This window comes from Pantherophis guttatus, chromosome 3 (genome assembly GCF_059756535.1).
Source record: "Pantherophis guttatus breed Tessera chromosome 3, ASM5975653v1, whole genome shotgun sequence".
In the NCBI taxonomy this organism is placed as follows: Eukaryota; Metazoa; Chordata; class Lepidosauria; order Squamata; family Colubridae; genus Pantherophis; species Pantherophis guttatus.
In genome coordinates this window covers 28,172,328-28,244,416 of record NC_142065.1, presented here as the reverse complement: position 1 = coordinate 28,244,416, position 72,089 = coordinate 28,172,328, and the positions used below count along the sequence as shown (strand labels likewise).

Sequence of the window (72,089 nt, the reverse complement as noted above, 5' to 3'; positions counted from 1 at the left end):
AGTCACACCTGAATTTTCTACTCTGTGTGTAGTCCTTCTAAAAGTAAGGGGGGGGGGATTCCTTTATATAAAAGGAGCGGATCCGAACCACAGCAGCGAGATTAAAAACCATCCTGATGTCTTTTGGATGGCGGGTGTCTTCTGAAGATCACAGCCGCGGATAAGCCCGGCAAATTTGAAACGAAATCCTATCCACCCACTTAAAATAAATCTATTTCAGAAGCGAGAGTGACATCTTCAGTCGATCTGTGCTCGCGATCTGGGGGGGAGGCGCCGTCAAGACTGAGAGACGGGACAGCTCCTTTTTCCTTGGAAGGGTAAAAGAAAAAAAAATGACAGTGGATACTCTTTCGGATTCGAGAGGTTGGGGGTCTTTATTTGCTCAGTTTGTAACGCCGGAGAAACTAAAGGGAAGGGTCGATTAGAACAGGATAACACGAGGTTGCCTCTGTTTCCAAGCCGCTTCCATTCAAAAAAGCAACCCCACCCGCCAAAAAAAATTGACAAACCCTCGAGTTGCCCCTTTGACTGTCTCTAGGAGGTGGGAGCGGGGTTTACTCTCCATCGGTCGCTCGGGCCAGTCAGTGATTTAGATCAGCTGAGCGAGAGAGATCTCTCACCCATGTGACTTCAGGCAAGAAATGTGCTCACCTGTTTAGTCTCGAAAAGCCGGAGCCAAAGTTTATTTTAATGGGGGGGGGGCGCCTATCAAGAAACGCGTTGCCGCTGAAATCGAGGAGGAATTTAATGTCCAAATCACACGCTTGCAACTAAGGGAAAGTTTCTTTTTATATCTCCGCCCCCTCCCCCATTATAACTACTCAATTGGGGGGGAGCGTCCCTGGAATCCCATTTGAAACCGCCCCCCCCCCAGAGATTCTGCAGAGAGGCGAAGCTTCACCGCTGCTGCTGCCACGCTCCCCATCTGGCCTCTGCGATACTTACCTAGCTCCCTCCCTACTTATCAGTGCAAGCGTCCGCTAGAGTTTATGCGGGGGCCGGCTGGCCAGGCAGCCAACCAACCAGCCAGGCAGCGAGCGCTGCTAAGGGGATTGGAATCCTGCGGTGCTTTTTCGGCCCGGTTCTCTTGGGGGTAGAGGTGGGAGGGGGTTGCTCTTGCGCAGGTTTTAAGAGAAGTCAAAAGAGGGCGGCGAAGGGTCGGATGGGGGGGGGAGGAAAGAAATTGGGAAGAAAAAATGGCGCCACTTGGGGTGCGTTTGTGTGTGTGTGGAAGGAAAGCCAGCGGCCCCTGGGTTTAGTTCTGCTCCGGGTTTCTCCCTCCATCCCACCCACCCCGCCCTTAGTTAATCATCGATTGCATATCAAGGGATGTGCTTTGCAAGAATCAGGCATGGGGAGAGGAGGAGCGTTGAAGTGGAAGTAGCCCACGAACGTTAAGTTTTCAGTTTAGTACCTTTGGTTCTTTTCTGCACCTCTCTTTCTCTCTCCCTCTCCCTCCCTCCCTCTCTCTCCCAGGACTGGCAACACTGTGCAAGTCCTGGTGTTTTCTTTCTTTCTTTCTTTCTTTCTTTCTTTCTTTCTTTCTTTCTTTCTTTCTCTCTCTCTCTCTCTCTCTCTCTCTCTCTCTCTCTCTCTCTCTCTCTCTCCCTCCCTCCCTCCCTCCCTCCCTCCCTCCCTCTCCCAGGACTGGTGACACTGTGCAAGTCCGGTTTCTTTCTTTCTTTCTTTCTTTCTTTCTTTCTTTCTTTCTTTCTTTCTTTCTTTCTTTCTTTCTTTCTCTCTCTCTCTCTCTCTCTCTCTCCCTCCCTCCCTCCCTCCCTCCCTCCCTCCCTCTCTCTCCCAGGACTGGCGACACTGTGCAACTCCGGTGCTTGCTTTCTTTCTTTCTTTCTTTCTTTCTTTCTTTCTTTCTTTCTTTCTTTCTTTCTTTCTTTCTCTCTCTCTCTCTCTCTCTCTCTCTCTCTCTCTCTCTCTCTCCCCCCCTCTCTCTCTCCCAGGACTGGCGACACTGTGCAAGTCCTGTGTTTTCTTTCTTTCTCTCCCTCTCTCTGTCTCTCTGTCTCTCTCTCTCCTTGCAAATTTTTTTTACTTTGGCCTCAATGCCTCGGGAGACAGGATCCTCCCTCCAGTTTGACTGACCCGATTCCAAGGAACAAGCAACAAGGATCTCTCCTAGAGAAAAAGCCTTTAACCAAGGTAGGTCTCTTCTCAAGGAAGCAGCAGCAATTTCTCTCTTCCGGTTCCCTTCCTGCCATCCATCCATCCACTCACCAACCGCAGGTGCTCAAAGGCATTGCAATATCGCTGTGCCTACAACTGATTAATCCATTAGCTTAATGCATTTAGGCTTAATTAGAATGTGCACCTTAAATTGCTGCATTTCTGGGCTGCCTTTTGGTTCAGGCATGTGGGTCCGCTTGGAAGACACTGTCACCTCTGGGAAGCTGTACAAGGTTCAACAGGAGTGAACAGAGTTTTGATTGCATTTCCTTCTCTCCCTCCCCACCCCCGCTTTTTAAAAAAAAATTCTGGCCTTCCCTCTGCAGTGAGTAAGTAGAAATCTCAGCTTTTTTGGGTCTTTTCCTGATCACAACAAAGGAAGGCCTTGCATATTTACATTTGTAGTTGTCTGAATTGTCTGAATTCCCCAACCATTTGGAAATCAGCAAATTGTGTGACCGTTATTAAAATAAATTCATTAATGAAGCAAGCCACAAATGAATTGCTCCCAAAGATTATTAGAAATGTATCATGAGACTGAAATAAAAAACAGCCTTTCTTTGATTTAGAAGGGAAAGTTTCAGCTGTAAGATTTGTGGGGTTGTGGGGACAGACTTTACCATTACACTCATTATAAGAAAATAGAGGGAATAGGGCCCAATCCCATGCCTCTTCTTTTCTCTTTCTCTTACTGCAGAATATTTATGGAGATGTCTCTGAATACGGCCATAAAAAAAAAACACCTCTCCATCCAATCCTCAACCCAATTAAAACAAAATTTTGGGGTTACATGACATCCCTGGCATGGAAATCACTAGAGCTATAATATATTGTAGCCAAGCACTTCAATATTTGGTGGCTATGTAGACTGTTGTCTGGATGGTTTCCATTGGCTTGAATCCAACATGGCCTTAACACTTAGAGGGAAAAGATGAACAACAAATGCCATAACATAATATACTGGTTCATTGGGTAGTTCTGGACCTCATTTCCTTCCCTGTTCAGGGGAAAGGCCTAGAGAAATTATGTGTTTCTTCTTTTTTTTCCTAAGATAGAAAAGTCTTGACTGACATTATGAGAGTTAATTAAAGCAAGGATATCACTTTGCAAGGCTATTCAGCTCACCATAAATGACCAAGAATCTCATATGTCAATAATAAATAAAAATAATAATAAACATTTGTACAGACTACAGCTCAAACCCAGAAAAAAAGTACCTGGTACTAAGGATACATTAGTACCTGGCCATTAGGAAAGAGACATATCCAATAAATCCATTGCATTTTGTCAAAATCTATCGTAATAGTAAAATCCAATAAATGATGTGATTTTGCAATGCCCAAAGGGCATTTGACTACCTTTTTCACGCTATGGCTGGTTTTCACCATGTAAACCTTTCCCTTCAAGGAAAATTTATGGGTGTTCAACATTGCTTTAACTTAAATAAATAGGGTTGGTTCAACTTCTTTAATGCTACACTCACATGCAAATCCCAAAAGTGCTTTTTCAAGAGGCAACTGGACTTTCTGGTTTTTCTTTGAAAAACGTTTGGATGAGAAGCAAAATGTCTTCAAAGAAAAACCAGAAAGTCCAGCTGCCTCTTGAAAAAGCACCTTTGGGACAACCATGACCTGGATGGCTGAGAATTTCCATGGACATTCACATGTGAAAGATTCTATTGGTATTGCTTTATGGTTAATGCATTTTAAAAGTGGATTTTTAAAGGCTGCAACATTGAAAGTTGAATATTTCAAGTATTGTTTTACTTTTTCTCTTAGGAAGATATTAGAGTAATGATGATGATAATGAGGAGGCCTTTATATTTTAAAGTGTATTGACTAATTACAGTAATAAAAGCCTCTTCGTTTTGCCAAGCCTAGAATGTCTTCCACGTATTTTTTCTAAACAATATATTATTTTAAACCTGGAATGCTGAGAGAATTAAATTTGGGGAATGTTTTCTGAAGATGAGAATGAATGCATTATTATGATAAATATGTGTAAATAAAATATGAGTTGAATTAATTTGCTTGAGAATTTAAATATCATCCTGCAAATCATGGGCTAGCATCAATTTCCATGTGAACTGACTATCCCCATTAGTTAGACATCTCTAGTTAACTTCTGGCACTAATTAATAGATCAGGTTGATCAAAAAATGTTTCCGTTTCAGTCGTTATAGCTAATAGTGCCCAGTGATATATCAGTTTTCATTAATGTAGCTAGCTGCTATTTATATTAGACTTTTTGATTTGTGGCTAATATTGTATCTTGTGTCTATAAACTACATAAACTGGTGGCTGATTATTTAAAAAAGTACCCCTATTCTGTCTTATCCTTTTGGTTTTGGTAGCTCACCTTTCCTTAGGATAAGCAGCTGAAGTAATTGCTTCCGTGCAGTCTTTTCAAATCTTGTTTTTCATGTCTATTTGCTCATTATTGTTATTTCAGAAATTAATATGGCCACCCATCTGAGGGAAAGTGATTCTGGGTATTGTACCACAGTCCAGTAAAACAATAAATATAAAACAATTATTACCTAAAACCTTTATAAATAATTGTTAAAAATATTAAAAACTGTAAAACAAAAAAGCCATTACTTTTGTTTTTTTACAGAGAAAAGAAAAATAATAGGCAAAGAGGGGATGTCAATAATAATGGGACTATCTCAACAAGTTCACTTTGTTGATAATGTATCTATTTTTTCCTTTTTGAAAAAAGAAAAAAGTGCTCTTCAAAACAAAGGTTTCCTTATGGTGGCCTAAAGAAGTTTTCAAATTCACTGTATAAAATACTAAACTAAAAATGACATGCTGTGATTCTTCCTAAGCACAGAAAGTAAAATAGAAATAATAAAATGTGAAAGTGATCTGCAGTAATATAGCCAAGTTCACGTGGAAATATTAAACTGCCAACGTACTGTATGGAAAGGTATGAGAAAATAAAAATTGTGTTTTCTCCGAAAAGAATGTGTACTGGGTGTCAGGTATGCCCCACACTGAAAAAAACATTTTGGACTTGGGGACCAACCCTGGGAATGACATTTCCTGGTCAACCATGTGCTACATCTCTGTACAGACTGGAACAAAACCTATAACCATGCTTTAGAAATAAGTGAATCAGGACTGTCATATTGGGGTTTATATGGAAGGTTAGCTAGGCTTGGGCGTGTTTTTTGGGTAGGATTTTGGAGATGTTTAAAAAAAATCCCACCAGGGAATTCAGAACAATAATACACAGATAATAAAGATTTGTGGTGTTTAGCGGAGCAGTTGGTTACTTATTAAGACATAAAAGGCTGTATGTGGCATTTTTAATTCAAGCCAACTATATGCTTTCACTGGAGATGGATAGATAGATACAATTATGGAATGCAGCAGAAAGATTTAAATATAATCCCTGCTCCTGAGCTATATAAGTATCTTTTGCTCTTTTTACCTTCCATTCCCCTGTTGGGAATTTTTGGTTTGGTTTCTATTCGGCAGTTTCTATGTGTGTATATTTGTGATGCTAATTCACAGCTACTTCTTGATTTAATACCAGTTCAGTTACAAGAGAGGGATGCACAGTTAGCATTTTTTTTTCTTACAAAGTATTGTTCAAATATTTTCTGATGTATCAGTCAGGATTCAACATTTTTCCCATTGCAGATGATCAGAGAATGATGATCAGGGATTTTTTTTTTTTTTAATGTCCCCGGAGGAAAAAGTGGGAGGAATTCCATCTTCACATAGAGATTTCTTTCCATTTAAGGAACAGTCCTCTTTTTCTCTTGCTCATATTTTAAAACTAAACAATGAGGGAAAGTAGGTCAGGTTTGATGCAGATGGTGTTCTTCAAGGTGTGACCTAGGAAAAAAAATGAGATACAATCAAATCATTTCTTAGTGGAAGCATTAATTAAAGTATTTTTCTGACAAAAAAAATGCTTCAGTATGGTTTATTATCTGTTCTACCTTTGCTTTCTTGACACTAAGCTAGCAGGAATAGCCAACACCCTAGAAGACAAGCTCCGGATCCAAAAAGATCTTGACAGACTTGAACAATTGGCCCTGTCTAACAACATGAAATTTAATGTGGAGAAAATCAAGGTCTTACACCTGGGCAGGAAAAACCAAAGGTACAAGTACAGATTAGATGAAACCTGGCTCAGAAACAGTGACTGTGAGAGGGACCTTAGTAGATGATCACGTAAACATAAGTCAGCAGTGTATGGCAGCAACCAAAAAAGCTAATACAATCCTTGGTTGTATAAACAGAGGCATAGAATCAAAATCACGTGAAGTATTAGTACCTCTTTATAAAGCCTTAGTAAGACCATACCTGGAACACTGCATCCAGTTTTGGGCACCACATTACAAAATAGATGTTGAGACATTGGAAAAAGTGCAAAGAACAGCAACGAAGATGATTAAAGGCCTGGAGACTAAAACTTGTGAAGAATGGTTGTAGGATTTGGGTTTGGCTAGGCTAAAGAAAAGAAGAACAAAGGGGGACATGATAGCTGTATTCCAGTATTTGAGAGGCTGCCACAAAGAAAAGGGGGTCAATTTATTTTCCAAAGCACCAGAGAGCAGGACATAAAACAATGGACGGAAACTAATCAAGGAGAGAAGCAACCTGGAATTGAGAAACTTCCTAACAATGAGGACAATTAACCAGTGGAACAAACAGCTTGTTTTCAGAAGTTGTGGATGCTTCATCACTACAGGTTTTTAAGAAGAGGTCTGAAATGGTATAGGATCTCCTGCTAGACTAGAAGACCTCCTTCTAGTTCTATCCTGATTCTGATCTTGATTCGCTTTCAAATATTTGTAATACAGTGATACCTCAGTATTCATTGTTAATTGGTTCCAGGAGGCATGGCGTGTACTAAAAATGATGACTACCAAACAAACCACATGACTTACCACATGACCTTTTGTCTCAGCCAGGAAGGACTTCCTGCCTGTCCCTTTTCCTATGTCAGAGACCTTCCCAGCATGGCTGACTTCCTGTGCTACCTCTGCGGCTATCCCCTGCTTCCTTTTGCAGTGATCTTCCCAGCATGGCCAACATCCTGTCCATTCTACACAGCTGTCCCACTCTTCCTATCACAGCTCATCAAGTACCAAATAAGTACGAGACAACATTTCCACGTGAAAATGCAAAGTACTAAATTCAATGAGTTTTGAAACAGTTGAGTACTGAGGTACCACTGTACTCCATTATTGTCTAATATGGTGATAGATATTCATTCACACATATAACTGTGCAGCCAGTACAGGTAATCCTCAAATGACAATCATTTGTTTAGTGATTGTTCCAAGTTACAGCAGCATTAAAAAAACGACTTACAACCAGTTCTCACACTTATGACTATCCACACTCATGAGATCAAAATTTGGGTGCTTGGCAACCAACATGTATTTATAGTAGTTGCAGAATCCTGGGTTGTGAGATCTCTACTGGTGATCTTTCCAGACAGATTTGCTTAACGATTGCAAGATTCACTTAACAACTGCAAGGATTCGCTTAACTACTGTGGCTAAAAAGGTCATAAAATCAAGGGAATTTATTTACCCAACCATCTCACCCATCAATGGAAATTGTGGTCCCAATTTTGGTTATAAGTCAAGCACTACCTGTAGGCAACATATACTGTAGTACCTAAAAAAGATAGACTTCCTTGAAAAGCCTCTTCAGAAATAGATCAGATGCTTGTGATTTAAATAACCACTCTGACTGAAGCAATGTAAATAAAATATTGTGAGGAACAGAGGAAGTATGTACAAATCTGGCTTCATGTGTATTTTATGTATATACAGTATACATACACATATACAGTATGTTTTTGCTGCAGAAACAAAAAAAAATTGGGATAATTACAAAAGTGATTTGAAACTATGGCCAAGATATGTAGTCTCCTAAGGCCTTCATCTAACTATAAGATCATTGCATTAAAGTTGCTCAACACATTATAGATTTCTTTCCCAAATATTAATTTCTCTGGAGGAGATACATAGTCTTCAATCAGAATGTATTTGCCATGTTAGATGGTTAAGCTTGAAGTTCCTTTCCGATGGGGAGGGGTGTAAGTTTGATAATGGAACACAAATCAAAGAGACAGTGGCTGCATGGAAGTGAGTGCCCAGTCAATACAATTGCTGCACTAGTTGCCAAGTGAGACATTTGTTAAGTGAGTTTTGTCCAATTTTACGACGCTTCTTGCCACCATTGTTAAGTCAATCCCTGCACTTGTTAAATTAGTAAAGAGGTTGTTAAGTGAATCTGGCTTCCCCATTGACTTTGCTTGTCAGAAGTTACCAAAAGGGGATCACATGACCCTGGGATACTGCAACCGTCATAAATAGGAGTCAGTTGCCAAGCTTCTGGATTCTGTTCACATGACCATGGGGATGCTGTAATGTTTGTAAGTTTGAAAATGATCGTAAAGTCACTTTTTCAGTGATGTTGTAACAAATGGTCACTAAATGAATTGTTGTAAGGCAATGACTACGTGTAATCCTTCCAGCCTGTTTGGGGAAATGCAGTTCTTCCAAGACAGACCTGTAAGGGTTTGGGTGATAAAGTGTAGACCTACATAACCCACTCTAAATGTTTCCGAGCGTAAATCATGAAGACATTATGATTAGACTTTCTAGCTCAGTCCAACGTTTGTATTCACCTCATTTCAGTCTTCTCTCCTCCCCATCCCCATAAAATTCCACGTTCTGCATGCATCACTCCATTGCATTTTCAGCACTTGGGGTTGAAAAGTAGTGAATTCCTCCCAGGAAGAGCAGCATCTTAACAGCAATTCAAGCTTCTTGTGCAGTTAATAGCTACTTTAAGCAGCATGTGGCAGATATTCCATTAAGGGAAGACAGCATAATATCCTTGATGGTCAGTTTTTCTTTAAAAAAAAAAACTGTTAGCTTTGAGAGAAACAGTATGACACAGAAAAACAGGGTGAGATTCTCTACCAACCCTTGCCCAAATATTTCTGGATGTAGGTTATCCTTGCATATATGGAGAGAGAGAGAGAGAGAGCTGGAAGGAAGAGAGAGCCATGAAAGAAGATCATGTAAATAACGTTATGTGGAAAATGTGGTGGGTGATGAAAGAGTTAAAACTTTTCTCACAGCTCTGTTTCTTCACCTCAGAAAAAAAAAAACCTCCTCTTGAAGATGTTCCTGCTTAAAAGAAATAGAAGTTAGCAAGGCTTTTGCGCATATGTCCTTTCTCCTTAAGATGTCTGACAGAATTACTTTTAACAGTTTGGTTTAAGGAAGCACCATTTTGGCAGTTTAGAGAAATCTTTCTTACTCTTAGGATTATTTATAAACTCTCCTTTTTGTGAAAGAAAAGAAAAAAATGTTTCCAAATTGCCTTGCCACATATTAGTATCACTGCCAGCAGGTTTTCAATCTAAAAAGCATAACATATAAGAAGAAAAGATTGTGAGGGAAGAATAAAAACACAAATCCAGCAACCCATTCTTATATTATTTTTTAAATAAATAAATAAATAAATAAATACAGAATTACTTACATTCAGTTTATGGAAAAGAAGAGCCAAAACCTGAGGAGCTTTTTCCAGAGATGACTAGGAAGCCCTGCAGTCTGATGACATCAGTTACCTGATAAAAATGGAATTAGAAATTGATGAATTTATGATGATATGCCTGTAGAGCTGGTTATGACCTTACTCTCCTTCACTGCCCTCTGTTACAGGTTAATGCAGTGTTTCTCAACCTTGGCAAATATAAGACGTCTCACCTTTAAGTCCTAGAATTCCTGCTGCCTGGGGAATTCTGGGATTTAAAGCCCAGACATCTTAATATGATTAAGGTTGGAAAATACTGGCCTAATGTAATAGTTGACCTCAGTTGAAAGTTTGGTGCTACCATGGCACACAAATGAAAAGGGGGAGAAAGATCAGGAATTTATCAGAAAAAGTACCGTGTTTCCTTGAAAATAAGACCCTGCCTTATATTTTTTTTAACCCTGAAATAAGCGCTTGGCCTTATTTTCAGGGAGGTCTTATTATTTTGGAGCACCTGGAGTGCTGCCATCTTATCTGATTTCCAACTCTGTCTCCCTAACCCTAACCAGAGGAAATGGCGGGGACTGACTGCGCATGTGGTTAAATATTTTCAGGGAGGGCTTATTTTAGCACATGCGCTCAAAAGCCCGATTGGGCTTATTATCAGGGGATGTCTTATTTTAGTGGAAACAGGGTAGCACATTATAAAAATATATTCTGTAATATGTAGAACTTATATTTCCAAAAAGGGAGTTCCTAATCAATTGTTTGTTCCTTCTTTTGAGAAAGCTTTAGGAAAGCAAAATCAATCAATCAATCAATCAAATCAATCAATCAATCAATCTATCTATCTATCTATCTATCTATCTATCTATCCATCTATCTCTGTCTATCTATCTATCTATCTATCTATCTATTATCATCAAAGTTAACTGCGCATCTCACTCTCAGAGCTGCATGCAACACCACCTCTGTTTAACCTAAGTTGCTGTTTTGCGAAGTATATTGAGCCATAACCTAACTAACCAGATGGGCATGGTGTACATAATACGTTAAGCCATAAACCCACCAACCAAGGTTAACAGTAACTAAACTTGTACTCATTCATCTGCCAATTCTTTAGCAGAGCTGTTAAGTGTGTTGCCTGAACACAGTTAAAACTTTATTCAAAATGTATTTTATAATGATATAAAATTATAACATATTTTGAAACTTAGCAGTTGGAATAATAGTTTTATTGCCTCTGAGTATTTTGAATCTCTTTAGATTGTCTGCAACATAACTTGAAGATTCCAGTATATGTTTCAGATTAATTTGGCTATAAATAAATCTTGACTGAATCGTGGTGATTACTCTGTGGCTATAATGAATGATATTTGCTAAACCTTTTCCAGAAGTGTTGGTATTGTGATTCTTTGAAGGACAAGCTGGTTGGCTGTTCTGGGAACTGTAATTCAAACTATCTGAAGGACTTCAAGCTAGGAAAGGCTGAACTATATTGCAAATTTTCATCATTGAGTTCCAGGATTTGTCAATAACTCTTTTAATAGGGTAGCCAAATTATGGCTTGATAGGAGAATTTTTAAAAAACAGCCACAGAGCATCCATTTGATATGTAGAAAATTCAGAGGCTGAATTTGGAGTATCTCTAAATAATGTAGGATGGGGAAAAGTACTGGCCAGAATTCTGGAGATCCCTTGCCAATAAAAACTCACAAATCTAGTATAGGAAGAGAGTCATCTAAGGCAGTTGAAATTAGATTTTAATATTCTAGAATTTACCATCCTTCTTCACTCACTTTTTAATATAAATTCTTACATTTCACTTACTAGGCTTAAGTACTACTTTTCTTCCTGGAGCTTAAATTGGCATCTCTCTCTCTCACACACACACAAAGAGAGAGCATTTTTCTCATAATCAGAAACTAGAGAAAAAATAATTGTCCAAAGTCATAAATGAGATGCATGTGAATCTGGATCTTCCTCATCTCAATTTAACATCTTATTATCCTGATTTGTCCTAGATGGCAAGGAATAGCACAACTGCTACCGGTACTTCAATGGTGGTGAAGCTATCACTACCAGCAATTAATAATCCTTGGAAGACTGAAACTTGAATATAAAAGGTCTTTTTAAGCATACACACACACACATCAAAGCCTAAGCAAAACAAAACACATGGAATTATGGAGCTTAAGACTGTTGTTTATTAGGACCGCAATTGCTCTCTTTCCTTAACAATATGATATGAGATAAATGTTTTCCCCACATCATTAAATAAAATCTTTTCCATAAATAAAACAATTTTAATAAAGGGATACATTCAATACCTATTCTTTATTGTAGTTTCTGTGAAAGTTCTTTCTCTTAATAGGGGAAGTATATGCAGCAAGTGATTATGGCCTATTCTTTATCTGTGGAGTTGACACAATATATGAACATTATAATGAATTCTAAATGTCTACCCAGAACTAAGTCCCAATGGGCTCACTGGGACTTACTCTAAATAAACAAGTATAGTTCTGCAACATAAGAATTCTGTAGTTTAATTAGAATATAAATCAGCTTTTTTCCACTTGGTATTCTCCATATTAGTTAGGACCATTTGAGGATTCCCAGCCTGTCAAAGCACTAGTTGGGGAAAGTTGCTATAAAGCCATTTGATCCAGCATCCTGTTTTGTACGTTAAAGTGTGATGATACAGATTTTTCATTCCTTGTTAGTATCTTTTTTCTTTCCACTGTAATTGGAATTACAGCAAAGCTGAATATGGGACCGGAGGCTAAAACATAGGAAGAACAGTTGCAGGAACTGGATACGTCTAGTCTAGTGAAGAGAAGGACTAGGGGTGACATGATAGCAGTCTTCCAATATCTAAAGGGCTATCACAAAGAAGAGGGAGTCAACCTATTTTCCAAAGCACCTGAAGGCATGACAAGAAGTTAACAGATGGAAATTTATCAAGTAGAGATCCAATCAAGAACTGGAGAAGGAGAAATTTCCTAACAGTGAGAACAATTAACCAGTGGAATGGCTTGACTCCAGAACTTGTGGGTGCTCCATCAATAGAGATTTTTAAAAAGAGATTGGAAAGCCATTTGTCTGAAATAGTATAGGGTCTCCCATATATGCAGGGGGTTGGATTGGAAAACACCCAAGGTCCCAGCTCTGTTGTTCTGTTTTCCTGCCCTCAGAAAAATTCAGATGATAATTTTGGTGGTCAGCTCTTGACCTTGGAATGTTCCAAATATTGAATCATCCTAGAGGAAACAAGAATAACAGTTTGTTTGTTTGTTGCTTGGCAGAATCAGTTATAAAAAGCTGATTCTGATAGGTAAAATGGTATTCTTGGATAAAATAAACTCTTGCTCACCCTGGTTGAAGCTTTATCAAGAATCTCAAAGTGCCATTGCTTTAGTCAACAGTCATTGGCTTTCCTAAGAGAGGAATAATGATCTGCACCAGGACAGAGAGTTGTGGGTCTCATCAGATAAGTAAGCCTTTCTTGTCTACAAGGATCTAGTGGATGGAGATACGTCATCTATCTTGATCTTTGAGCCAAAAGAATAATTGAGACTGAATATGATAGATAAGCTCCCCACCACCACAATAAGTGACAAATGGGTATAAAAGGAACAATGCTATATCACTCCTAGTGTTTATTTTTCAAAAACTAGTAGCATCCTAGCTGGCATCCACCTCATACATCTTTCCATGGGTTTCCAGGTTATAAAACAGAAAAACAATATATCTAGTTTGTGGTTGATACAGATCAAATATTATCTTAAATCTTCTATAACTTCACTTTTCAAAAGGATCTTAAAAGGGAGAAAAGGATTTATTTTTTTAGCCAAGCTTCATCTAATTGTTGAAACACAATGGATGCAATTACATCTCCCTTACTTTGACCAAACACACTAAATGCTTTATTTATTCTTTGTCAGTTTGGCCACCTCTTCCTGGCTGTGGTCTTACAGTCATGTGAAAAAGCCATATATGTTCTCGCTGACCAGGTGACTCTTACAGTATATTGTAAACATTTTATTTCCAAGATCTTTAGAAAACTTTTAATTACCTGATAGTTTCCACTAGTTTCTCATTTCCACTTGTCTCTTGTTACACTATTTGCCTTTGTACTGGAACATAACATTATAACTATCCTAAGGGTGGCCCAGTGGCTAAGACTCTGAGCTTGTCGATTGGAAAGTTCGGCAGTTCGATGGTTTGAATCTCTAGTATAGGTCTCCTGCCTGAGCAGGGGGTTGGACTAGATCACCTCCAAGGTCCCTTCCAACTCTGTTACTGAGTTTCATTTATTTATGATAAATTGGGGAGGAGGGGGCTGGAGGAAGAAATGGCAATCAGGGATCCCTGAAGTGGAATCTTCAGGGATACCTTAAGATTTCACTCTGGTCAGGGCCTTGAGGAATAGTAAATAGTAAACAGGAATAGAAAGTTCCTGTTCAGGAGAGGCCCCGTAACAGACTTACCTCACAAAGCAAACATAGCTTTAAAGAGGATAATAAAAAGCATCTTATATATGTTATAATCATTCCTTTTTCCGCCCCTGATTTAATCAATATTTATTTTGTGATAAATTCTGTATAAGAATACCTATTAGCATTATCTGTTCTGATAAAGCCACTGTCAATTAAATATGCTAAATACATCAGGTTTCCTAACAAATATAGCTAGTAGTTGTCTTTTAAAAAATGAAAGGAAAAAAAAAATATGTGCAGTTAAAATTCATGTATTTTTACAAAATACCACTTTTGCACTAAAAGAATGGGAATTGTCACATAGAACACCAGAGAAGTTGATGAGATTTTCATCAGAACTTACAGCTGCATTTCTTCTATCCATTTAAATGGATGTTTGTGCAAAATATAATCTTTTTCTTTATCCTGAATGAGAAGTTCTTAGAGAAATATTAAAGAGAATATTTAAAATAGTAGTGCGTTATAATCATTCTTATTTAAGTTTACATCCTACCTTTTCACCATCACCCACAAATGATGTCCTATGTGGCTAAAAATAATAAATAAAATGCAGAATAAATTTGTATACAAAATTTAAACAATTACAGACTTAAAACACAATTAAAATAAAGGCTAATGTAATAGTTAGGAACACAAAACGTAAGCATCAATATTAACATAATATAAACTATGATTATCCATGCATTGTTTTTTCTAACCAATGACACTGAACCATGTAAGATTCTAATTTTACAGATTAAGAGTTGGAAGGAATCTTGTAGGTCATCTAGTTCAACCTCCTGCCCAAACAGGAGACCCTATACCATTTCTGACAAATGGCAGTCCAATATCATCATCTTCTTCGTTTTGAAATTTTTAAAATTTTATTTTAATACAAACAATCCATCTTCCATTAAATAGTGTGTCGTCTGAGTACAAATGTCTTGCGCAATAACAATTGAAATTTACAGTCGTATTCATTATTTATTCTTAAACTTGATATTGATATACATTGCATGTCTAATATTGTAACAATTCTCTTCTTAACTTAATTCTATTAATATATTTTTTTTTTATTTCACTAGTCTACTTTTATTTCTAATTTTCATCTTTATTCTCTAGCCATCGGTAGAATAGTTCCCATACATTATATTCATTGACAGAATTGGATAAGATATTAACAGGAACAGAAGAAAGGGTGATAAAGAAATTATATAGCTATTTATTGGGTATCAAATCAGAAGAAGAACAAGTGAAGGAGACAATGATAGCATGGGCGAAGAATTTTGGTTATACAATAGAATTAGAAAAATGGCAGCAACTATGGGATAAAAAGGGGATGCGGTGGCTCAATGGCTAAGACGCTGAGCTTGTCGATCGAAAGGTCAGCAGTTCAGCGGTTTGAATCCCTAGTGCCGTGTAACGGGGTGAGCTCCCATTACTTGTCCTAGCTTCTGCCAACCTTGCAGTTTGAAAGCACATAAAAAAAATGCAAGTAGAAAAATAGGGACCACCTTTGGTGGGAAGGTAATAGCGTTCTGTGCACCTTTGGCATTTTGTCATGCTGGCCACATGACTATGGAGATGTCTTTGGACCACATGACTACGGAGATGTCTTTGGACAGCATTGTCTCTTCAACTTTGAAACGGAGATGAGCACCGTCGCCTAGAGTTGGGAATGACTAGGACATATGTGCGAGGGAAACCTTTACCTTTACCTTTATGGGATAGAAACTATAAATTAACAATGTCAACCACATATAAAGAAAACTTGTATAAGATGTTTTATAGAGGGCACTTTCCACTGACAAGATTACAGGTATATCCTGGGAGCAGAAGATGGTACATACAAGCTCAATCCTTAATTCAACACTCCCAGTAATAAGTTTGTGGGGACAGGGGGTGACAGGGAGCTGAGAGACTCCTGACTGGCTGGAAATTCAGTCATCCACTGAATTTCACAGCTGAGGGGAACTGAAATGTGGGTTTCTCTGACCCAGACTACACCCGCAGAATTACGTTACTCTCTTCTCTTCCTGTCCCGGGGCTGGAAAGAACTCAAGCTGACTTAAATTTTTCTGCCTTCACAGTATTCTCTTAGCTGCACATACTTAGAATAGGTCAGTGGTGTGATGCTGCACATACAGTTTAACATGCAATGTTATACAGGATGACATTGCTGGATCTATTGGTTAAAATTGTAGCCCATCCAACATTCACCATGAGACAAACCGATCCGGCTGGCATGCACAAGATTCTGGTTACTCCATGCACTTATTTACTGCTTTTTTAAAAAAATAAATAAATCATGAAACAATGAGCCAACCAATCAAATGTTTGGCCCATTAGCCACTAGATGGCATAGAGGTACAGTTTTTGTATCTCTTGGCTGCCATCTTGTGGTTGGAGTTGTACAGCTGTTTCATAAGTATTGTGCAGGAGTTGGCATTTGAGAAAGGTTAGTTATAGGGATTAATGTGGGGAATGTAAACTACTTTAAGAACATTATGTTATGAAAAGAAGTGAGGAGTTATAATTCCTGGCAGCAGCAGGCACTGGAAAGGGAATTCCCCTCCTGACAGGCTATAGGAGTATAAGGGACAAGTTCTTTCAATTATATTTTCAATTACACTATTAAGTGAGGGACAGGCAATTTTAGGGCTGTGCACTCTAGTTGACCAGTGGACTAATCCTATTCAAAAACGAAAAGTATAGCAAAAGCTGGGATCCTAGTCTCCCTCAGAGTCAAAGAGGATTGAAGAATAGGAAAAGACATGAGGGACAGGATAGAAGATTACAATCCCATAGGAAATTGGCAAAAGCCACAGGTCTGCTGACCCAAAACAGATCATTTCAAGTCACCTCCTCTATGTACATCAACATGTCTATATTGAGGGTGTGGTGTTACCATGGTTCTCCTCCTTTCTCCAAAACCAGTTCCAGTAGAATGGCAAGTAGAATACCTGACCCCAATCACCTAACTTTCAAATTGCTTTAGGACTTGACACTCTCACCTCTCTTGTTTAAACCTGAGGAAGGTCATCTGTCAGTTCAGGGTCAGGTATTATATATTGATGATTCTCAGTTGTACCTCTCAAGCCCTGGCTGGCCCTGTGTTGTGATCAAGGTATTATCCAATACCTGAGGTCTAGATGGGAAGGAGATGCTCAGATCAACCTTAGTCAGACTGAATGGCTATGAGTGCTTTATCCTCTAGTTCTGAAGGTCTTCCATCCTTGGTCCTGAGTCATATTTCTGCTAAGGGATGATGTGCAATCTAGGTATCTTCCTTGGATTTCCAGATCCTGCTCAAAGGCCTTTGCATAGATTTGTTTTGGGTGAGGGCGCCCCCTTTTTATACTTACCCTTCACTTAATCACCTTGTAGATTATTGCAATGTGGTCTACATGGGGCTGCCCTTAAGGATGATTTGGAAGCTGCAGCTAGTCCAGAATGCAGCAGCACAAGCAACGATGTTGCTTCCCTCTGCCCATGTAACAGTCCTGACACGTGAGCTGCACTGGTTCCTAGTTTTCTTCCAGGTGCAATGAAAAGTGTTGGTTATTATGGATAAGTTCTATGTGGCATAGAATTAGCTACTTGAGCATCAGCCCATTTCCCCCTTTGACAATCTGTCAAGTACTTTTGAACAAAATCAGTTTGCTTTAGGTCATATCTATTCAGCAATGCCATCCAGTAGGATTCAGTGGGCCTTCTCTGTTGCAGTATCTGCCCTTTGGAAAAGCAACACTCTGCCTCCACCCCTCACCCCACAGATTTGTATGGGTCCCAATTGGCATGCTTTTAAACGATCTTTAAAGCCCTGTTTTTTCCTAAGCCATGGGTTAGGATGTTGAGTCAGTGCCCTTTGTTCTGGATGTGGTGGGGCTGGAGATCATGTTATCTTTCAGCCATGCATCATTCTTTATTCTTATAAGAGCCGCGGTGACGCAATGGTTAGAGTGCAGTACTGCAGGCTACTTCTGCTGATCACCAGCTGCCAGCAGTTTGGCAAATCGAATCTCACCAGGCTCAAGGTTGACTCAGCCTTCCACCCTTCTGAGGTGGGTAAAATGAGGACCCAGATTGTTGGGGACAATATGCTGACTCTGTAAACAGCTTAGAGAGGTCTGGAAAGCACTGTGAAGCGGTATATAAGTCTAAGTGCTATTGCTAAGTGCTAGTGCCTCATATAATTTGGTACTAACGGAAATAATGTTATTTCTTTTAGCCTATGAAGCCGCCCAGAATTATTTTTGAGTTGGTTGTCCCAGGAATTTATTTATTCATTCAAGGAAAAAATTGCTGCCTTATTTTGATGATTTTGACAATTGTTTTTATTGGCTTTAAAGTAAATCATACAGTTTGGGGAGTTTTACGTTGAAAAATAAAATCGACTATTTATTTGCCTACTTTCTTGATGTTTTGATTTTTATAATACTCAAGAGGGCTTCAAATAATACATTCTCAAACAGAATTCTATTTCCAGTGTACCTCGTAACCAAGTGGAAATTAACATGTTTTGATATCCATGGGACTGATGCAGAGTTCATAAGAATGTATGACATTATGAAGCCCAGACTGACATGATACTATGTAACATGAAATTGCAATGACACCATAGAGAGCCCTGAGTGGATGCGTCCCTGACATAGGAGGATACATACCATGATGAGCACAAGATTATGGCAAGGATAACTTTTATACCACATTTGTCACTGTGTATTAGCAAACCTAAGGGCAACAATTAGTATCCTGATGTCTCATATGGTGCAAAGTACTGAACTGACTTTGCAATGGGTACAGAATATTTTGATATTGTCAATCCATCTTGTTTCAGATCTCTTTTGTTGATGCTTTTTATCAAGTGGGATCCATTCTATGACTCACTTGATCCACCTGTTCTTCTTGCTATGTGACCAGTTCATTTCCATTTCAATTCTTTTAGACAATGGCTAAGATGATGATAATGATAACCAGACCAAGACAAAATCCTTTAACTCTCATTTCTGGGAAGCAATTCTTTAAAGTTGAGGCATGAATTTTATGTTCTTCATCTCATCAATTCTCAGAATAAGTATCTGATTTAGGGTTGCTATCTATTTTTACACATGGGAAGCTGAGGCTAACAGCAATTGGGCCAAGTAATTCAAATGGTGTAACTGAAGTCTTAGTTAAAATTTGATTTTTTAAAAAAAAAATAGGTAACACTAGAAGAGAGTCTTTAAAAAGGTATATTTCATACCTTTTCATGAAAATTTTTCATTAATATTTTTAATGAAAAAAAATATATTTTTCATTAATGATAGTATATCCAAAGTGATTTTAAAAGGTCTCCAATTCTGGGATGGGCAAAATTATCAATATTGGTTTCTTCTAGCTTCTATTTTTCCCAAACATCTAGTTTTGTTTTTATCAATTTGTCTGTTTTTGCACATATGTTATTTGTTTTGATTGTTTTTAAGTTCATATAAAACATTGTATGTATGTTGGTGCACATTTTCCTCAAAGATATCAAACTTAGTTTATTAGATTCTAGTTAGTCGCATCCCCCTCAGATCCCTTGTAGAACGTTACTTCATATTATTTTCATGAATGAATGAAGCCTTTACTTACTTGTTTTATATTTACTTGTTTTATATTTTTTAACGTTGGTAAATTCCATTGCAAAATTCTGAAAAATTCTGTGAACTTTGCACAGCAGCTAAGTTTCTGTTGATATGTTGCTTCAAAAATGCAAAATTAGAGATATTTCTACTTAACATGTTTCTAAATACATTTCTTCCTCATCCCTATTTCCTTTTGAAACCTAAGAAGAGCAGGAAGGATAGAAAACCAGATCACTAAACCAAATTCAAATTTTCCTACCAGAACTTACTCTCTAAGATGGTGATCAAAACACAGAAGCCAAACAAGGAATGATGGGTGTATCATTATTGGCTCAGCAAAATGAGGCCCCTTTGCCCATTATCCCAGCAGTGCTGGTAAGTGCTGTAAGTGTATCCTCTTACACAAATCTTAATATTTGGCTCTAGAAGCAGTAGATTGCCACAACCAGTCGGCAGCCTAAAACCATTAATCTCTGCTCCTTGTCCAACTGGTACTAGTAAGTAAAGAAGAAAATACACAAGCAGAATCAGTGACCCACTACAAATTGGTCCTGAAAAGTCCACAAGCCTAAATAGACTTTTGCTGATCCAACACTTGTTAGGAATCTGAACAAAGGGACGATTGGCTCGTCTGACGAGCAGCCTGCTATTGGGCCTTTCACAGTGGCCAGTGATGGATGAGCATCCTCCTTTTGAGGGGGAAGATGCAGCTCCTGGTATGGGGCCTTTTCTCATCTTAAATTTGTACTCAATAAATCACAGGTGCAGAGGAGACAGCATCAGTTTCATTACACCTACATGCTCCAGTATCAATCATGCCAACACAACGGACTGTGTGCAGTTCATTTGGAGACGCTCCCCCTCCTTCCCCAGCTTAGAGTTCTACTCACCAATGCCATTTCCATTTGCTTGTACTTCATTCCAAGTGTGTTAAGACTCCAGCTCTGTCCATGCAGCCTGCAGAAAAGGACATTTGCCTCCCTTATTTAAGATTTTGGCCTCTAAGGGGTATGTCCACTGGACTGTGGGTTTTTTTTCCCCCGCCAGCTTCAAAATGCTTTCTCAAGCAATTACGGCATAATAGGAACAGAGTCTTGGGTATGATTAAAAGTGTTTGCTGATTAGTCATATTAAACTGTGGATTTTGATCAATCAAGTTGTGATTGGAGTTTGAGTCTAAGTGTGTCCTGAATTGACTAGAAATGGCTTGGATACAGTGATCTAGCTGTACTGGTCTTGCATTAATATTCTCCAGAAGGTATTGGACTGTGGAGCGTTAGAGGCAGTTGCTACTACAACGTTCAGTTTAACTAGCACTGTGCTTGTCTGAAAAGAAGACCACTTCAAATTTAAGATGGCCTATCCAAATAAATGGAAAGAATTGATAGAAAGAAATTATACAACCAGGCAAAAAGTATACACCCTATCAGGAACATACAGAAAATCATGAAAAGTAAAAGCACTAAATGGTTATGAAGAACAACGGTAATCAGTACAGAGATTCACAATGTGCCTTTATTCAAAATGGAACCACCTGCTCTTCTACAATTGTATTAATACTGCCCATTCTGAAACCCAGGAAACACTGTTTATGGTACTGGTGGCAGCATAATGTGCCTTAGATTCCATATGGTCTAATTCTTGCAAAAATCAGTTATACAACAATATATTAAAGACGTTTCTACTTTAGTTGCCATAGCTCATATCCAGACCTCTTGAAAAAAACACATCATTTTCTTTACTTTAGACCAGGGGTCTGCAACCTTAAAACACTCAAAGAGCCATTTGGACCTGTTTCCCACAGAAAAGAAAACACCAGGAGCCACAAAACCTGGGTGGGCATGGCCAATTCAACATTACTCACTTCCACCAGTCACATGACCCCCCTAGCCACGCCTACCCAGCCGGTCATTAGGGCAGAGAAACGGTTGTTAAAAAACACCGGGAACCACAAAACTCTTTTGACATCTCTCTCTCCCTCTCTCCCTCCCTCTCTGTATCTCTCTATGTCTTTGTCTCTCCCCATCTCTCTGTCTCTCCACCAGCCATTTCTCCATCTCCCGCCATCGCCCTTACCTTCTCAGGCCAGGCGATGAGTGACTGCGGCAAGGGGTGGTGCCAGCTAGTGGTGGGATCACCTGACAGGGAGCCACAGCAGAGGGCCCAAAGAGCTGCATGCGGCTACGGAGCTGCAGGTTGCTGACACCCGCTTTAGACCTTCATATCACTATATGCTTGCTTGCTATATTAGTTTAACATAGACATTAGTTCCACTTAAAACCATCAAATCATCAGAGCTCCCTGGGACATTATATCAATTATATACTGTCAAAACATTGATGGAAATGTGTGAAGTCTCTAAAATTAAAGCAGAAATAAAAGTAGGTGGTTTGTTTTAAGACTTAAAGAGAGAAAATGGCTCAGAAATTGAACTATAAGCTAAGAAGGTCCTGCTTCAGATTTTGGCCAGATGATTATTTTGTTCGAACAAGGGTGGGCAATCTGGCCCTAGACTGGCTGGCGCTCTTTTTCTCTTTTCCTCCACCTTCTACTGTATCTATAGAGAATGGAGATGTTAAACAACCCCATATCCCTGTGTAAGGAATTCTGGCATAATCAAAACAGAGTTTTTCCAGTGTTCTGAAATAATAAATGTAGAAATGTACTAAGATTTGTATGAAATGTCTACAATGTGATTTCTTAGTGCAATGACAAAGAGAGGGAGAGAGTGTTATATTTTGTGCAGTAAACTTGTTCTGGAATCCAGACTATCTGTAATACTCTGTTAATTTTTGGCCAAGTAAAAAGCCGTGTCAGCACAGAAGAGACGGGTGTCCAAAAGCAGATTGGAATGAGCACACATTTGCAGCAGTCAAACAAAAGGAGTGTTTCAAAAGGAACACTTTTCATTCAGTTTAAACTTAATTGGATTGGCACTTTTGTTTATTTGTCTTGAGGCTAGGGCAAGAGAAAGGAACAGTATTTGGAATACCAGATGGATAAACTTTGGATCTTTTTAATGTCAGCTGAAGTACAAACCAAACATTGTCATTAGATTAGAAAATAAAAGTTCTATTACATGAATCAAAAATCCATTTTTCTTCCTAGTGTTTTCCTTCATGATGTGGGGTACGTGTACAATGACAATTAAAAGCATCAACATAGTATAAAGTGATCGTAATGCATCTTTTACCTGGACTGGAATCAGTTGTTTCATTAATATAGGCATAGTGTCAGTCACTCTAACTCCACCCCAATGCAAAGGATTAGGTAAAGGTAAAGGTTCCCCTCGCACATACGTGCTAGTCATTCCCAACTCTAGGGGGTGGTGCTCATCCCCATTTCAAAGCCGAAGAGCCAGCGCTGTCCGAAGACATCTCTGTGGTCATGTGGCTGGCACGACTAAATGCCAAAGGTGCATGGAATGCTGTTACCTTCCCACCAAAGGTGGTCCCTATTTTTCTACTTGTATTTTTTATGTGCTTTCGAACTGCTAGGTTGGCAGAAGCTGGGACAAGTAATGGGAGCTCAACCTGTTACATGGCACTAGGGATTCAAACTGTTGAACTGCCAACCTTTCGTTCGACAAGCTCAGCATCTTAGCCACTGAGCCGCAGCATCCCTCTAATGCAAAGGATTATAGGGTTGTTAAAAGAAAAATAAGTCTGATAGAATCCACTTTAATTTCACATTTATATGTATTGCACTATGTGATTTGCAAATTCGTTTCATTAGTCCAATGTTATCATGACATGCTTTGTATCACTTGTTTCTCTTATAGATGCCTACAGTTCTGAGCAACTCTACAACAAATGTGCAATTTTACACATTAAGGATCACATTAAGGACCCTTAAATATGGCTTCTCCAAAACATCCATTCATTTGTGTGCGCAGTCATCACTATGGTAGAATTATGAGCAATGTAATCCAACCTATGCTTAGGGATGCAGTGGCTCAGTGGCTAAGATGCTGAACTTGTCAATCAAAAGGTCAGCAGTTCAGCGGTTCGAATCCCTAGTGCCACATAATGGGGTGAGCTCCCGTTACTTGTCCCAGCTTCTGCCAACCCAGCAATTTGAACGCATGTAAAAAAATGCAAGTAGAAAAATAGGGACCACCTTTGGTGGGAAGGTAACTGCGTTCCATGTGCCTTTGGTGTTTAGTCATGCCGGCCACATGACCACGGAGAAGTCTTCGGACAGCGCTGGTTCTTTGGCTTTGAAACGGAGATGAGCACCGCCCCCTAGGGTCAGGAGCGACTAGCACGTATGTGAAAGGGGAACCTTTACTTTTACCTTAATCCAACCTATATGAAGAATATCAGAAAGGGGGAGGTGTTCGCTAACAACCCACCTTGCTTTGCAGAAATAGAAGGGATCCCATCAGCTGTAGGAAAACAATTCTCTTTCATTTTGGAGCATCAGGGAATTGGAGACAATCAAAACAAACATGAGTTCTGTTGGTTGATCAACTATTAAACATGTCTGCATTAGGACATAGCTTTGCTTCATTATCTCCAGATATATGTTACCAAGAGCAGATAGATTTTGAAACTTGAGTTTCAAATTGTTTCTTTTCTTTTCTTTTCTTCTTTTCTTTTTCTTTTTGTTATTTTCTTTTTCAAACATTGGTAGAAAGTCTTTTGTGCTTCTCATCAAGGGACTTTGTGCTTGTCTCAATTCTTCTTTTGGCAGTCTATTGATCAGGTTTAATAGCTGCGGGTATTTTTGGTTGATGTTAATCAGACTTTTAGCTTAATTCAAGGATGAAACAGTTTTATTTGCCCATTGGACCGAAGCAGTGACATCTCATTGATCTGGACAACTCTTCCAAGATACAAGAAGCTTCTAGACTGACTATTTTATACATTAAATACGAATAGCCCTTCTTTAAGTATGTAAAGTTATATTTGCTAAACATTAATAAGTAATAATTGCATGAAATTGACCTCACTTTTAAAAACAATTGACACCAATATCTATTAACAATTAATCTGTTGCTGTTCAGCAACAGATTGTTTGAGAACTTAAAGAAGTTCACCTACCATCTGGAACAAGCTCCCCCCGGAGATACGGAGGATCCCGGATCTGCGCATGTTTTGTCATGCTCTCAAAACATTTTTATTTCAGCAGGCTGGCCTGGCCTAACTCTCCCTTTTAAATTTTTAAATCATTTAATTTGTTTTATAAATTGGGTGTTTAAAATTTTTGGCCAAAATATTTAATAATTTTAATGAACTTTTAATGTTTGTATTATCTGTATTTTATCTTGGCTGTTCACCGCCCTGAGTCCTCCGGGAGTAGGGTGGTATAGAAATTTGATAAAATAAATAAATAAATAAGAAAGGTGAAACCATTGTTTGATGACAATTTTTAATATTTTTCTGAATAGGGCATTTCAGTGGCATTGTTCTTTCTTCTAAATAAGATTGTGTTCAAATTAATTAACAAAATAAATTAGAACAATATTTTTTCAAGTGGTGATTTGAGGTGAATCATTAATATTAAATAAGGTTTTTATCCAGGGTTCTGTTTAATTAAACAACATAGGTAGGCTAACATTTTTTCCTGGAAATAAGAAGAGCATACAGATTCTGTCCAGTGGCCAATATAGTCCAATATTCTCTCCCAAGATGCTTGAGGAATTCCTCTAAGCAAAGTAATAAGAAGAGCATGAGTACAGTAGTATTCTTCAGTTTGCATATCTCCCATCAACAGATAAATAGTGAAAATAGCATAGAATCATCATGGCTAATCATAGTTAACAGCCTTATCTTTCACTAATGTTTCTGACACTCTAAGTTGTGGCCATTCCTAAAAACTCTAATAAACTACATGGTTATGCTAAACGAATAGCTGTGTTGTGCTTGAAGAAATCCACTTTGAATCTTCCATACACCTCATCTTCATGAGGTGACCACATTTGTAATATTATTGAAAACAAAGGGAAATTTTTCATACAATGATCTCAAGATTGTCTAATATAGTTTTAAGCAGGATGCCAACCTGTACAACCATCACCTGGAGCAAAAGAAAGCAAGGAAAGCAAACCACCTCCTTAAAATGGTGAAGAAATGAGGACATATGCAACTCATTTTAAAACATGTGAACTGATGATACTTTAGCTCAATGCAAAGTAGTGTTCATTATTCTCTATGTCTATGCTAACATCATTCCTAGAACTGGGGCAACTTAGCGGTTTCTATTTAGGATTGTGTGCAGTCTCAAAGCCTCAGACATGGGCCTATTCTTTAAAAGTTGAGATGCTGATTATAAAGACACCCCTGGCCTAGCCCATCATTGTCCCTGATTCTCCAATGCTTTAAATAAAGTTCTTTTCAACTGGAGTTGCCAGAGATTGTACCAAGCTAATTCTACATCCAAACCATGTGCTTTCTATTTGTTGTTAATATTTCATTTATTTGTTCATCAAATTTCTCTACCACCACAATCTGAAAGACTTGATTCTAAGCAACAAAACAAGTACACAATAAAAAAGTCACAGTATACAAATACATCAATGATAAGTAATAATTGCATGAAATTGACCTCACTTTTAAAAACAATTGACACCAATATCTATTAACAATTAATCTGTTGCTGTTCAATGTGTATTTGTAAAAGGGCCTACAAAGAATGAAACAGATTGATAAGAAAATGTTTTTATTTTTAGTCTATTTTAAAAATATTCTGTTGGTATCCTTCAATATCCTAGAAGGTTCTGTTTTGTGCAGATGATCTGCTCTTTCTTTTATAGACTAAGACGTTTACAGCAATTAATTTTTTGTTTTCATAATTTTGTGAATTTTCAGATACAATTCTGGGCTTAAAATATACATAGCAAAATGAGTATTTTAAGTTTAAATGTAGTTTAATGAAGTTTAAAATAGCTTTGGAATGAGGTAGAGACTTCTTCACGAGAGCCACTTTTGTACTGTGGTTAAGGCATCAGACTAGAAACTACAGGATTGTGAGTTCTAGTCTTGCCCAAAGCCAGCTGACTTACCTTGGGCCGGTCACTCTTCCTCACCCTTGGATGGAATGAATGACAGAACACTTTTGAAAAACCTTGCCAAGAAAACTGCAGGGATTTTTCCAGGAATCAACACTGAACTGTTGGGCAACAGTATATTAAAATCATCCCCACTTTATTAATACTAAGTTAAAAATAATGCATTCCTGTGTGTTTTACAAAATTTTATAGACTGCTGCAGAAGTGGGTCAGAGTAAACTTACATCTGGAAATAATCTGATTTGTTCATCAAATTTTTATTCATATTACGCGATATATACTATAGAAACAAATTAGTACAGTAGTGTGGAAATGGGGAAGCAAGTCAGCAGTGTAAGACCTATGCACCTAAAAAGTATATTGGAGCAAAATATTACACCTGTTAACCTTAACTTTTTAAAATTAAGTGCATGATCACTGTTAACTCTCTGTGTACATAATGACAATTATCTTTAGGCCATCTATTTATAAATATGTACTGCCTGTGATACAAAAATGATATGACCTGCAAAAAAATTGAAAGCACCTTTCCAGTTTCTTTTGAGATGGAAGAAAAACAATCTCTTAGCTACAGAATATGGAATCAATAAAATGCTGTCTTATAATTGCTCTAAACTATCTATAGGTAGGCTGTTAGGGAGGGATTGTTGGAATCAATCCAGTGGAATCTTTCCAAGTTCTTTTTTTTCCCCCCAAGTTATTTTTCTCCGCTGATGGGGGAGGGGGTTAATTATTTATTAGTGAATGAATGTATCCATTTCTGTTTAAACGTCAATCAGGTGATGCCAAATATTAGTCAGTTCCTAATAATTTTGAGGGATTCAAAAGATAATAAAAGTAATCGTCCATTACATTACCTACTTCAGCAAGATTGTAATGAACATAATAAATTCCAGATCAGGGTTATAACAACTTCCATCTACTTAAAATGAACTTGTAGGGTTACTTTCATTAACTATGTATATGGAGAAAATGATCTGACATATTACTTTAAAGAGCCGTAAAACTGATTAGAAGGAAATATGCTTCTCAGATAGTGATTTTGGCCGCTGGGGACATTTTATCCTAGGGAAGAGAGAAGAGGGCCAGACACCAGGGGATACAATGACAATGATTTCAGCGAAGGAAACCAAGACTTTCCATTCTTTGTGCTCAAGAAAAGGAGCCTCTTGTTAATAAGTCTGAAGGATCCTTCTCCATGCTACAGGCAATTTCTGCGTCGAAATGAAACTCTTCCGGCCCCTGGAATGGCCTTTTGGCAGCCCAGGGGAAGGCTGAGGTATTACGGGGAACTCTGCCCTCACTGCAGGAAGGAGGCAAGGGAGCTAGCACTTGACTGCACTATAGAAATTACTGCGGCACCTAGAATGCTGGATCCATTTATCAATTTCATTGCAAGGAGAGGAGGGGGAGAGGAAGGGGGGTGGAAAAAAGAACCAAAAAGTCTGCCTTTTCAGCTATATGCTAAATCTAGACTCCCAAGCCAGTCATGTGTATTATGAAGAGCCTTGGAGAAAGTAACTTAATACTAATGATTTATACCTAATTGGATCTCTGAGTGATTAAAGTGCTGGTAATGAATGAAAAACATCCTTCTAATACTCAGTGTACACACATAGGGAGAGAGAAGGGGAACAAAAACAAATGGTTCCTCTTTGTAGAAGGTTTTTTTTTTAGTTAGTGACCAGGCCATGACACTCATAGCTTTTATGATAGCTCAGCTGAAACAATGTCATATTAATCCTCAGTTCATCCAAAAACTATTGAATTCATGGACCAGATGAGAAGATATTTAAACACATGCAGTGAGAAATTATTTACCCCCAGATATATATCTAAACATTTATTTAGAAAGAAGGAAAGGCAAGCAGGCAGATCGAAGTATTAATTCAGGGAATCCAGCTCCAATGGGCCAGTCCCATAACTCCAAATACATGGAAAAATCAAAACTCTGTCACAAACTCTGTTTCATTCCTAACCTTATCCAGCTGCTTCATCTTATATGAAAAGCAACAGAGGAAAGCACCCACAGAGGCCATAGAAAGCTGATCTGTTGAAAAATACTTGCCTTTATTGAGCTCTAAGCTTTTTTTTTAATCAATGGTATTTTTTTAAAAAAAAATTAATTTTGTATATTGTTGTATCCAAAATGTATTGAGTAAATTTCAAAGGGTAAATTATGTGGATATTTTCTGTATAAACTTAGTTTGTGGTGTGCTTTAAAGAATTATTTTATCTCTTGTAATTCTGTTTATTAATGTACAAAATATAAACAATTTTTGAGAAATATCCACTCTTACATATTATAAGCTATATGGGGTCTTGTTATAAAATTAGGAACCTATACGTCATTTTGGGGCTAATAAAACAGTTTTATGGAATACATTTGGAGAAACATTAGAATATCCTGTTTACTAACAAAATTTCTCCAAAGTTCTCTATCCAGCTTTTTTTTAAAAAAATTGCTCATTCTAAGGGCAATTTGGAATGTTGTTTTTTTAAATTTTCTTGGATGATGAAACATCTCTGAAGATTTCTGTAGCCTCTTTAATAACCTAACCTGGTCTGCAGCCTTTGTAGTTTTCCTAGCTGAATTCCACCAACTTTTCTTCTTTGAAAAAAAAAGAAGAAGAAGAAAGTGGAAGAAAAATTCAGCACAATGCTATAAGAAACTGTCAGCAGGAGACAGGATAGATGGTCATACAAGGACTTCCGTTATTGACAAAAAGAGATTATGAACAAGAAAAAGTTGAGTCAATTTCATTTTTGAAATGGATGATTCTCACTAGAAATATGAAAAATATGCTGATCTTGACCAGATTTGAAGTTGTTGTACAGTGTCCTCTGTTTATATAATAACGTGAAACAAATGGTGTGCAAAATGTTTCAAATTTGAACCTTTTTGAATTCCAAACTCCTAGTTCTCAGTTATTTGAATTTGATTGGCTGTTTTCATATCTGAAATGGGCTTTGTCAATAGTTTTAGAAGTGTTTTGATTTTCAAACATCTGTTTCAAATTAAAGCCACTCTTCCTCAAGGTAAAATACTTCCAATAGGGCTGAAACAGCCATTTTGAACACAAAACAAATTTGAAATAGTTTCAATCTGAAACATTTTGTTCCTCATTGGCATCCTTGAGACATTTGAATTGTTTTCATCCCAAATTATGTTCACGTTTTAGCAAGCCAGAAGTTTTATTTTATACTCCAGCCTACCTCACCTAGGGAACTATTTTGAGGTCTGTTATTTTGGTAAAGTTACCGTTGAAAGTTGTCCTTGTTAAAGTGCTTGATTATGACTGTTATTTACAGATTTAATACTGTGTTCTGACATTTTATTATATTTTGTGATTGTTGGCATTTTATTGTTGATGCTTCCTAATTTTGTATTCTAAACCTTTGCAGGCTGTTTTATGCCAGGAACATGTGCTTTTATAAATATGATAAATGAAACATACCAGAAATTTCTTCTCTATACAATATTGGCAAGGCATTCAGACATGTACTTTCAGGGAGCTCTGATATTAAGGCAGAAATGCTTTCTTCTCCTTCCTTTCCTACCTTATATTGGCCTTGAAAGTATTGAGGGCATACATGGAAGCATTTCTAAGAGCAGGGATTTGACCTGAGTAATGATTAGTAGAAAGGTTTTATAACTATAATAAAAAAAAAGGAGATTTCTTTAAGGAAATGCATTCTAGACACAGACTCAGCCTAGCTAGCTATATCTTATCAGGAGGAAAGCCAAAAAGGATCTACTTTTTGTCATAGTCCCTGGGGGGAGAAAGACGGAAGAAAATAATTTGAAATAGCACTCTCTCAGATAAAGCATAAGTGAAGTGATAGACAAAGAGGAGGAACATAGTAAATCCTTCACTCTCTAACTATAACCTATTGCCCCCTTGTGGTCAGTAGGTCAAGAGGTGCCGAAGAGTCACTGCCCTTAAGTCACCCTTGCAATGGACTAGGGGACAGGGAAAGTTAACTCTTTTCCTGTTGCTGCAAGCAATAGAAGGAAATTATTTGGACCATCCATTGATGCTGCATACCTTCCCTAATCCTTCTGTGCTGGCCCTCTGAGTTCTCTCTTTCACATCTTTCCTACTCTCCAGTGTTAAATGATGCGATACTCTTCCCCACAGTGGCTGTGAAGGCAATCTGAGGTTAGATCACTTCTGAGGCCCCCATATTTGCACAGAGATCTCATCCCTTATCTAGCCCTTCGATGCAGGGTTGGAGTTTAAGGTTGCAAATTTGTGAAATTATCAAGTGGATGTACTTTAACTGAAGGAAAACAATGGACAAATGTTTGCAATATGGCATTAGAAATAGAACTGGAGAAAAACCGAATAAGTGGATAGTTGGAACTAACTGAAATAAGAAAGAGAATAGAATTTTGCTTTTTATATATTCATATTAATAATGTTTATTACACTCAAGCAACTTTATTTTGAAGCAGGCCATCATTATTTATGTTTGTTTATATGGAGAATGTTCATGTTAAATTTCAATAAATTGTATAGTAACCACTTTTAATATTTTAATGTACATATTTGATTTTCTATTTTCTCTCTCCATGCACCATCCCTGCCTTCTTTCAGGTATACCTCTAGGTTCAGTTTTTTTTCCTCTTTATTTTCTCTCTTCCTCCTCTCAGGAATGCCATAGATGAGCTGAGCTGAAGACTTCGATAGTTACAAGGGTAGATCTGTTTGTTTTTTTTTTTTTTTTAATTATTTCCAGCATTTAGTAAATTCTGAGCATTTTAGGAATAACAATAATAATTACTATTAAAACTAACTGGACTTGTACTAAGCATTTCTATGTTGGTATATTCTTTTTTTTTTCCTTCAAATTTGAATTCTTTTGTTGCATGTTGGCATCTGCAGTGGAAGATCCCTTAACATATATTTTCAGGGTGAGAGTAATCCTTATCCCTAGTTATTTTTTAATTCTTATTTAAGAGAGTATTCCTTTAGCACTCCCACATTCTTTACTGTCCTGCAATGGGTCATAACTAATGATAGAATTTAAAAATTACATATCCAGAAGAGAACTTGAGATATAGATCAGCTGTTTCTAATAATTGGAAGTTCTGATTTGTTTAGATTTAAACATCCCAATTAAGAACAATTTTTCACATAGAAAATCATTACAAAATATTTTTAGATATCATCACATTCGTTGATGTTGGGTATTCAGAAAGCATGGGAATTTCCTTATCAGATGCTGAATGCCGACTGCTATCAGGAACACGCTGTTGTCATGGATAATAAAGGGGGAAAACAGGTGTCAGATGAACTGCCTGATTAATAGAGCATTACTTACAATGTCATTGACCCAAAACACAACCTTTGGGTCTAATTTTGCTTGTCATGCTGGCATCAGCCTGGAACGATGCCACTGAGGCCAATGCTACCAAGAACAGGCTTGGAGTGCAATTTAATTCTCTGCCTATTTAGACAGAATTCTACTGAGTTCAGTGAGTTTATATCAAGGTAACTGTACTAGAGACTGCAACTCTTAAGATTTTTTTTTAATGCCTCAACAAGATTTTTGGAGCAAAATAACTTCTGATACCATTTTGAAAATCCTAGGTTCTATCTATATAATCCCACTCCTAATTCTTGCAGGAGAGCAAGAATTCATTTCAGCCTAGAAGGTAACCTTTGGTAATTTCAACATTTGAAGGAGCATAGCTAATTATAATTGTAACAATTTATTAAATTTATATGCCATCCAGCTCCTAGAGCCCTTCCTTCCTCCCCCACCCCTTATTTTCGTGTTCAGCTCTTCTATTTGCAAAGGGCCAACCAGACAGAAATTCAACCAATGGTGCTTTTATGGGGATAGACCATACTGACTGCAGTTTCTTGTCCATGCCTCTGTTGAAGAGTTAGCACCATATTTCCAATATGCATTTGTGAGAATGTTGTACCTGCACAAATGGCTTTTCCTCTCTGTCACTGAGATTTTTAAAAAATCTTGAAGTAATTTATAATTACGATGGCCATCCTCTCCACCAGTGGTGAAATGAAATTTTTTTTACTACCAGTTCTGTGGGCGTGGCTTGGTGGGCATGGTGTGGCTTGGTGGGCGTGGCTTGGTGGGTGTGGCAGGGGAAGGATATTGCAAAATCTCCATTCCCACTCCACTCCTGGGGGAAGGATACTGCAAAATCTCCATTCCACCCCCCCGGCCAGCCAGAGATGGTATTTGTCGGTTCTCCAAACTGCTCAAAGTTTCTGCTACTGGTTCTCCAGAACCTGTCAGAACCTGCTGGATTTCACCCCTGCTCTCCACCCCTACAAACCATTATTTAGATGCCTTGATGCACACTGCCATTTTATAAGAGCTGGGTCCTACAGAGAAATTAAGGCCAATGAAATCTATTTTTATCCTTTCAAACAATCAGTACATATGGCAATCGGGTGTAATATGGTGGATTCTGGGGGTTTTGAATTACCCTCTGTGATTCTTTTGTATCTGTATTAACAAAACTTGACTTGCTTGTTCTCCAATGCTTTCATGTTTAATTGGGGAAAAGAAACTTTACTGATTTTTAAAAAGTCATTTGCTTACTTACTTGAAAGGGGACTACATGCTGGGGTCACTTTAGTAGCACATATCTCCCAAGTCAACCTAATAAACATCCATTCATTCACAACCAGATTCTGATATGCATATGTAAGTAGAGTGCTATGGAAATATTTCTGCCTTTTAAGATATACACAAGTAAGTCAATAAATAACATGCTCTACTTTAAAAAAAAAACAAAATAAAGGATGTGATCAAAGTTTGCAGTTTTACAAATGGAAGGTTCTTTTTAACTGGAAAGAAAATGAAATTTAGTGGCATGTTATTTCTGAAGGAAAAGAGAAGATAATTCCTTGCCCCCCCACCCCCCAAGGTTTAGTATCCTCTAAAACAGCTTGTTAACAGATAACAGAGTCTAGAAAAAGAGAAAAAAACAAGGATGGAGAAGCTAGTTCAGATATATAATTTAAAGTTTTAAATTGGTAGTTTTGAACTTTTGTAATTTTTCCTGCCAGTGTTTATCAAAGCAGCATCATTATTTTCAGTGCCCAAATGTTGAACGGTGAGTCAAGAATTTTATAAGTCTGTCCTGCTTCGACTCCTTAGATGCGTCTCTTCAATTGTGATTTTTCTAGGTGCAGATATTATTGGATGTTTCAAGACCCCAGAAATCTGTTTGCCTTGATTACTCTTTTAATGCAAATATAACTTTGTCTACCATACAGAATAACAGAGTTGGAAGGGACCTTGGAAAAAACCATCTTTTTAGGACCTAAAATTGGTAACTGATTGAATTGTTTAAATCAGAACTATTTTCCTAATGTGTAATGGTATATGGGAATGACAGGGAGAAGATATGGAGAAGAGGGGGAGCCAAGGGAATATAGAAAGCAGCATTAGGAATGTGGACAGCATAAGTGGCTCAGCAGGGATCCTCCCTAGTTTCTCAGGCTGTAAAGTGGGGTGGAGGTAGGGAGAGAAATGTATTTTCAGACTTGCAAGATTCATATAGTAAAGTTCATCTGGCCATGCTTCCTGACTGGTCTACCTTGCAACTCTGACATAATGTTTACTTACCAATCTATTATTCTCTGACATCTAATTCTTTGTGTCAGAGGAGATCAGCTTTTGTGTAACGTATAAATGTGTACTATGCATTCAATTATTAGTAGAGTGGCATTATGCAGTCCTCACAGTTCCCAATTTCTTCAGTTCTTACATATCCACTTACTCATCTTTCCTCATAGGATTTGATGGGGATTTGCTTTCCATACAGCTGATCACCTTTATTGCTCTTTTCTGATCATGCAAAGCATGAGAGCCTGGAATGAAAAAGAAAATAAACAATAGAATGAATCTAGAACTATTTTGGAGTCAACCTTTCTTATTCCATTTCAAATACCAATAATGGAATCATATCTTGTTATTCCTTATCTCTAGGTTCATCCACTGAGAAAGAAACAACTTTCTGTTAAATAAGGATGAGTATATATTTTACAAAAGAATGTCTTCTATTGGATGTTTTATGTAGAACAAGTCTAGCTTGGAGCTAATGGGATCCCACACAAGGAGAACTGCCACAAATAGCTTATGAACAGTTAACTCTAGGTGGGCTGAAGAGGTTACCCAGTCACGCTCATCCCAATTATTGAGAAATGTATCTTTATTTAAATTATAGTTATTGTTTCTAAACAATGCAATTTGCATAAAATATGTACATTTTATACAAAGTGACAATCTGTTTGAGCCTTTCATGGAGATGATTCATTCCCTTGGTTTGGGAAAAGGAAGGAGTAACCCACAACTGTGTTTTTGATTCAGAGAATGCTGCAGAGCTAAGAGAAATCCCAAGAAATGTGGCAGTGTCAAGCACAGATACCTGATACCTTTTCTGGGCAGCATCCCCAGAAAAGCAAGAACGTATACTGTGATGACTTCAGAGGATTTAATTTTTCTTTATTTTATAGCTTACCTGGCACAAAAGAGTACCTGAAAAGTAGATGACAATAGTTGTCACCTTTAAAGCCCTTCATGGCTTAGGACCAGGTTATCTGAGGGACTGTCTCTTGCCAGTCATATCTACCCAACCCAGTAGAGCGGGGAGGCAGGGAATGCTGTGGGTCCCATCCCTGAGGGAGATACACCTGGTGGAACTCAGAAGAAGGGCTTTCTCCATGATGGCTCCCTCTCTCTGAACCATCATTTCCCCGGAGATAAGAACGGCCCCCACTCTAATTCTCTTCTGGAAGGCGCTGAAGATCTGGTTCTGCCAGTGGGCCTGGGGAACCCAGAGTGGGATGGAGCCCATTAAATGGCTCATGTGATTGGCTGTCACTGGGAAAGGAGATGGGGGGTGGGGGAGATTTTATTACATTAATTTATTTGATTTTTTATTAGTTTTACTGTTTTTAAATGTAGTTTTTATATTCTGTAAGCTGCCTTGAATTGCCATGGGCAAATAGACAGCAATATAAATTTAACAAACAAACAAACAAACAAACAAACAAATAAACTGCAAGACACAAGGATTTGTCCCAGATAATGTGATCAAACTTTTTAAAAACATGCTTCAGTTTGGGTTGTACTGATTCCCAGAAGGTTCCCTTCCTCTTCAAGGACTAGTTAGCTCTACAGGCATATCATTTGCTTTTTGCATGTCTTTGAAGTATTCTCAAAACACAAGAGTAATAATTGGATACTCTCACCTCAGCTGGCCTGCACAGCTTGGGTCACATATGTAAACACCCTAGTCAAATAACAACCCCAAAATTTAATTTATTTCCACCCAAACAAGTTCTTTTATCATAAAGCAATAAATTTGTCTTGGTGCTAGCAATTTGTTGTGGGTGACATAACATTGCAAATTGATTAATCGCTACTGTACACGACAAAATGAAAAAAGCAAGAAATTATTATGAATAGCGTCCATCTGATACAGTAGGGATTCATTATTCAAAAGTGTTTGCTAGTGGTTAGCTATCCCCCTGCTGCAAATTACATTTATTTGCAGACTTCCTACATCATGCGGATACAAATCTACAAACATGCATTTATTAAGACATAGAATGAAAGCTATTAAAATATGAAAAATGGTTTTTTCTTGCCTTTAAAAACATTATTTTTTATATCTAGGTAGGCCACTGCTATGCACATGCATTTGTTGACTTTAGGCTTTGCAGCTGAACTAGTCCTACAATTTAAGGACACTTAACTATTTGTTATTACCTCTTCACAGGTAGATTTCAACATCTCTTTTGTAGTCAAATGTAAGAGCTGAAACATGTTAGAAAAGGAGATATTTGTGTTTTTTCATAGGCTTTTAATGTTTAAAATAAGGGTGAGAGATCTTTTCAAGTGTCACTTTAAAGTAATCATCAGTACTTTGAAATAATTGAAATGCATACAGTATAGTTATAATGTGGCTAAGACATATCATTGGGTGAGAAGAGGTTAATATTCCAAGTATAAAACATTCCAAGTCTAATATACCAAGCATGGTAATATTAAATACCAAGAAATTAGAAGTAAATTCTCCTTCTCCTTCTCCTTCTCCTTCTCCTTCTCCTTCTCCTTCTCCTTCTCCTTCTTCTTCTTTTCCTCCTCCTCTCTCTCCCTCTCTCTCTTTCTCAATTGCACACATATCCCCACTACACACATTTCCATACACACATTTGTTTATGTAGCCTGTTAAGATTTTTTTTTCAGATCTTGTCTTGAAAAAGAACTCAAATTGAAGCCTGTCTACTGTCAGGTTCCAAGTAATGCACCCATAACATCTACGTTTGATCACTGAACTAGTTTACTAACAGGCTGTATGCAATGTAAATATGCAATGGTAGATTTCTCCTAGGCTAAGAGACAAAGGATGAATCTGGTGATTGATTTAAGATTAAGCAATGGGCACTCAACTATTTAAAAAATGGGCAAACACAGATTTGCATAGCATCTGCATTTGTTAAGGTATATAACATCTGTATATCCTAAGGTACAATTATTGCTATAATTAAAGAATTAACTACACCCTATCTTATTGTATCAGGGAGAACTGTGATGGCATAACTACATCTCTACTATTAAGACATTTTTGATGGACAGTTTCCTCTTCTGATTTTTAAACAATAAACAATAATGCAGGGAAGGGCAACCTGATGCCCCATGACTGCAGGCAACCATCAAGCTAATTTCATGCAGGGTTTTGTTCTAATTTCAGGAGCTCTGTAAAAACAAAAAAGGCTGAAGTCAGATCTTATTAAAAGGTATCAATTCCTTCCTGGCAGCCAGCAAGAAGCGAAAGAGGAGAGAGGGAAGAAAGAAAAGGTGTCAAAATAAGAGATTGAGAGTGAGCAAAAGAAGAGCGTGATAATGTATGCCATAGCTCTGGTTGCTTCAGCCCTGCCCATTCTGCATCCCCCGAGAATACATGGCCTTCAAAAATCAAGTTTCTCATCCCTGAGCTAGTTAACATTTTTAGTAGAAGGTTATCCCTCCCATAAAGTAAGATGTGGTGACTCCACAGTTTTTAACAACATTAAAAAAAAATCAGAATGGAATCAGATGTCATTAGCCTCATCAAAGAACTGATGATAGTTCATTGAACTATCAAATATGCAAGTCATTATTTAAAACTAAGACTCCTTGAAATCCAGGCATAATCTAAGTAAGGCAGTTAGGATCTGACTACAGAACACTGACGAACAAGAGAAGAAGCAAACAAGAAGAGCTCAGCATTTTATGGAATATGACCTAAAACAAAGGAAGTTGTTTGCTCTGGGGTGCTGTTATTGAGCATGGAAGCATGGTGGACAGCTGGTTCCGTATGCTCAATTTCTCCCTGACATCCCATTTTCTTTCCTGGTCTCTTACTCTTACTTTGTCAAATGGGCAGTATTATGCAGCACAAAATTTCAATCTCAATGCTTGAAAGAATTAAGTACTTTTCCAGGATTGTCTATACCAAGTTACCAGTTTTCATATTATACAATCCAAGGACAATATCGATCTGTATCTGTATCTGTATCTGTATCTGTATCTGTATCTGTATCTGTATCTGTATCTGTATCTGTATCTGTATCTGTATCTGTATCTGTATCTGTATCTGTATCTGTATCTGTATCTGTATCTGTATCTATCTACCCTGTTTCCGTGAAAATAAGACATCCCCTGATAATAAGCCCAATTGGGCTTTTGAGTACATGCACTAAAATAAGCCGGCCCCCAAATAAGCCCTGCCCGAAAATAAGCCCTTCCCTGAAAATATTTAAACGCATGTGCAGCCGGTCCCCGCCATTTCCTCTGGTTAGGGAGACAGAAATCAGGTCTTGAAATCAGGTAAGACTGCAAGAGGGCCCCTATCTTGTTCCACCCGCCCCAAAATAATAAGACCTCCCTGAAAATAAGGCCAAGCACTTATTTCAGGGTTTAAAAAAATATAAGACAGGATCTTATTTTTTGGAAAACACAGTATATCTACATCTATCTATCTATCTATCTATCTATCTATCTATCTATCTATCTATCTATATCTGTACAGTATTGATGATAGATAGATAGATAGATAGATAGATAGATAGATAGATAGATAGATAGATAGATAAGAGAGATATAGAAGATAGATGATCAATAGAAAGATAAATCAGAGAGACAGAGATGATAGAGATGATAGAGATAGAAGAGATAGCGATGATAGTGATAGACATATAGAGATAGATAGATGATAGATAGATAGATAGATAGATAGATAGATAGATAGATAGATAGATAGATAGATAGATAGAGATGAGAGATAGAGATGAGAGATGAGAGAGGGGGGAGGGGGGAGGGGGAGGGAGGGAGAGGGAGGGGGAGAGAGAGGAAGAAAGTATATATTCAGCCAACAGTATGAGCTGGCAGCACCAATTATAGCTAGACTTTGTTTAAAATACTCACCAGGTAGCTAAAACAGCAGATTCTACATTTATGCAACTTTGTTTGCATCTTGGGAATATTTGAAAGACTGTTGTGTAATGAAAACCTAATCTTACTTGCAGGGAAATGCACTGGGATAGCATTTTCTGCCTTTTCTACTGAATGTCTGCTATAGCTCATTGATCATGCACAAAGAGCATAGATCCATTGGGAGCCTTCTGTATTTAACAGAACATTCTTCTGGCAGAATCTGGGAAGACATTCTTTCACAAAGACATGGACACTATAGACAGCCTTAACAAAACTGTACACACATTCCTTGGAATAAGTGCTAGTAAATATAGTGGGAATTATTACCAAATAAGTATGATCCCATTGTTGAGTTTAATAACTGATAAAGAAGGATTATGTTGATGGCATATTCCAATATAAAAATAGTGGTAGTGTGGACTATGCACAGAATAGTTTTTCATGCTTCCCTTCTTCATCATATGATTTCTTTACTTTTATATGATATTGTTTTCTGCTAGTGTTTGACATACTAACCTTAGTTTTGTTTTGTTTTTTGAAGATTATGTGAGTGGCACAATTCCAAAAGTATAACAGAGGCAATATCTAACTGCTTTGATAATTCCTCCCTCCCTTTATAATTTTTTAGACATTATTTCTAAGTTCAGAAATATATTAAAGGACAAAGCAACACTTGCTGAAGCCTCTGAAAAAGATAGCTAGCATGAAAATAGAATGGATGGCACATGGCTGTGGTAAGTAGAATTGAAATTCTGGGTTCATTTATTCTTTTTTAAAAAAACTCTAATTCTCTTAAACTTGTATAAAATAAGCAGGATCAGGAAGAGAAAAGGAGAAAGAAAAGGGTAGAGCCACTACTTTGAGAAGATGGTAGAAAAATAATAGGTGATAAGGGCATGGGAGTGCTCCTTAACTCTTTCATATGTTCAGGATCCAGGCAAATACAAACCAAGCATCCTGAAGTTGATATTGAACAAAGCTCTTGAAAAGATTATTCAGTGATTATTTTTGAGCATTGAGAGATGAATGCACTGCTTGGAAGAAGCCACCAAGAAAGCCAACCTGAAGGGAAGAATGCAGAGACACACAATACATGATACTAGTCCTCTCCAAGCAGCTGTCATAAAGAAACCTAGGCAAAATTATTCAAAATTCTTACAGAAGACCAGACTAATCAATGAATGTAAATCACTGTTTCTCAACCTTAGCAATATTAAGAGATGTGGACTTCAACTCCCAGAATTTCCTAGCCAATGTGAAATGGGGGGGGGAGAGAGAGATTTCTTATCATGGGTCTTTATGGGGGATACTTTTTTCAGATATTCTCACCACCCCCTCCCCGCTATGCCACAAGTGCCCCTAGTTGTATATAAAAAAAAAGGAGGGGAAGAAGAAAGAAGAATATTGGATTTCAGAACTGAAAGTTTCTGTTTGCAATCAGAGAATCAGTATTCACAACAATCCCAGCAACCGACTGATGGATTGATCAATTGACCAATCAATCTTTATGGATATACAGATCCTTGTGGCTCTGCCTCTTTTTACCAGTTTCTCATTGTTGTTGTTGTTGTTAGTCGCAAAGTCGTGTCCGACCCACTGCGACCCCATGAACAATGTTCCTCCAGGCCTTCTTATCCTCTACCATCCCCCAGAGTCAATTTAGGCTCATGCCAACTGCTTCAGTGACTCCATCCATCCACCTCATTTCCTGCTATCCCATTCTTCTTTTGCCCTCAATCGTTCCCAGCATTAGGGTCTTCTCCAGTGAGTCCTTCCTTCTCATTAGGTGGCCAAAGTATTTGAGCTTCATCTTCAGGATCTGGCCTTCTAAAGAGCAGTCAGAGTTAACCTCCCCTAGGATTGACCGGTTTGATCGCCTTGCATTCCAAGAGACTCTCAGGAGTCTTCTCCAGCACCATAGTTCAAAGGCCTCAATTCTTTGGTGCTCAGACTTCCTTATGGTCCAACTTTCACAGCCATACATTGCAACTGGGAAAATCATAGCCTTGACTATATGCACTTTTGTTGGCAGGGTGATATCTCTGCTTTTTAGTATGGTGTCTAGATTTGCTATAGCTTTCCTCCCCAGGAGCAAGCATCTTTTAATTTCTTGGCTGTAGTCCCCATGTGCAGTGATCTTGGAGCCCAGGAAAATGAAGTTTGTCACTACCTTTGTTCCCCAACTGTTTGCCAGGAATTGAGAGGGCTGGATGCCATGATCTTAGTTTTCTTAATGTTGAGTTTCAAGCCAACTTTTGCACTCTTCTCCTTCACCCGCATCAAGAGGCTCTTTAGTTCCTCTTCACTTTCTGCCATTAGAGTGGTATCATCTGCATAACTGAGGTTGTTGATATTTCTCCCAGCAATCTTAATTCCAACTTGTGATTCATCTAGCCCCGCCTTTCTCATGATGCGCTCTGCATATAAATTAAATAGGCAGGATGACAATATACAGCCTTGCCGAACTCCTTTCTCAATTTTGAAGCAATCAGTGGTTCCATGTCCAGTTCTCACTATTGCTTCTTGACCTGCATATAGGTTTCTCAAGAGGCAAATAAGATGGTCTGGTACTCCCATCTCTTTAAGAATTTGCCACTATTTGTTGTGATACACACAATCAAAGGCTTTAGCATAGTCAATGAAGCAGAAGTAGATGTTTTTCTGGAACTCCCTAGCTTTCTCCATGAATTAGCATATGTTGGCAATTTGATCTCTAGTTCCTCTGCCTCTTCGAAATCCTGCTTGCACTTCTGGTAGTTCTCGGTCCACATACTGCTGGAGCCTAACTTGTAGGATTTTGAGCATAACTTTGCTAGCATGTGAAATGAGTGCAATGGTGTGGTAGTTTGAACATTCTTTGGCATTGCCCTTCTTTGAAATTGGAACGTAAACTGACCTATTCCAATCCTATGACCACTGTTGAGTTTTCCAAATTTGCTGGCAAATTGAGTGTTGCACTTTTACTGCATCATCTTTTAAAATTTTGAATAGCTCAGATGGAATACTGTCACCTCCTTTGTTGTTGCTCAGATTTCCTAAGGCCCATTTGACTTCACATTCCAGGATGTCTGGCTTGAGGTCAGTGACCACCCCATCGTGGTTATCAGGGATGTTAAACTTGTTCTTGTATAGTTCTTCTGTGTAATTTTGCCACCTCTTCTTAATCTCTTCTGCCTCTGTTAGGTCCCTGCCATTTTGGTCCTTTATCATGCCCATCTTTGCATGAAAAGTTCCCTTCATATTTCTAATTTTCTTGAAGAGATCTCTGGTCCTCCCTATTCTATTGTTTTCTTCTATTTCTTTGCACTGTTCATTTGAGAAGGTATTCTTATCTCTTTTAGCTATTCTCTGGAATTCTGCATTCAATTGGGCGTATCTTTCTCTTTCTCTCTTGCCTTTTGCTTCCCTTCTTTCCTCAGCTATTTGCAAAGCTTCCTCAGACAGCCATTTTGCTTTCTTGCATTTCTTTTTCTTTGGGATTTAGTTGCTACCTCTTGTACAAAGTTGTGAACCACCATCCATAGTTCTTCAGGCACTCTGTCTATCAAATCTAATTCCTTAAATCTATTTGTCACTAGTAGCACCTTTTTCCTTTGCACAAGAGCTGCTGAAGGAACTGCCATCCATTTTTATCTGGAATTTCATTCTTTCCTCCCCCCCCCCCTCCTCCTCCTCCTCCATAGGCTGCTCCAAAAGTTGGCAGAAATAGTTCCTGCATTTTGGACAAGAAATCATTATGGCCTTCCATGAACCATCCTCCAAATCAGATTGGCCTTACTATGGGGAAAACAAAGCAGAATGTTTTGTATACAAGCCACCACATTTTATTTATTCTTCTAGTTATTGTACATTTCTTTTTTTAAAAAAAAAAACAGAGTTTAATAGTACACAGCTCTAAAATGACTGTCTTCATTCAGTTCTACTTTATCTGTGAATGTCAGACATTTTGTTAAAAAGCAAAATTACTGCCATACAGGGTTTTGTTCCTTATCTGACAATGGGATAAAGAAAGCTCCATTTAAATAAATCCTATTTTAGATTTGGAGACTAAATAACTTCTGGTTCAATCCCAAGAGAAAAAGTCCATCAAAGTTCCATAACTGAGTCTCTTATTAAAGGTAATAGATGGCAAATAATCATCATTGGCATCCTTCAGTCTCAAAAGACTATGGTATTGTGCTCTGGAAAGAGGTCCTAAAACAGCATCTAGTGTGACTAAAAAGGCCAATTCGAGAGTGGCAATCCCTTCCACACTGAGGGCAGATACATTCTGTCCCCTGCCCAGCCCCCAGATTTCGCTGGTTCCGGGACTGCCTCTTTGCCTCAGCCTGCTGGACAAGTGTCTCTTCGAATTGGAGAAGGCCATGATCGGAATGATCGGAGGTCAGTTTCTCAGTTGTTAATGTCCATTCCCAGGGCTTTTAGATCCCTCTTGCAGATATCCTTTTATTACAGCTGTGGTCTCCCTCTGAGGCACTTTCCCTGCACTAATTCTCCATACAGGAGATCTTTCAGAATCCAACCATCAGCCATTCTCACAATATGCCCAAGCCAGCGTAGACGTCGCTGTTTCAATAGGAGGCAAATAATCAATCAATCAATCAATCAATATATCTTAAAATGTCCCAGCTAATGCAATAGCAGAGACTGTGAATTAGTTTCATTCATCACCATTTAAAATAGAACATGTAAATCAATAATGTCTAACCAAACCAGTAACTTCCTATAACAGAATAATCATATAGAAATGAAAACAATACATTTAATTCAGACTTAATCTATGGAATTTAGCATTGCTCCTAGTATTTTTTTAAAAAAAAATTCCTGCCAGCTTGTGGGGCTTTGTTTTGTTTTGTTTTTGCTCTGAAATTCTGAAGGGCAACTATGATCATGCATAATTAAAAATATAACCAATTTACCATGAAATGAAAGTGATGGCAGCCAATGAAGTGGGGCAGTGTGTGGGGGGTTAAGGAGGGGGGAGCAATTGCCTTTGGGTAGAAGTGCTGTATCTCCTTTGGAGGCATAATGTCTTGGTGGGGCCTTTTGAAGCTCAGTGCTTCTTGGAGAAAAAAAATGTTTTGCCTAATATGAAAACATTTATTTCTAGAGGTATTACTGAGTTGTTAGTGAGATGATGGCTTCTTTTAACCCATAAGTAGGTGCTGAATCTAAGCCACTATGTTACTGATAAACTTTACATAAATTAGGTAAATTCAATCTGAAAGACAAGGCACAGAACCCATAAATATATAAAAATGGCTTCCTCAGATTTCCAATGAGAAAAGGGAGTGGTGGAAATATATAGATCTATGGTGAACAAACAAAAAATATATAGAACATATAGTTATCTCCAGCGGCACTGTAAGGACCAGATTTTTGGGCACATGTCTAGGGTCCCACTGAGAAGAGGGAATAGAAAGGGTTCAAAATATATTCTAATCTAAAGAGGAGAACGGAGTATTAAGTATGGGAAAATTGCCTGTTTCAGTGGACATACTGCTACTTCATTTTTGTACCCTACATGTTTGAGTTTCAAACAAGCTTTCCTTTCCTTTATCCTAGTCTTTTCATAATGAATTTTCCATAAGTCATGCCAAACCATCTTTACTTAATTTTTCAAATTGCTCTTCTAACAGATGATGTCTGTTTCATTGTCTTTCATAACTCACCTATTCAGCAGGAAGGGATGAAATTAAGGTTTCGGCTTGTTCTTTCAACCTACCTATAACATACTTCTCTGATTCATTTCTACTAACATCCATTTCATCTGATATTTCTGTAATTTCGATCCAATGATCTCCATAAAAGTTTCTATCTTCCCAACCAAAATAAATTCAGTGGGGGGAAAACGGCCAGGTTTATTTTAACAGTTTCTACTTACACCTTAGCTTTACTGTATAGTATATATAATTTTAATGTAGGGACAGCTGGAGACATTTAGCAGTGCAGGAGAAAGAATTCAATGAGTATAAATTACATGCCTAGTATATGCAACCAATCGTCACTTATTTCTTCAAATATTTAGACACCTCAATAAAGACAGAGTTGGGGTAATCTAAAAGCTCCATTTCAGATAAGATCACCAGTTTCTGAATACCATTTTTTTTCTTTAGACTTTGCAATAATCTTAGAATCATGCCAAGCTTCTACTTTTCTTGGTTCCCTTATTAGCAATTGTCACTTGTTCTCCCCTCCCTAACTGTTCAAAATGATGGTAAATGTCACCCTGTGTCATCATTTCATGGGACATGTATAGGACATTTGTAAAGATCTCCAGTATTATGATTGAGAATGATAATAAGCTATTTTAAGTAGGTAAACTGGAGAGTTGAATGGATGTAGAGGAATTTATTCTCCTACCCAAAATGTGACCGTCTTGGTTTCATTGGCATTAGCTGCAAGTCCAAGGCAGAAAATAAGGAGTGGCTGTTTTGATGCTGAAGCTCTGCTAGCGACTAGAGCAGTGGTGGGATTCAAGTAATTTAACAACCGGTTCTCTGCCCTAATGATTTCTTCCAACAACCAATTTGCCAAACTGTTCAGAAAGTTAACAACCGGTTCTCCCGAAGTGGTGCGAACTGGCTGAATCCCACCACTGGACTAGAGACTCTATTCTGTGAATAATTTAACATTAGGCTTTGTTTCTGAAATTAGGTTTAAGGCAGTGGTGAAATCCAATTTTTTTACTACTGGTTCTGTGGGCATGGCTTGGTGGGCGTGGCTTGGTGGGCATGGCAGGGGAAGAATACTGCAAAATCTCCATTCCCACCCCACTCTGGGGCCAGCCAGAGGTGGTATTTGCTGGTTCTCCAAACTACTCAAAATTTCCGCTACTGGTTCTCCGAACTGCTCAAAATTTCCGCTACTGGTTCTTCAGAACTTGTCAGAACCTGCTGGATTTCTCCCCTGGTTCAAGGCCCAAGCTGGGATTGCTGTTTTTATGTCTTTCCCTCCTCAAGCTTCTGAACCTTGTCTCCAGGTTAATTTTGGAATTTCCCCAGTTTATGGTTTTGATTTCAACTTACATTTCTTGCAACTAGGTTTGGAGATGGTTTATTGGAGTTCATTGCCACTATGAATACCTCATCAATTTATTTAATAATAGCACACTTTAAATGATGTCTATAAATTGTTCCAGAAATCATTAGGCATAACTATTTTGAACTCTGTACTCAAAATAGGACAGGAATATTTCTGGATATCATCCCACTGCTTTAAAAAAAATCTTATTTTTCCCTCCATAAATGTTTGTATGTCTTTAATTGAAGCAAAACTATTCCATATCCTATTTTTCCTACTTATCTGAAGTAGCCTGACCAGATCAGAGCAAAACAAACCAGGAGTGTCCTAGCGAACAGATCAAAAAAGTCAAATTGTCTATGATCATGCAGCTAAAGTATTTATCTGCTCTTGTTACATGTTTTACATGTTATTTTTATGCATACTTATTTTAAAATGGTGAGCTGCTCCCTGAGCCAAGAAAACAGTCACAGCAAAAAGATTTCAGCACCAATAATACCAAATCTGATGCAGCGGCACCAATTGCCCTTCATTTTGCAGAGGTTCTTTTATCCAATTTCACAAAATAATTTGTTTTGCTAAGAAACTGGAAGGAAAAACAAGGGGCTAAGGGAACAAAGTCCCTACTGAATGAGCAAAGACCAAATTCTTGAAAACCTCTGAGGTGCTTGCGTTAATGTCATGTCATTACATCGTATTGCTGTGCAGGTTAATATAATTGGGTTACTGTGTATGAGCAATGATCCATAGCATGTTATGGCACAGAAACAAATGACATTTAACTAAGAGATTTGTAAGGCACCTTGTTATCTGCATGTTGAACAATTGGAATGGATAGTCAGATAGCTAGACAAGCGACTGATGTATTAGTTGTTGGGTTTACTGGACAGGCTGGATTTATAACAGCACCATTCTAACATAATTTATTAGACCCATAAACAGACAGATCCAATGTTTTTACTTAGATTACACCCTTGTCACACTCTCTGATCCTGAGCCAGCAGCAGCCCTCTTGTAGCCTAATTTAGTATTCACATGAAGTACAGCTGCTTTGGGAAGCAGAGCCAGGGGGGGGGGGCGCTGAGTGGCTAACACACCTTTCCATTTTGGCACTTCAGAACGCAATGCACTTATTAGACAAATGTGACTTAACTGCCGTGCATAGCTTGACTCGCTATCTTGTCCCTGACAGAAACTAGATATTGTTAATGAAAGAGGTTAGCAATGCAAAAGAAATTTTCATCCCTAGCAAGGGAAAAGAAAAGAAAAAACAGCAAGCAGCTTCTGACATTTATTTATCCCTATGCAATGAGAAATCTCGAACACATATATCAGCTAAAAGGGAACAAATTGATAGAAAAAAGTAGAAAGTCTTGAAGTAGCCTGTTTTAATTGGCAAACAGTTCTTAATAGGGATGAAATTTGGCCATACACTGGCAAAACAGGATAATTTAGAGCAGACTGGTCTTTTTCTGGAGCAGAGTGGCAAGCCATAAGTATTCCATTCTAATCCTCTAATACTAATCTTTTTTTTCCCCCAACGTAAATTAATCAAACCAGAGCTACAAAAGTCCAGACAGCCATTAGATGGCAGCAATCTCAGGAAACTGCCAAGCAAACAGCAACGACAAAAATGACAACGGTTTTTCGAAAATTTAAGAGAATATAAGGACTGATTTAAGACTGTGTGTTGCTTTTTGTTTTTATAATAAGAGTTGGCATTCTTTTCGTTATAAGCTCCAATATTCATGCGAATTTCATTGAATGAAGATGAAAAACAAACTTTTTAAAAAATTCTTGTCTTTGGGTTACAACAGCAATAGGGATAGAAATTGCTGTTACTAGGTGACATCAAAAAGCCCAATGTCATGTGACTGCATCACTTAGAAAAGACAGTTCAACAGTCCTAGTTGCCATTGTTAAGCAAGGGCCACACAATTTATGAAGCAAGGACCTCACATGACTATGGCTTCGATGACCATAGGGATGTCGCAACATCCGGCACTTTATATAATTTTATATAATGTATGTAATTTATTGGTAACCTTCTAACTAGGATTCTCTGAACACTTTGCAAAAGTTAATAAAATTGTGATAAAATATCAAAATACCATAAATATGATATTGTCATGTGAAGCATTGCTTTCAAATAGAAAAAAAATGAAAATGAATTATATAGCAGCAAATCATGATTAAACTGAGGCTGAAGTAATACTAAACAAAAAATGAAAGCCCAAAATTGAGTGTGAAAGCATAATTTAAGTAGAAAGAATTAAGAAATCATTTAAATTAAAAGAATAAATTAAAGAGTGTCAGATGCAAAAAATCAGGACTATTCATAAAGTCTTCGCACAGAAGATTTATTTAAACCCGTACATAAGAATCTAGTCAACATTAAACTGGTGCTAGATAAGGGCCAATGGGGTTGGACTTGAGAGGTTGGACTTGAAGCGCTTATGGGAACACAGCAAATCTAAACTGACGACACACTTAACTGTGCCCCCCTCCAGCTCTGTCTCTTCTACAAAGAATTTGGGTTGAAGTCTAGATCATTGCTTTGCTTTGGTAATCCAAAATTATTTTTTAAAAATCTTCAGCTGTTATCCTAAACCAGGGGGTCAGCAACCCACAGCTCTGGAGCTGCATGTGGCTCTTTCATCCCTCTGTTGTGGCTCCCTGTTGCCGGTCAACTCCACAATTGATAGGGCTTTCGGATAGGACAGGTAAAGGAAAAAGAATGCCATGGTAGGAGGAGACTCTATGGTGGGGGGGAACTGGACTTCCGGTCAGCAGAGGAAAAAAGGATGACACACTAGGAGGAGACTTTATGGTGGGGGAACAGGACTTCTACTTGGCTGCAGAATTGAATGGGGAGCTTCCGGTTAGGACCTTTGTGGCTCTTTGAGTGTTTAAGGTTGCTGGCTCCTGTCCTAAACTTATTTATATGTGGGGCACCTTGTGGGAAGGTATCAAAGAAGCCAGTTGGCAACTGACTGCATGGTCACACTGTGCCCATTTCTTTCCCTGCATTACAGCCACTCTGTAGACTTCTATTGCCCTTCCCAAACATATGGTCCTGTTGTTATACAGCAAAGTCAACCTTACTGGACACACAAGAATTTGTTTTAAATAAGTATAGGATTGCATTATTAGTCCATAGTGGTTTTACAATGGGGCCTTTAAGGAATCCAATGCACTAATGCATCCAAGATGTTTCTTCCATTCATCCTGGCCATTAGCAACGGGAAGGAATGCATTTAGAATTATTTTAGATGAAATTAAGTTTAGGCTGCTATTAAACCATTCCAGCAGATCTTCTCCTATGTGGTCTTTATTGGGATCAGCATTGTGTTAAATGAGCTATGTATGTATAACTGAACAGGGATAGCACAATTTAAGAGCCTGCAGTGCTAATGGTTCACATGTTTTTATGGACAATCATGATACTATCAATGATCCCTCAAACTTGCCAAATCTTGTATGAAGATGTGGAATTATTAAGTCAGAAGCATTTCCGCTATTGCTGACTCTGCTAAGCCCTACTGGAACTAATAGAAAATCTGTGCCATAAATAACAATAGTCATGCTTCAGTTTGTTCTGAAACAAAATGTATCATTAAACAAAATGAAATTGATTCAGTTCATTTAGAATAATGTTTCACAAACCTTCCAGATACTTTGGAACTACAACTCCCAGAATTCCTAGCAGCATGGGTTTTTAATTGATTTGAAGAGCAATCAGTTGCGAAAAGCTGAGCTAAGACAGACCTTCCTGATAAATATGACTATGTTTAAAGTGAGAGTTTGTCTCAATTATGAGGTAAAAATGACCTTGAGAATTTTTTTATGTTTTACTTAAGAACAGACAATAGGAAAGTTTAATTTCTGATTTTTTTAAAAAAAAGTTATTTCCTTTCAGCCTCAGGAGGTTAAATAGGATTCTGCATTATTATTTCTATCATCATCATTATCATCGCCAACATATCTGATTATAGATTGACAACATACTGAACTGAGAAAATTAAAGGTGATTTTCATATTTTACTTATATTTAGACAAGTTTTCCTTAATCTAACATTCTTTCATCTCTGGTTGGACTACAATACCCTAATTGCAGGTAACATGGCCAATAGCTGTGTTGGCTGAAACAATAGGAAACTCAACATATCTGATACAAACTCAGGGGTGCTATTCAGCAGGTTCTGACAGGTTCTGGAGAACCGGTAGTGGAAATTTTGAAAAGTTCAGAGAACCAGCAAATACCACCTCTGGCTGGTCCCAGAAGTGGGGAGGGAATGGGGATTTTGCAGTATCCTTCCCCTGGAGTGGGGTGGGAATGGAGATTTTGCAGTATCCTTTCCCTGCCACGCCCACCAAGCCACACCCACAGAACCGGTAGTAAAAAAAAAATGAATTCTACCACTGTACAAACTAGGTTAGAAAAACATGATAAGTGTCAAATGTTGAGTCTGTTTGTCAACTTCTCTGTAAAAACTAAGGCAGCTGACAGCTCTTTAAACTATTGAGTCAGGCCTGGCATGTCTACATGACATGCAGTAGCTTTCGAACAAACAAGGGTACATTCCTGAATTAACACAGGAAACATAGAAAACTTTATAGTGCCCTTAAAAAACAACATCTACTGAAATATACATAAGGTTTTTTTCTCATCTGTTCATACATCCCTTCATAATGCAAATGTATAATTTAAGAGGAACTTTTCTAATTTCACTGTATTTAACATGTTTCTACTATCTTTCTCTTGCAGCACCCAAGAAAGCAGATAAATACGAAGAGTCCAGTTTTAATCTTGCACCATGCAGGAGTCCTACTTTGATGAAAGATGTAATTTCCAGGGGAAAAAATGCTACCTTTAATGGATTAGAGGCTAATTCTCCCACCCTCTATTGTGTCTAAAACACACTGAACTTTAAAAAAAAAAGTAAGAGAAATATCCAGATAAATGGAATAGTTAAAGGTACCTTGGTGCCACTATCACTTTTCTACTGAAAACTGATAATAATGCCAAGTTCTGAAAATTCAGCCTGAAAGAAAAATAATTTAAATTTCAGACTCTGCAGAGCCCATGCTGTTACATCAAAACCTAAACTTCACAGCTGTTGGCAGACAAAATAAATAGGCCACATACTGTATATCAGCCTTTTTTTTTTAACCAAGTAATCAATGGGAACAAAGTTTCAACCTGGAGACTGAAATCTCAAAACCAACTTTTCCTAAGATACCTACATTCTCCCTGTATCCCTTGAACAGAACAATTCATTGGATGGATCGGAGATCCAGAGGTTGACCCCTGCATCCAAAGGTTCATAGACGTGAGAGAGAGCAATAGCAGTTTTCTTTTCAATTTCCTCTCCCTTTACTTTTATGAGTTACTTCCCAAAGATGAGAATTATTATTTCTAGCACCATGCAACCTTGTGGACCCAAATCGTTCTCTTTTCTGTCCTCAACGTATCCATAGTTTGGCCTCTAATCATGTCAGAGCTACTTATCTTGGAGCCAGGGGTTTTGTGACCTCGGATCAAAAAGAGATGCCTGAAACTTTCTATAGCCTCCAGGTTTTCTCTTCAAGGGGTGATAGAAATGCAGTTTTAATGGAGTTTTAAAGAACTGGGCCCATTGGGCTTGAATTGGATGATACTTTGAATTGGATGATACTTTAAAATTGTCCATATGACTGTACTCTGTGATAAGCCCAGCAATCACAGGACTCATCATTTATTCTAGTCGATTGGTGTAGAGAGGGAATAATTGATAAAAATAGTCCCTATGGCTTTTCAATGCCTAACAAGGGGCTGTGTGATGCCGAGAAACGATGTGGCTGTTTAGATGGGGGTGGGGAGTACACCTGAACAGTCAAAGTTTAGAGTAGACTTTAATTTAGATTTACACTGGGAAGCTGAATAGCATCTCAGAAGTAGGTAATGGCAAAACACTTTGTATGATGCCCAGAACATTTCATGAATGTATCCCTATAAGTTATTCAGAGTCAATCTTGGTTTGAAGACAATTTTATTTCTATTAAATTCCTAGAAGGCACAGGGCCAAAGACAATAGGTAAAAGAATGAGCAATTGGGGGGGAGATGTTTATGGTTTGCCTTACTTTTTATTATAAATATATTAGAAATACACCCAAAAGCCACAACTCACTTATATGAAACATAAGACAGTTTACAACATAATTATATACTGATATTGGAAGTTCATTCTCTGAGCTCGTGGGTTGGTTTCTGAACGTTTCATTACCTGACTAGGTAACATCTTCAGTAAAATTTAGGGAAATTCTAATCTAAAGAGGAGAATTTAAATTTTTCCTAAATTCCGCTGAAGATGTTACCTAGCCTGGTAACGAAACGTTCGAAACCAACCCACAAGCTCAGAGAATGAACCTCCACTCTCATTCTACAGCCAAACTACAGATATTCGTAATTATGGCATACTGATATTGTGTATATGTTAGCACCCACTGGCATGATATGACCGATCAGAATTCAGATACAGTGAGTTTTGATAATTAGGGCAGTAGAAAATGATAGAATTCAAACTGCTAGGGAATAGCTCAGGATGGTGAACAACAAAATAAAGTTTCATCAGCATAAATAGCTATTCAAAATAACGAAAATACTGAAATCATTATGAAACACCAAATCAGTAAAGTTCACCCAGAATGGGAACATCATGATTTGGAAAATTGGTGCTGAATGTTGAGAAACTAAAGGATTTTAACAACAATATTTTGCTAAATAAACAATTGAAAATTACACTACCAATTCACAATTAAATTTTGTGATTTTCTGAATAGTCTGTTGTCCATTGATGCATCTTTTTCATACATTCTTCCCTGGATGGAAGGCTGAAGTCTTTGTTTTATCACGAGGATGGGAGCCTGAAGGTGCTATTTCTCAGGGACTACCGTGAGATGTATATCAATCTTTCTCAAAACACCAAAAATCATTTTAGTCCATCTGAATGGACCAATGATAGATGATGAATAACCAACTTGCTGCTATTTGCTGTTTTGTTTCACAGGCTAATATTTTGCTCTTTATTATAATTATTATTGTAAATCATTCCAAATCTCTGGAGTTAGGATGTTATGCCAATGTTTAGGAAAACAAATAAATAAATACTTTTTGGATCATCAGAGATTTTAACTGTCAATTGGAACAGAAGAATTAAGCACCTAAATTCTGGAATTAGTCCAGACAAGAATCACAATGAACATCAGCTCTGTTTTTATTGTTAGGACTATATTAACTGAATCTTGCAAGTCTGAAAGTATTTTTCCCCTTCTCTCCTTTTACTGTCTGGAAAACTAGAAAGGGTCTCTTCTGAAGCACTTCCTGTGCATTCTTTCCTTCTGTGGACTTCTTTTATTTACCAGTTATCCTGTTTACAGCTTCTCCTCCTGGCTCCCAAGATAATTCCCTCATTCTGTTACTCATCATGACATGTATTTTGCCTTTTTTTTTTTTGTAGCTAATTACAGACATCCATGGCTGTATCCTCTTCTATCTTCCAAGTGCATTTATTTATTTGATTAATAGAGACTCCCACCTCACTTTTACATGACTCTAGGCACCTTACAATAAAATACATAAAATACACAATATAAAAATTGCTTCCAATGTAAATGCGTCGTCTTTGGGTGGCTGCTAGCTGTATTTTTGCAAAGTTAATGCAAGGAGCAAATTTTCATCTGCCCAATGGTCCAGGGAAGGTTGCCACAACAACATATTTAATTAGGTGATGCTGAAGATTTCAGCATCTCCGGAACACCCAGGGTTGTTATATGCAGAATGATTATTACTACCTTCTTTGTATGTGTATGATGTATGAACTGTATGTATTTCTTTGATAAATTGTTTTTAAATATTTCCTCCTTTTTATTAATTGAAGAGGAAACTCATGCATCAATGACAATTTTATGCTGGTTTACACATAAATTATTTCTCCACAATGTTCACTTTTATTATTATTGCCAATATTACAGCAAATGCATTTTTTTGCCTTGTAAACAAGATTTTGCTTACAGCTAAATGAAAAGAAGTAAAGTTAATCACGTTGAAATAAGAGGTTTAAAACTGTAATCCAGGGATGGTGCCTCAACAGATACTTTTTCACAATTAAATGGTCTTCCTCGAGGATAGGCAAATATATAACAAGTTCAAGATCTCAAGTCCTTTTCCTAGTGATCTTCAAATGCCAAATTTTAGATTTTTTTGAGAGGAGAAGGAGAAGGAGAAGGAGAAGGAGAAGGAGAAGGAGAAGGAGAAGGAGAAGGAGAAGGAGAAGAATTATTTATGTGCTGCATTGGTCCTGTGACTTGAGGTTGTCTGGAGTCTGTGGTGAATACTTGTAATTGGAAGGATAAAACTAGCTGAACACTTGTTTAAGGCCATGTTGTGAATATACTGCATTGTAGAAGTAGGATTAGGCCCAGATATGTCCCAATTCACATATGAGACACTTAGTCAATATGCTTTAACACTTTGTCATATCACATATCCAGTTTTGCTTCTGGCTTCTGCTCAAGTTCAGTTGATGATGTATGCAGATGAATCCATCAGACGGCATGAGATTTGCCATTATATCTTTTTTTGATCACCTGCTGTCTTGTAATGCTTTCAGAAGGAAGAGTTTCCACATCCCCCACCCTTCAGCCATAATTCACAGGGGGAACGAACTAAAACAGAGTATCAACTTGTGGAAAATGTGCATAACCTAATTTATAGATCATAAATGCAAATTCAGTAATAATTTGAATTAGTAACAGAAGATTATAATTAGAGTTAGTGGGAGAAAGCCTGCTGTATCCAGATAATCCATGTATTTGACCTACATGTAAACTTTAATTGATAGGCCTAGACAGGACATACTTTGTGAAGATTTTTCTACTCTAGCAGATTTTTGGCTTATTAAATCAATTATTATTGTGCTTGTTGCTCATAGCTGCTAACTTCCTGCTGCCCCTTTATAAATTAAAATCAGAAAGCTCTTCAAGTAGAAAATTGACCTTTGATGGTCCTTTGGGCAGAAGATGCTATCAAATAGTCAATGTTCTTCTATAAAATAGGATTCACCACCACATTAGCTTGTTTTTTTAACTGGATGCACTATGGATTGTACTCAAGTCCTTCTATACCTATTATACATCATATCCTCATAAGTGATGTCCTTTTTAAATCATAGAACACTTACAAGTATGTAAGGTTTTCAGATCAGTACAGCACATATAAATAATTTCTGTTTGCTATTCACCAGAATCAAAATTAATCTGCAAGAACACAGAATCTATCTTACACTAAATCAAACCACTGATCCATTTGAATAAAACTCGCTTTATTTTAACTAGCAAGACATCCTTTTCAGACCTATCTGTTTGCAGGAGACTGAAGTTGAAACCTTAGGCATTCAAAGTAAGAGTTCCATCAAAGGATTTTATTGTGATGTTTACTTGAACTTCCCCTTTCTTTTCATTGCATCTTATATCAATCTTTCTCTTCCATTTTTTTTGTCAATTAAAGTTAATGGCCTATAAGTTGAAATGAACACAAGAAATAGAAAATCTTTAAATAATTTGATATTGTAATTAAAGAGATTATCTATATTAGATGAAACATTATTGTATAAAGCAAGTGGTCATTTTAAATACTGAACTCTCAGTATTGAATGCCAACTCTCATATGGGGATACAATGGAAACAGCCTTCCATCCTTTTTCCCAGTTACAAAATTGTGCTGGCTTTAGCCATGAAGATCTGGCTCTCTAAATCTAGATCTACATTTTTCTGCTCTGATATAGCCTATATAGCCTAACATCTTTCTGAGCAATATTTCCCTTGCTTTTTTATTTTTAAGAGGCTTCAGAGTGGAAATCTGCTGAACCTTTGTTTAAAAGTCATTATTTCTACTTGGTGCATGCATTTTTTAGAGTCCAGAAAATAAAACTCTATTTCATTATTTCAGATCTGTTCATTCAGATTATGCATTTGCTTTTAATATTTTGGAATAAGCAATCTTTCTGGAATAGCCTGCATGATCCCGTGGCCATACTGCTAGCTGATATAACCTGTCATGGATTTATTGACTTCACTCTGCTTGAACTTTGCCAGCTGAAAAAACTGGCACTTTTTACCCTTTTGTTTTTAGAGTGTCATAACTCAAGATTTCTTGTCCAATTCACTTTAAATTTTATAGAGAAATTGGCTACAAATCTAAACTAACAAATTCTGAGTCTGAGAGTACATATATTCTTGGCCATTTTAGATGTCAGGATATAGTTTACAGCAAGAGAAAGAAAGCACCTTAAAATGGAAGATAAGCTGCAAAAAAGAGTAAATAAATTTGTGTCTTCAACTACTGAAAGACATACACTGTCCTATTTTAAAATGTTTTTTTTTATCCAATGACTTTTTATTAAATTTGCAGGTTTTGCAAGGAAAGATTGGTATAAATATCCCTTATGCTTGCTAAAATAAATCTGCTTTAAACTAAAGTTTATAATAATTTAGAACAAATTTCTAAAATTATGTCAAGATATATACATCCTACTCATCTCTGAATAAAAGAAAAAGCACTAATTTTATGTTCAGGTTAAAACTTTAATTTCAGAAACAGAGATGCACCATTGCAACTTATTTTTATGTATCCTAGTCATCTCTGATGAGAAAGGCAGCACATATATTTAATAAATAAAAATCACTTCTTCAAAGCAAGAGTTAGCCCCAAAGGCCCAAATGTGACTTACACATCAAAGTGAAATAAACAGTAAAGCATGAATGCTTTTTATAAATACAAATATTTTATTGCTGATTTGGAAAAAAAAAGGTCATGTGATTTTGAGAAGTCTTATTGGACACAACTCTTTTTCTATGCTATAGCCAATCAGTGTAGTTAGGGGGAGAATGACTATTCTTCCTACAGTTTTGTGAAGTACACACACAAAAAAATATCTACATGAAAATTAAGCACAGCACGCATTGAGTGAGCAACCTGTGGATCACAGCAGAGTTCACATGACAGGAAATCTATTGAAAATCCCTATCACTTGATTGGGAAGCTTCTAAAAGAGTTGAAGGCTTTACATATATGAATTTTACTCTTTCATCTTGAATCACAACATGAACCTTATGTAAGGATGCTGCGAGACAGAAACAGACCAACAGAGAGTCCTGAGAGAAAGAATATATATTCAGTTTTAGAGGAATTATAATTCTATAATTTCACATACACTTTTGAGATTTCACTCCTAAATGGCTGCTTGTGTGAAGGCTCTTTTGCCTTTCTAAGCAGTGTGTCTAAAGGAAAACTCACTGAATATTCAACCAAAGGCACTTTGTACCTTCATGTTCAAAAAAGTGCACGTAGCTACCCTTCCTCCCTCATTCCCCCACCCAGTCATAGCCTGTATCTTTTCTCATTACAGGCAGCGGTCCAAAACCAATACAAATTAAATAAATATCCTGCTGAGAGCTTTAGGTTTGAAAATAGCCTTTTTGCTGTACAGATGTGCACTATCTACAACTGCCTCGGCCATCTTTAGTCACCATTTATTTATTATTTTTTAAAAAAATAAAAACTAAAAGAAGAAGAAATTAAAGTCTAAATATTATCAGGGAAGCAAGTGTTTGCATTTGTACACTTTGATTCCATTTTCCCTCAGCATGCCATGTGCTTTCATCCTATAATGACTCTTCTTTGTGAATCCCCATCTCCTCCCACCTCACAAAATAACTACAACTCAAACAGTCAGAGACAGATCAAGACTGATAAAAACACTAATCAGTAGCTCCATTTACAGATACATATTAATGGATACAGTGCAATTTTGCTTAATGTCTTGCTGTCTTCTTACTACTGCAGTTCCCATCGGTGCATTCTCACATAAGAGGCTTTGCCAGATGGAAAATAAAACTCCATTTTTATAGATATTTCCAGGCAGAAGAAACATTTGGTTTGCATTAGTTCTAAATGTATAATATTTATTGCCTGAACTATTTTGTCTTTTATAGGAAGGATAAGAAGAACAAAAACAGGCCTGTAACTGGAAAAAAAATATTTTAGAAAATAAAAACTGCTAACAGCAATTTTTATGGTCTAAGCTTGTAAGGTTTTCATGTATAATACAGTAATAAACAAATAATGGAGGTTGCTTAGATATATTTACATTTTGCATCATTTGTTACCTAAACTCAGATTGCACAGTATGTTTTAGGGCAGGGGTGTCAAACTCAATTTCATTGAGGGCCGCATCAGGGTTGTGTTTGACCTCGGGGGCCAGGGTGGGCATGGGCACAATGGGCATGGCCAGCTCGACATCACTCGTGTTGGGGGCACCCGTGCCCTTTGCCAGCAAAAAAGGTCCGTTTTTGACTGTGACAGTTTCCTGCAACCCTCTGCCAGTGAAAATGGAGCTTGGGAGGGCCACCCGCGGCCCTCGTAAGCTCTGGTTTTGGCTGCAACAGCCTCCTGCAACCCTCTGCCAGCGAAAATGGAGCTCGGGAGGGCCACCTGCAGCCCTCGCGAGCTCCATTTTAGCTGACAGAGGCATCGCAGGCTGCTCATTTGCTGTTTCCAGGGCGGCCCTGCAGGCCAAGACCCCATGGGCCTTGAGTTTGATACCCCTGTTTTAGGGAACCTACTAACTATCCCAAATATGACATATTAAATATTTACTTTTGATAAATAATGCAACTGGAAGCAAATATGATAAAAACATAGGGTGAGTTTTAACTGAATGGTTCTTTTCTTATTATATAAATAAATAGGATGAAAGTAAGTTTTGCTCTGGCAAACCAATAAGGTTTATCAGAAATGCTAATATTTGTAGGATCAAGTTATAAGTCTTTGTTTCATTATAGAGGCAGCCAAGGAAGGAGGATGGTGTTAAAAAAAAAAAAAAGATGGCCACAATCACGTATAGAAGCTCCAGACCCTTTTATGTGTACTTCATACATCTAATACATAAAAGGGCACATTTTTAACAGCACACATGCAGTTGTCGCCTTGTTTTTTTGGTCTCCGCTTCTGGGTACCCCTGTTTTATTAATTAGGCTATGGATGAATATTCCTTATTTGAAATTGAAAAACACTCAGAGCAATATATGAGAGGATGAGGAAGTATAGTAATTGTATAAAATGTAATTCCCAGTGTTTATATTTTAAATATAACAAAAGAGTGTGTAGGGAAGATCCACATAGTGCATTAGAATCATTTGGTATAATTGGGAATCCTTTAACAATAAGCAAAATAAAATAATTATACAATTTTCCTGATGATGTTACTTACTGGGGTAATGAAATGTCTGCAAGCAAACAATCAACCTCTGAGAACACCAAGAACTCCATAATCTTACCACTTTATAGGTAGAGAATAGGTCAACCTATTCTCTAAACAGCTTAATGTAGGACAAGAAACAATGGATGGAAACTAATCAATTTAGAACTAAGAAGAAATTTTCTGACATTAGGACAGAAAATCAGTGGAACAACTTGCCTCCAGAAACTATGGATGCTCCAACACTAGATGTTTTTAAGAAGAGATTGGACAACTATTTGTCTGAAATGGTATAGTTTTCTGCTTGAGCCAGGGATGGAATAGAAGATCTCCAAAGTCCCTTCCAACTCGGTTATTTTGTTATCACTCATTTAAAAGTAGGATATCAATCAAGTCTTTAATTGGATGGTATTTGTTTTTTCTTGGCATCATTTACCTATTCAGAAAGGTCATGGCACATCTGGCTCTAGAAACAGAGCAGGCCAACCTGGTAGCCAATTGCAATTCTACTAGGAAATCAAAAAAGAAGGAAATAGCCACAAGTCTGCAATTTTATGAAGCCCCCAGACACCCTCCAAAAGAATGGCTGGAATTCCATAAGCTTGCTAAGTTTTGTGTGAATTTAATAGTTTCACTCTAAAATATCACATACTTTTTCACAAGAATATCAGATATTTCTGAGACATAGCAATCTGTGAGTTGCGTTGGATTAAGAAGTAGGAAATAATCGGAAGGACCCAGTGAGTAACTTGAATTCTAGATTATTTTGATCCCAGTTCAACACTTTAACTTCAGCACTGTATTGTAATTTTCCTTTTTGTTCTTTCTTACCCAAAAATGTAGCAGTTATTGAGTGGGAGTATACAACTATTAAATCGTGTGTATTTACATAAATATATTTCATTACGTATAACACTCTCTGTTTTATGCTTGCCAGTATTTTCACTAGCATTTTTTCTAGAACCTCACCTCTGTTCGAGTTTACAATAAGCAAGTAATTATAAGCTTTTATAAATATAGATTTTGAAAAAAGTCCAGACCATTGAGCAATATAATTAACTAGAGGCCCTAACCTGACTGTACTGTGCTTAGTAGAACAATTAGCAAAGTCTCAATATGGATTAAAAGGTTCTGCTCTTTGAATGGATGTGGAAAAAGCTTCTGAAATTCATATACTGCCTTCCACAGAGACTTCACAGATTTTGATCCCGTGTCTGACACTTAGATGGACATATTGAATGTGTCTGGAACAAAATTCTGCTGAACTTATTTCCACAGGATACTATATTGAATAATATTAATGATGGAAAGATGGGAAGAAAATAGAAAGATGGAGACAGGCTTGATCACTTAACTTTAATTCTCTCATAATATTGATTTCATTGAAGTTCGGTTCAAAACAACATCAAATAATTTTTATATATTCCAAAGAGTATAATGTTGATTTTCAACTTAATTTGGAATGCAGTTTGATAAACAGTTATTGGCACTAAGAGATGTTATTGCTGGAAAACCTATCATATGGACTTAGGTCTTGTGTTCTCCCACAGTTTGACATATGGCATGTATTTTTTTTTAAAAAAAAATAACGTTCATAAAACATCTGTTAGAAATTAGAGAGTAACACATTTAAGATGTATTAAAGTGCACTCTGATTAGTATTTCAGCAATAAAAATAAGGTATTCTGACTGAACTGTCTGTACTTTCACGCATCTGCCAACCATCTGAAATTTGCAAACACTTCTCAATAAATGCTCTTTGTACTTTTTTTAAAAAAAAACCATAGTAGGAAAAAAATTGTGCCCCAAGTGGGTAGTTTCTTCTAATACTTTCTAAAAGAAAAAAAAATCAGTAAAGGGCGATAAACGCTGAGTGATTGCATGAGATGATAAAATATCTTTTTTTAAAAATCCAACCTGCTGAACCATAACACAGTGCTTCATTCACATAAACCTAAATACTTAGGCAAAAGTGTGTGAAGCATTTTCACAATAAACCAGTGCCAGTCACCAATAATTGATGGATTATTGGCCAGAGGATCAAAAGAATAATATGAAGTCTACATATTAAGGGTAAAGAAGCGATGCCTTCAAAAGAAATGTCCCAAAAGACTTTATGTGAATTTCACCTCACTTGCTATATCAGTGATCACAAACTTTTGGGTTCAACATGTCAAAAATTTGGAAAATGCCTAACATGACTCTGCTGGTGTGTCATTCGCTCCCCTGAAACAAAATGGAAACAATTCTCTATCACCCACACCCCCATTTAGGCTACCTTGAACAGCAGCAGTCAGCTGTAGCACCAAGGCTAGGCCTGAAAAAGAGGCTCAGGCCTCAGCTTCAGCCCTAGCCTCATTGCTGTCACTCAAAAGGGCCACCTTGTGCCACTTCTGAATGTGTGAGAGCCTTAGGGAAAGGTTGATTGCTTCCACAGTCCAGCACTCACTAGAATCTCCTGTGTATCACTTACCTTCAGGCCTCTGCATCTTACTCCTGACTGCTCCGGGTTACCCAAGGCTTTTGTTCTTGAAGCAGCATTCTCCAAAGCCGCTTCAAGAACAAAAGCCTCTTCAGTAGCCTCTGCAGCCTACAAAAACCATTTGTAAGTGCACCCCACTCTTGCATGATTTTTAGAAGTTCTGGAGGGTCAGAGGCCATGCAAGAGCAACTCTATCCTCATGCAGCCTCCACAGCTTCCAAAAATCACACTGAGAATGGGACATCCTTTCAGGAATAGTTGTTGGATATCTATGATCATACAGCTTCCTCATATAGATCAAACTCTGTAAAGTCAAGTTAGTAGCTCTTGAATTTTATTTTTTTTAAAAAAAATGGGTTGAAGTCATGATCTTTGCTAATTATTATACTAATGATAACTTACTGCAGGGTAAGGAAGCTTGCAATCTTTATAGAAATTAGCCATACATAATAAAATATTTCCTCCTTTTTTATAAAAAAAAATTAGAAGTATATGTGCTTTTCTTTCTGTTGCAATTCATACTTTTCATGGTCTTTGGTTTGCTGAGCTCCATTTATTCTGCTTTTGCACCAAGGTAGTACAAATGGGAAGAGAAAATGGTCCTTGACCATGTACAGTACATCTTTTCACTTTCCTTACAGTACTGTTGTGAATCTTACCCATTTTGTTGCACCTTAGGGCCCAATTCAATGATGAGAATTGATTTTTTGGTACTTCAGTGACCATGAGTGGAAACTGGATATATTATTTTTTATTGAATACAGTCTGAAAGCATGAACATTCAAGCTCTCCTCAGTACCCAGTAATAAAGTAATACCAACATTTCCAAGCTCTTTGTAATTTCATTATTTCAAATCTCTTTGGAACACTACATTTTTTACCCAGAGTTTTCTATGGATGTGAATTTCATATTTATTATATTGACCAAGGTGATTTCTCTCATTTGGCATCTGTGTCTTGGATCATAATAACTTCTGAAGAAGGCATTTAGAGTTCAAGCAGATCTGTATGCATCTTCCTCTGCAGATACCCTTATCTCCAACAGTTGTGATAGAATCTAGTCCAAATTCCCATGAGGGAAGGGAGTGCATTCCAGAGAAACAGAAACAGTTCAGTTTCAGATAGTCTGTGTGAGAGAAAGCGGGTGAAGATTTTCTTCCTGAATAGTTTCCAGATTATATGCTTTATGGAGGTGATGGTTTGCTTTAGTTTGGCAAGATTCTGTCCATTGGTGAGGAAAAATAAAGAAATCTGCTTGGAAGAATCACAATGTGTTTTTCTTGGTTTCTGCAATTTGGCATCAGTTGATTTGAAAATGATACTAAACAAATTCGCACTTTGAAAACAAAAAGATAGTATATTTTATGAATGTTAGAGACAGAGAGACAGAGACAGACACAGAGAATTTTCTAAGAAAATTAAAAATATAGAACTGAAGACACTTTATTCGTTGTTATTAGATAACAAATTGCAATATTGGTATCTGTGTTTGCCAATATGACTACAGGTTTCCTGCCTCTCCAGATTTTTTTTTTTAAATGTTACTTTTAAGATTAAAATAGAGTGTGGGATTTGGGAGTCTCATAGCTTGGAAGCAAAGCTATTTAGAATGCCTCTCAGCCTCACATAAATCTGGAGAGAATCTGAAAATAAACAGACACTCTTTCCATACTGTTTCATTCTATGGACATGAAGGCATATTGCAGATTATTTTACTTTGAATATTTCCCAAAATAAGGAGTTGTTTGGTTGTCAGTCACATTCTCTGCTTTCACAGAAGGAAGTCTACCAAATCCTATGGTTTCAGGGGCCTAAATTTCACAATAGAAATAATAGCCACCCGAGCAACAATAATGTAAAGAGCCTTGGTGGCGCAGCAGACTAAAGCACTGTTAAGTAACACCAGCTGCCTGCAATTACTGCAAGTTCAATTCTCACCAGGGTCAAGGTTGACTCAGCCTTCTATCCTTTCGAGGTAAGTAAAATGAGGACCCAGTTTGTGGGGGCAATAAGCTGACTTTGTATAAAAAAGAACACTGCTTGGAGGGGGGGGCGAAAGCCCTACTAAGCAGGTATATACAAAAGTATGAAGACTATTGCTTAATGCATTGTAAGCCACCCTGAGTCTCCGGAGAAGATATAAATCGAACCAATATAAATAAATAAATAAATAAATAAATAAATAAATAAATAAATAAATAAATGCCTTGTATTGTAATTCTCGATCCATTTATTCATACAAACAGAAAAGAGCAGACACTGCAACACTCCATTTTTCCAGAAATGCATTGCACATTCATCTTATACTCATGAACTCGTGGTATTACTTTTTATATCAGAAGTATAGTTTCATTTTTAAATGTGGTAGTTCTATTAGTTTGGCTTTTCATACAGAGTAAAGAACCGTAGTCTTGAACTACAAATTTGTCTGTGCCTTGGACTTCAAGAAAAGAAAATGTATCTTTGTAATTGATGATGCAAAGGGTTGTGTTTTTTTTTTTTTAAAGAAAGACTTTTTTGTAAAGGGAGAAATTTTTTCCCGGAGTGACAAAAGCAGTGATTACTGGGGTAAGGGGAAATCTCCTGCAGGTATTAGTCTTATCGTAAGAAGTGCCAAAGGTCACTATGGCACTTGTGATGTGGAACCGTGATGAAATACTATGGGAAAAAAGCAAGTCCCACAGCAGCAGCCTAGGCATTTGGTGGTCACAGCTATGCACCACTTGTGATCAATGAGTGTGAAGGCAGGGTCAGGGCTATAGCAGTGGGAGATACAGGCACTTTGCAATCTAGCCGGGCCCCAACGAGACGGCTGAAATTCCACGATTCATTTATCATAAACTAGCAATTTGCAAATGTTAGCACTTTTCCCACAGATCATGAGCAGTGAGTGACTTTAATAAAAGAGAGAGAGGGAGAGGAGAGAGCAAAGGAAGGAAGGAAAGAAAGAAACCTTATATAATTAATGCAACTTCTTGAAACTGCTTTAATTGGGAAAGTGTTACCTTTTTGTAAATAATTGCCACACAGGTTCTTGTCTGGCTTCCAGATTCTGTTGTTTTACATCAGTTTTACATCACTTAATTAGCCACTTGTCTCTGTTCCTGGTATTTTCTCCCCTTTTATCCTTAATTGTTGTTCTGAGATGATTTCCTATTTTGTTTGACTCTGATGATCATTAAAAGCTTGAACACTTCTGTTCATTTAGAACCTATGGCATTTTTAAAGTTTAAAGAGCTCAAAGGAGAAAACCCTGGAATAAAAAAAAGAAAAACAAGGATGAAGGACTTGTACAAAAACACAGCAAGTTGCAAATAACTATAGCAGTTCTATATTTACATGTTCATGTTTAAGGTAGAAGGAGGTAATACCCTTCTACCTTAAGCTATTTTCACAATTTAAATTTTATATTTGGATTGCATTCTAAAGATAAAGGCTTCCTCAAGTCAAGCCCAGCTTTCTTGGCAGAAATACAGTTTGAAATTGCGTTCTACAAGGATATTTTCCCCATACTCTTCAGCCTAGCCTATAACCTTGAGATCTCCTGATGCCAAGACATCCATTTGCTAATCTGGTCTGACCCCAATAGCTTTTTCAAGATTAGCCAAAGTTGGCATACTAGTCACTTTCCAAAATTGTACACAAACTAGCTTGGATCAGACTTGGTCCTACTTAGATCTAAAAATAGACCTAATAATATTAGTAAAGCATAGTTTAGCCACAACACTAATGTAATTAGTCTTGATTTCAATGATATCCTTTCAATCCTTTGAAAGAATAATGGAACGAATCATGGGTTGTTATTTTGATGCATGAAAAAATAGTTCTCCTCAAGAAAGGGAGCTTCTTCACTCATTTCAGTTTATGAAATGAATGTAGAAGAGTAACTCATTTTGGTGCTAACCCTTCCAAAAAAATATATGCAGACTGCTCACCTTCACTAAACAGACCTTTAGAAGAAGTATGAGTACACAGAGGCCTGAATAAAGGTTTCTCATTTGAAAGTAGATTACTCACTGGAATTCTTATGTTGTCATCATAACCTTCCTTCTAATAAATGTTTATTAATCTGAGGTTTGACAGATTTGTTCTTTGGGTTAATTGTTTCCAGCCCAGTTTCCTTGGAGAGAGGTTTTTTAGAAAGCAGTTTTTAAAAGAAGGAACTTACTTTTAAAAGCAAATTAAGCAAACTAATCCAGCTAAAAAGAAGCATTCTATAAACTAAAAACCAGTGACGTTGCCTCAGAAGAACAGATTGCATCCCTCATGCCCAATGGTTATGTATTTTGTAGGGTGAGTTGAACACACCTGTATTTATAAAAACCCAACACATACAGAGAAGAATTGTGCAAAATGTAAGAGGGGATGCTTCAATCTGGTGGTGATTTAATACCACCACTACTACCACACCTCCCATTTTGCAAAGCAAGGCACAATGCAACAAAAACACTGCTTTGCTTTGTCACAACACTCAGAATTTCTTAGCTTTGGCTCCAAACTGCTTCCAAAAATGTGAAGCTATCCACTTGCACTTGCCTATAATTACAATAAACACAGAATTAAATGAAATGTCCTGTAAACAGTGTCTGTGTATTTTAGTTCTGTCTGTACAAACAGACAAATTACATTACTTGGGTCCAGGAAGGAGGATATAAAATGCCAGTTGCATCAATGAACAAGGAAAGTGTAAATCTAATCCTCTTTCAATGTGATCTTGAGGGATTTTTTCCTCCACAGATGCTATTTGTGTTGGAGAAATTCACCTGGAACTTCATCCCAATGCTATTACTGGTTTCAAGTGGGAACAACAGCAAGGAAGGAAAGAGTTAACTTCTTACTCCACGCCTGCTCAGATCTGATAAATTATTCCTTTAATCCCCTATATGAATAGAATAGAATAGAATAGAATAGAATAGAATAGAATAGAATAGAATAGAATAGAATAGAATAGAATAGAATAACAGAGTTGGAAGGGACCTTGGAGGTCTTCTAGTCCAACCCCCTGCCCAGGCAGGAAACCCTACACCACTTCAGACATCATCTTCTTTAAAATGTCCAGTGTTGGAGCATTCACAACTTCTGCAGGCAAGTTGTTCCACTTATTAATTGTACTAACTGCCGGGAAATTTCTTCTTAGTTCTAGGTTGCTTCTCTCATTGATTGGTTTCCACCCATTGCTTCTTGTCCTGCCCTCAGGTGCTTTGGAGAATTGTTTAACTCCCTCTTCTTTGTGGCAATCCCTGAGATATTGGAACACTGCTATCATGTCTCCCCTACTCCTTCTTTTCATTAAACTAGACATACCCAGTTCCTGCAATCATTCTTCATTTGTTTAACCACCAGTCCCCTAATCATCTTTGTTCCTCTATGGTTGGCTGCTGCTGCTGAAAAAAAATCCAGCATTTGAAGTAGAAATATGGATTGAATTTTACATATAATTCAGTTCTTAGTGTTAACAATAATCATAATTATTTTGTAAAGGGCTGGTCTGATATGCTACTATTTCTAATTGTGAAAATTTCATTATTCTAAGAAATATTATTCTGTCTCTATAGGGACCTATTCACACAGGTATTTGCATCAAAGAATTAAAAAAAAAGACGAGATGGCAGATTTAATCACATGACTGAAATCTAAATGAAGTGAGACTTTGGTCACAGCGGCCATCCTGCCTTTTTTTAAAAAAATCTCCCTGTCCTTGTTATACAAAAACAGGTGGCATGTGCAAATAGTGATTTCCCCAAATATTGGTTATCAGAACATGATAGGTCTCTGTGGTTAACCTGTGGTTATTATCATACAATTTTACATGTGTGGATTCTATAAAGTTAACTGTACCCATAGCACAATGAGTGAATCTTAGCTTTATAAAACTTCAGTTTGAAAGTTGTATAAAACTTTAATTTGAATGTTATCACTTCTTCAATTAACACTGATTACAGGAAAGCAAATTCCTGTTGTACATTAAGAACAGCTTCCTAACAATAACAGTCATTCAATAGTGGAACCAATTATTTAGGAAAATGGTGGGTTCCTCTTTTTTGGTTGTATTTCAGCCAAAGCTTAATAGCTTCTACGGAAAGTCATCTGGTTTCAATGGCATCTGTAGGATCTTTCTGCTTCTAGGAATGTGGTGGTATTGTGCTGATGTCTTAAGACATCTACAAAAGGGGCATCACCTGTTGTAGTGATATCACCTGTTGTGAAGTTGCTTTCATCAGTTTCACAACCTGGGTCCCCCATTCCCTATGGATGTGCCTTTCCTTTCATTCCATTTGCATACATTATGCTTTCATAATCAGTTTGTACAATTGAGATATTTGTGGAAGTAAGTCCTATTTTTGATAATTTACCAACATTTTCCTTGCCTTTATTTTATATGCAAGAAAATATTGTTTCAAAAGTTATAATTTATGATGCAGTTATTTGCTTGCATTTTTGCCAAGAAACAGAAGCATTGCCATTTCTACTGAATAATCCACAATTATACTTCATACATTTAAAGAAACAGATTACTGAACCATATGGCACGATAATTGCTTATACAGGTCATTTGCCTACTTGCTCCCTTCTTGCAGCAAAGTTTGGGTTTCCTTATCAACCCTGGGAAAAGAACTCTAAAATATTTGATCAAATCTCCTTCACGGTCCTTCTAGTGCAGGGGTGTCAAATTCGCCACCCACAGGCCGGATGCATCACATGATGGCCCTGCCCCTGCCTGGTTTAGCGAAGGTGGGAAAAGTCCCAATACATCACATGACACCGCCATGATGACGCGAGTTTGACACCCCTGTTCTAGTGCAATACTCTTTCCACACTAATGTAAAAAATCACATCCTGAATGGGCCATAGCAAACTTTGTTGCATACATTTATGGAGGATATCAATTGAATAAATATCAATATTCATATATCACTTTACATGGAAAGCAAGGATGGAAAACCACTGTTTAATGAACAATGATACAACAGCATCGCTGGACTGTGTTTAGAGCAGCTGAGTAGAGACTAAACATTTTGAAATGGGTGATGTGTAATATGCTGATTTCTGATTTTTATATGTATATGTACTGTATGAAATCTAGCCGAGTTCATTATGCCAGCTAGATTTTAGCAAATAGAATAAAGTTTGTTGCTATGTGTTGTATTGAAAAATAATTTGATTTTAACTATATGTATGACACATTGTAGTTTGCATGATATGTCTTTTATCAGGTTTAGCTGTGATAATAAGTTTATTACTATTACTAAATAAAGATATTACTATTATTATTGTCATCCAGTTGTCATCAATAAATCTGTACAATCTAGCATGGCCAATGATAAGGATTCTAGCACCGATTGGAATGATATCAGAACCCCAACCTTTATATAGAGACAGTTATTTTTCTATATCTAAGGATAATCTATGTCTGTGATGGCGAACCTATGGCATGCTTGCCAGAGGTGGCACGCAGAGCCCTCTCTGTGGGCACGCGCACCGTTGCCAGCTGCTCTTCTGGTTTCTGGTGTGCATGGCCAGCTGGTTTTCTCGGGTGCCGGAGTGCCAAAAAATGGCCTGAAAACGGCCCAAAAAACAGCTTTAAAAACAGCCCCCAAAACAGCCTGAAATGGCTCAGAAAATGGCCTGAAAATGGCCCAAAAAACAGCTTTAAAAACGGCCCAAAAAACAGCCTGAAAATAGCCCGAAAAGCAGCCTGAAAACGGACTGAAAAATGGCCCAAAAACAGGCCTGCGCACGCCGGCCAGCTGGTCTTCGGGTTTCTGCATGCATGCACGTTCCGGTTTGGGCACTCGGTGCCGAAAAGGTTCGCCATCACTGATCTATCTTATTTCCTCATGTTTTTGCAATAACACAATATGATGCTGAAAAATCTGGAACACATTGCGAATTGCAGGACATACCCCAGAGCAGAGTATGCAAAGAATTGTGCTGACAGAATAACTAAGACTATTGCCATTATGGACACAAATAATTAGTTCTTTTCATGAAAGAGGAATAATGTTCTGAGATTACAGATTCACGCCAAAGGCAGCTTTCATTTTTTTTAAAAGCTAACTGTTGTAAAGTTCTAATGCAGTATTATTCTTTATTATATATAGTATACTATATATTCTTTATTGTATATTGCAAATTACCATAGTAGAGAATCTTTGCTATAGCCAGGATCTTTTGTTTATATTTCTCTCATCCAGTAAATTAATTCCATTTTCAAAATGCTTGCATTCCCATATTTATTTCTCTAATCAGAATCCCCGTGTGACCCATGGATTTGGATTCTGAAATTTTATTTGAAGAATCATTGACTTTAGGGGGGGAAAATGGTTTGCATGAACTGGTGCAATATTCTTGTTGTTTTCCCATGTTTATTCATTTTTGGGTTGTGTGCTTTTTCAGTTCCGTGACCGTTTAGTTCGGCTTTTTATGGAAGCAGAAAAATCTCCTTTGTTATTAAGATTTTTTTGCAATATTCTGCTACCTCTGATAAGAGGGCAGGTGACTAGGAATGAGCCTTAAAATGTCAGATCCATCTATTATGGTATAATAGAAAACTTCCTGAAAATTTAAGGTCCTGGTAGTAATGTTAGGGCTATGGGGATATCAAAATATGGGCCCCTGAGCGGTGATTTATGATGTCACCAGAAGCCCAGGACATGCATTGCAGATTTGTAAGATATGACTTCCTCTCATTCAATGCACAGACTGCTCACTGTACTGCAGTTCATACACTAACATTTTATAGGTGTCCACGCAGAAGCTAACCTTTAGTAAAATATATATATAGTGGAGCAAAGTCACCATATTTCAGCTACTGTATTTTTCGAAGTATAAGATGCACCTTTCCCCCCCCCTAAAAGGGGGTGAAAATTTGGGTGCATCTTATACACCGAATGTAGCCCCACCCACCCACTGGCCCCCACCCTTTGGCCTCTGCCTCCCAGCAATTTACCTCCTTTCAGCAAGCAGCAAGAAGACACAGCCCATTTCAGCTTCAGCACAGCCTAATTAGCACAAGTTGACTGTCCGTGGATCAGCCTCCCAACTCTCAGCTGTTTCAGGCTGCAGGGATTGCCATTGCCTATTGCTACGTGGGCCTCTGCTGCTTGCTGCAAGGAGATAAATTGCTGGGAGCAGATATTTTTTTCTTGTGCTAATCAAGCTATGCTGAAAATGAAAATAAAAGTAAAGGAGGCTATTTGCTGTTTGCTGCAATGAGGCAAAATTGCTGGGAGGCAGAGGCAGATTTCTTTTTCTTGTTTTCCTCACCAAAAAAGATAGGTGCATCTTATAGTTCAGAGCGTCTTATACTCCGAAAAATATGGTAAGTAGAGTGAAAACCAGCACTTTAAAAAAGGAATTAGTGAGAACTTGCAATAAAACTGTGCCACCTTTATCAAAGGACAGAGAAGGGGATTCGGGTCAAAGAAAGGAAAGGAATGGAAATCATACACCATTGCCTTGTTCATCTTTCCTAGAATCATCTTCCATTATGCTACAAAATTATAAGAGTCCAATTTGTTGTCTGACAGAAAAGGTGTCTGTGTATGATCTCTCACACAGGACAGACTTTTATCTGAATCACTGTTATAGTATAATTCTCCAGTAAAAGGCCATCTGCATTCCAAGGATATATTGGGATAAGGCACCAGAAGAAAGGAAAGTAGTGCCCATCAATATTTTAGCCCCTGAACAGCTGATTGAGGTACTGTGTTCTCCTAACCTCTATACCACACTATCATTAAAATTTATCAGTATGATTAGGTTGCATTGTCTTTTTAATTAAATTATAGTAATTGTACTATACAGTATAAGTAACTGTACTATTTAAGTACTGCATTACAAAATTCTATATTATTTCTAAATCAGCCTATGCAATCTTTCTTTTTTTACTGAACATGTTGGAAAAGAAAGAAGGATCCAACTCTATTAATAGAAAGCTTTCTATTGGTGGAAAGGCAGTTTCTAAACCTTAGAAATAAATATATCTGTCTGGAAAAGTATAAGGCT

The 72,089-nt window shown here is 37.5% G+C and overlaps 1 long non-coding RNA gene across 1 annotated transcript; it reads left to right on the top strand.

The window, feature by feature from the left end:
* Window positions 1-39,792: 39,792 nt before the first annotated feature.
* On the top strand, window positions 39,793-54,281 carry LOC148114530 (uncharacterized). Its single transcript, XR_015732993.1, has 2 exons — window positions 39,793-40,011; window positions 51,069-54,281. It is a non-coding gene; the product is annotated as an uncharacterized LOC148114530 (long non-coding RNA).
* Window positions 54,282-72,089: the final 17,808 nt, after the last annotated feature.